The sequence below is a fragment of the Gossypium raimondii genome, chromosome 6 (assembly GCF_025698545.1).
Source record: "Gossypium raimondii isolate GPD5lz chromosome 6, ASM2569854v1, whole genome shotgun sequence".
In the NCBI taxonomy this organism is placed as follows: Eukaryota; Viridiplantae; Streptophyta; class Magnoliopsida; order Malvales; family Malvaceae; genus Gossypium; species Gossypium raimondii.
Window position 1 is genome coordinate 29,402,645 of NC_068570.1, and position 60,716 is coordinate 29,463,360.

At 32.0% G+C, this 60,716-nt stretch overlaps 2 protein-coding genes across 2 annotated transcripts; both read left to right on the plus strand.

Moving 5' to 3' along the window:
- Nucleotides 1-26,978: 26,978 nt before the first annotated feature.
- On the plus strand, nt 26,979-27,596 carry LOC105771867 (agamous-like MADS-box protein AGL62). Its single transcript, XM_012593250.1, has one exon. The coding sequence runs from the start codon at nt 26,979-26,981 to the stop codon at nt 27,594-27,596; it is 618 nt and encodes a 205-aa protein (XP_012448704.1).
- A 10,843-nt stretch (nt 27,597-38,439) lies between these two features.
- Nucleotides 38,440-39,042, plus strand: LOC105771868 (agamous-like MADS-box protein AGL62). Its single transcript, XM_012593251.2, has one exon. It carries the CDS (start codon nt 38,440-38,442, stop codon nt 39,040-39,042), a length of 603 nt encoding a protein of 200 aa, XP_012448705.1.
- Nucleotides 39,043-60,716: the final 21,674 nt, after the last annotated feature.

Here is a 60,716-nt window from a genome sequence, read left to right on the forward strand (position 1 = left end):
ATGCCTACACCATATCTTTTTAAGTTGCTTTATGTATTTAAAAGTCACATTTTCATATCCTTTTTGGAAAGCTTCAAAAGAAAAGAAAAGAAAAGACGATAACAATAAAATGCATGCACTAAGTGTAAGTGAAGTAAAATCAAATCTGATTATACATTTGTATTCTATGTCTATTAAGTATGTGTAAATATTTTAATTATCATTACATAAAAATGTAAAATTTAAAAACATTTTAATTATTATTTCATTATTTTTGAAGCAATAAAAGGAGAGGGCATAACAAATTGTCGACAAAAATAATCTAAATGTTATGTTTAGATATATTTTACATGTAAAAAAATTTAATTACGCTTTAACCATATATTTTATTCAATTAGGATGACGTTGAGTTCTATTGTTATGTTTTGTCATTTTCATAGTAGAAAAGAACTAAATTATTCAACAATTGTAAAAAATATCGAAATAAGACAATCAAAACCAATGAACGCCATAAAAAATGGGCAATAAATTGATTATGAGAACAAATTGACACACTTTATCAGAGTGAAATTGTTTAATTTTAGGTGCTCAACATTCATTCAACAACTTGCTATTACTGCAACTCGCAATAACAGAAAAAGTTAAATTCTTAAAGCTTAGAACAATTTTATTTTCTTAATTTATTCTTCTCTATACAAAACTAATCCAGACATTACGGTATTTCATTTATCATAAACTAAAACCAAGTAAAGATTCAAAATCTGGGCCATTTTAGATGTTATTGGCAACATCATCATACTTTCAATGATAATACAACCTAACTTTGTTCTAGAATTTACCAATATTTATAAAGAAATAAATTTGATATTCATTATTTCCTTATATGCTTTTGGAGTATTATTATTATTTATGTAGAAGTCTTTCCTTTTTGAACATTCTATCGTTATTCCAATGTTTCCTTCTAATTTTACCAAATAACGATATCGATTTTCGGTACTTTTCAACGATAATTGACTTAAAATGGACCATAATATCATGAAATTTTGTTTCATTTTATGGCATATATGATATAATATATATACGATCAATAACACAATATTTGTATTGCATTCAAAAACATATTTAACTACCTAATTCAAGACTAGATTCATTTACTAACACGATATTCAATTGTTAAGAACGCATTTTCAAAACAACACACAAGAATTTATAAGAAAATCTTTGAGCTCTCCACTTTATGTGGTGGGGAGATTCTTTTCTTTATTTTCTCACCAGCTGGTAAACCTTATTCATTTGGTCATCCTTCTGTGATCTCTCGTTAAACGTTTTTCAAACGCAAGCCAACCTCTTAATGAAACCACGGATGCTCCTGTTGATACGTACTGCAAGGTAAGAATCAACTTGCTTGTACAAGATTTCAATGAGTTCCAAGACCAACTAGATTGAATAAAAAAAAGGCGATTACTTTGGCCCAATAGTCACATGAAACATAAATTCATCATTGGTGGAAAGCTCCCATTGATCAACTTAACCTAAGGGAGCTCTACGAACAAGACAAACATTTCGCAGAGTTTATCAAGTTGATCTCTATCATGAGGGACAAGAAGTTGCATCTATTTGCTCACTTCATGCTCCGATGGATGAGGATGTCCCTTCTGCCTTTCCTCCTAGATATCGCCTTAAACTGCAATAGTTTTGCACCTAAATGTCCATGATGTTAAATGCTATTTTATTGTTTTATTTTTATGTTTGTTAGGCATGTCAGTATTGGGAGTCCTCAAGGCATACACGAAAATGTTCATGTAGCCGACCAACATATGGTCTATGGTCTCCATTGTAGCATTCCCGAGCCTTGACTATTTAGTGTTTAGGGCTATTTTCGTTCCATTTATCATGTTGTCAACTATTTTCTTTTATTAAACTGGTGATTAATAACATTGTTGGATCTTTTTTTTCTAACCTTTAAGCTCAAGGCTATTGAGAAAAATATAATGTCGGTAATGACAATATATCACAAAGAAAAAGAAATAGAAAAATAAAGAACACAGAGATTTTACGTGGAAACCCTTTCGGGAAAAAACCACGGGCAGAGGAGAAGAAAATTCACTATGTCAAATTCGAATTAATTATAAGAGGAGTAGACTATGCCTATTTATAGGCTTGTAAATCTTATTCTAATAGGAATGAAACTCCTTATTCTAATAATATCAAATAGATGGAGTTTAATAAGGTTTAAAACCCTTATTCTAAAATAAAATAAAAGAAGTATAATTCTACAGGGATTTTACTTTTATATTGTTTTACCACAATATTTAATTTAAATAAGGATTTGGGTCACTTAATTCTAACAATCTCCACCTTGACACGAATTCTTAATGAACAAGTTCTCATCGTGAACTCTCAACGAACAAGTTTCTCCACCTCTTCCATAAAACCCCTTAAGGGTTTATTTTCAACAATGAACACCAACCAAGTCTAAGCAATGCTCAAACTTGGTTATAGGAAGTGACTTAGTCATCATATCTGCAGGATTTTCATTAGTACTAATTTTGCTCACAACAATATCACCACGACCAATAATATCACGAACAAAATGATACCGAACATCAATGTGTTTTTTTCTCTCATGAAACATTTGATCTTTTGTAAGAAAAATGGGACTCTGACTGTCACAAAATATTGTATTGATTTGAAGGTCTTCATTGATTTTGCTAAAGAGTCCCTTCAACCAAATAGCTTCTTTACAAGCCTCAGTAATCGCCATGTACTCAGCTTCAGTGGTAGACAAAGCGACTGTAGTTTGCAAAGTGGCTTTCCAACTGATTGCACAACCTCCGATTGTAAAGACATAACCTGTGAGATATCTTCTTCTATCGAGGTCTCCAGCAAAATCAGCATCAACATACCCAATAACTCCATCTCTAGTTCTTCCAAACTGTAAGCAAACATCGGTAGTACCTCATAAGTATCTTAAAACCCACTGAACTGCTTTCTAATGTTCTTTACCGTGATTCGCCATATATCTGCTAACTGTATATGATAAATCTGGACGTGAACAAACCATGGCATACATGAGAGATCCTACTGCACTAGAGTATGAAACATGTGACATGTACTCAATCTCATCATCTGATTGTGGAGACGAAGCCGATGAAAGTTTGAAATGGGCTGCTAAAGGAGTACTAACAGGCTTAGCATTCTGCATATTGAATCTACAAAGAACTTTCTCAATGTACCCCTTCTGACTTAGGTACAATTTACTTTCTTTTCTATCTCTAAGAATCTCCATACCAAGTATCTTCTTTGTTGGTCCCAAGTTTTTCATCTCAAATTCTTCATTTAGTTGGACTTTGACCTTTCTTATCTCTCCTTTATCTTTCGCTGCTATCAACATGTCATCAACATAAAGGAGTAGATACACAAAAGAACCATCCCTGTTTTTCTTAAAGTAAACACAACTGTCAAAGCTACTTCTTTTAAAATCATGATAAGTCATAAAGGAATCAAACCTCTTATACCATTGTCTTGGTGATTGTTTCAAACTGTAAAGGGACTTTTCAGTAAGCAAACATAGTCCTCTTTATCTGAGACTGTAAAACCCTCTGGTTGTTGCATGTAAATATCCTCATCAAGTTCTCCATGCAAAAATGCAGTTTTTACATCTAATGCTCAAGCTCCAAATCATGCATGGCCACAATACCAAGCAAAGCTAGAATTGAACTATGCTTCACAACTGGAGAGAACACATCTGTGAAGTCCACTCCTAGAATTTGACTGTAACCCTTTGCAACAAGCCTTGCTTTATATCTGGGTTCTTCAACTCTTGGAGTCCCTTCTTTCTTCTTAAACACCCATTTACAACGAACAACCTTTTTACCTTTAGAAAGTTTCGCAAGATCCCATGTTTTATTTTTGTGTAATGATTCCATCTCCGCTTGCATAGCAAACATCCACCTTTCTGAGTCTTCACAACTAACCGCCTCAGAATAATTAGATGGCTCTTGGTTTGCATCTATATCTTCAGTCACATTTAAAACATAAGCAACTAGATCAGCCTCGACATACTTCTTTGGAGATTTAATTTCTCTTCTAGTTCTATTTTTGGCAATAGAGTATTGTGGTGAAGAAGCAACTCTATTTTGAATTTTTGTCCTGGCTTTAGTAGTCGACTCTGTTGTAGATTCTAGATTAATCTGATGATCCACCTACTTTTGATTTTCTTTATTGGAAGAGTCTTTAAGAGATAAGTTAGGTAGCATAGCAGTTTCATCAAAAATAACATCTCTGCTAAACACAACTTTTCTATTTTCAGGACACCATAACTTATACCCTTTTACACCAGTTTTATAACCAAGAAAAACACATTTAATAGATCTTGGTTCCAATTTTCTATAGGCTGCTTCGGCCCAAAATGACTTTGGTAAGTTGGCATTTGACAACATACATCGAACCTTCTCCATGATCGTTCTGTTCATTCGTTCCGCAACACTGTTTTGTTGTGGAGTATGACAAACTGTCAAGTGTCTCACGATCCCTTCTAACTTACACAATTTATTAAACTCATCAGAACATAACTCTAAGCCATTGTCTGTGCGGAGGTATTTTATTTGCTTTCCCGTCTATTTTTCAATCATGGTTTTCCAAGACTTCAATGCGGGAAACACATCACTTTTCTGCTTCAGGAAGAACGCCACACTTTTCTGGAAAAATCATCAATAAAAGTTAGCATATAATTAGCTCCACCTCTTGAAGGCACTCTGGATGGCCCCCAGAGATCAAAATGAATATACTCCAATGTTCCCTTCGTGTTATGGATTCCCCTGGTGAATCGAACTTTCTTTTGCTTCCCAAAAATGCAGTGCTCACAGAACATCACTTTGCAAATTCCTTGCCCATCAAGAAGTCCTCTTTTGCTCAATTCTACCATACCATTCTTACTCATATGCCCTAGGCGAATATGTCAAATTTTAGTAATATCATCATCTGATAAGGAAGAGGATGAGACAACTGCATCACCAAGATAAGAGAGAACCTCAAAAACATATAACTTGGCAGTCTTTCTCTGCCCTTTCATCACAATGAGGGAACCTTTGGAAATCTTCAAAACCCCACTTTCAGTTGTGTATTTATACCCTTTTGAATCAAGAGTACTCAATGAAATTAAATTTCTTTTTAATTCTGGAACATGTCGTACGTCTCTAAGTGTTCTGACGACTCCATCAAACATCTTAACTCTAATTGTTCCAACACCTTCAATTCTACATGAAGCATTATTTCCCATCAAAACAATACCTTCAGACATTGTTTCGTAAATAGTAAACCAATCCCGATTGGGACTCATGTGGAAGGTGCAACCCGAATCAAGGATGCAACCCGAATCAAGGATCCACTCCTCACTCGCTTTAGAATTATTGACATAAGTGACTAGAAGTTCACCATCGCTATAGTCTTCTACAACATCAGCTTTACCGAAACTTTCTAGTTGTTTTTCATTTTGATTCACAGCCTCCCATTTGATCTTATTCTGTAGCTTATAGCACTCAGATTTAATGTGCCCTTTCTTCTTGCAGAAGTTACAAGTTTTACCTCTGTTTAAAGACTTTGATATATCCTTAGATTTACTGCGAGGATTCCGTTCATGTGTCTTTCCACGATCATCATCAACATTCCGATCTTGTCTCCCACGAACAATAAGACCCTCTCTCTGAGAGTCAATTTTAACCACAAGATGCTTCATCTTATCATACGAGATTAAAGAATCATGAACCTCATCAACTGTGAGAGACTCGCGGCTATATAAAATCGTATCTCTAAAGGTTGAATAAGACGGGGGCAATGAACAAAGTAGAATCAACCCTAGATCTTCCTTATCATACTGAAGCTCCATGGCCTCCAAGTTTGAAAGCATTTCTTTAAACACTGTTAAGTGTTCGTGCACAGATGCACCTTCCTCCAAACGATGACCATAAAGAAGCTGCTTCATATGCAGCTTGCTAGTTAGAGTTTTCGACATACATATTTGTTTCAACCTCTTCCATAATACAGTGGCGGTCTTCTCCTCCATCACATCCTGCAAAATTTCGTTAGACAAATGCAGATGTAACTGTGTTAACGCCTTTCGATCCTTGCATTTCTTCTCTTCCTCCTTCAATGTTGAAGGCATCTTATCTACCCCTAGCAAGGCTTCCTTTAAGTCCATCTGTGCAAGAATTGCCTGCATCTTTATTTGCCACAACGCAAATCTGGTGTTGCGATCCAACAGCGAAATTTCGTACTTCAAAGACGTCATTACCGTGATTTGAGATGAACAACCCGGAAGCTCAGATACCAATTTGAGAAAAATTAATGTCGGTAATGACAATATATTGCAAAGAAAAACAAATAGAAAAATAAAGAACACAAAGATTTTAGGTGGAAACCCTTTCGGGAAAAAACCACGGGCAGAGGAGAAGAAAATTCACTATGTCGAATTCGAATTTTAAATTACAAGATGAGTAGGCTATTCCAATTTATAAGCTTGTAAACCTTATTCTAATAGGAGTGAAACTCCTTATTCTAATAATATCAAATAGATGCAGTTTAATAAGGTTTAAAAACCTTATTTTAAAATAAAAATAAAAGAAGTATAATTATATAGGATTTTACTTTTATTTTATTTTACCACGATATTTAATTTAAATTAGGATTTGGGTCACTTAATTCTAACATCTATAAATTTTCTTATATTTATAACTCGATCAAGTTTCAAATCATCTACGGATACACTTTTAACTTTCATGATTCCGTTGAAAAGTTTTCATGGAAAAACGTAAAAAGAATAATATATCATAGTGGGATAAGCTCTCTCTTCTTACAAGATTCCACATCAAGTTTTTCAATCAAATGATATAAAATTAATAGAAGTTTCTTGGAAAGATTGATCGACAACGATTTATTGTATAAATAGTTTTCACTTTAGTATTAATGATAGGCCTTCAATTGAGATGTAGTCTAAATAGAATATATTTTTGGGAGTTCTCCTTGTAGCAAATTTTGTCTCCACTACAATTCCATATTAATGATATGCCTACACGACATCTGTTTAAGTTGCTTTCTGTATTTAAAAAGTCACATTATCATATCTTTTTTTGTTAAAGCTTTAAAATAGTAAAGAAAAGACGATAACAATAAAATGGATGGATTAGGTGCAAGTGAATTAAAATTTAATTTGATTATACATTTATATTTTAGGTCAATTAAATATGTGTAAATATTTTCAATTAAAATTAAATCTGATTATACACGAAATTTTTTCAGTTTGGTCGCAAAGGAAAGGTAAGTCCATGATTTATCGAGCTTTACATGTGATCTCTCCAATGGATTAGCTTTACCGTCAGAACTAGAAAAGATTCATAATGTCTTTCACGTATTTCTGTTATGATGATACTGATTTGACCCTTCAGATGTGATCTCTCCAATGGATGTAGAAAATCAGCCTGGTCTGTCATACAGTGAAGAACCGATTAGAATTCTAACTCAAGAGGTGAATGAATTAAGAAATAAGAACATCGCTTTAGTAAAAGTTCTCTGGCAATGACACGGCATGGAAGGAGCCACTTGGAAACCTGAGGAAGCATTGAGAAAGCAATATTCAAACATCTTTTTTGGTAAAATTTTTAAGGAGAAAAATCCCTTTAGGCGGGGAGAGTTGTAACAACGCATTTTCAGTAAAACCAGAACAGTGGTTTTGGGATCACAAATTTGAATTCAAAAAATTTATTTTATTATTATTTTATTACCTATAGTATGATAGTAATACCGTTTAAAAATTTTGTTAAGAAATTTTACCATTTACATGCTCAATCTGATAAAAAGGACTAAATTGCGTAATGTGCAAAAGTTAAGTTCTAATAGCTAAAGGTATTAAATAGCTATAGAAATTTAAAGTGGAAGTCCTTATATGGTAATTAGAAAATTAGGTTTGATAGTGGATTTTAATGGTTTGGGAAGCCATTGTTGAGCTTTTACATTCCAGAACTTATCATTGCTTGATTGGTATGTATTTTGTCCCATTTTTAATGATTTTTATGCTGTCAAGATCGGTGTAGCTTAATCTAGCTAGCCCCGGGACTAATTTGTGAAACTATTAAACTATTAGTGTTTTGCCATTGTTGAATACATATGAGTTTTGAAGTTTGATGATAGAAAATGGATGGTTGTTCGATAAAAAAACTTTTGTAAAGGGATTTTTGGTGAAATTGTCAAATAGGGACTAAATTCAAAAATAGTACATATTACATGGTATAATTTGTGAATTAGTGAAATGTTTGGGCTCCTATAAGCGTATAAGATATTTGGTTAGGCTTGGGTAAGGGTAAAATTGCATGAGTTTCATTTTTCGAGCCTAGGGATTAAATTAGAAAGAAATTGAAAGTAGAGGGGCAAAATGGTAATTTTGCCAAAAATATGTTTTGAATTAAATTGAATGAACTATATGTTTAATTGAGTTAAATTTATCCGTATAGTCTAATTAGAACTCGTACGGAGTTAGATTGATGCAAAGAGAAAGTCTCGGATTAATCGCTTCTGTATCTATGTATACTCGTCGAGATAAGTTCGTGTGATTAAATTTTGTTTATATGTTTTATGTTGAATTATTTATGAATTGTGAATTGTTATAAATGTACATGGTTGCATATCCAATGAAGTTCGACAAATATCGAGTCCTGTTTGAACTTGAGGAATCCGTAGGATACAAATGACATGTCATTTGGGTTACATTATTTGGTTGAGGTCCTGCATATGTTGCATATACTCCAAAACTCATGAGAGCATACTGATTTATAGCTCATAAGAGCATACTGATTTATAGCCCGTGAGAGCATACCAATCTACAGCTCGAGTGAGCATACCGATTTACAGCTCGTATGAGCATATATGTACATGAATTGATGATTTATAGTTATATGGGCTACCACACTATGTGTAAGCTATCCCAGGTATCCAACGGTATTCTAAACGGTTCAACGGGCAATGTTCTGATATGAAACGGTATGAGTTTAGTACGACCTATTACAGGTATACACATGCAATACATAGAAATGATGTTACATGATATATAGATATGTGAAATGGATGATACATGTATATGGAACTTGATAAAATGTTGTGTTCATCCATAATTATTGACTTATATATATGTGTTTACATGGCTAACATGGTTGGTGACTATGTGATTAGGCATTTGGCTAAATTGTGTTGGGATATGCTTTGTTTACTTACCTATTATGTGACTAAATGGTAAGTTATATTCTATGTTATAAGAACTTAATAAGCTTAAATGCTTACTCTATGTTATTTTCCGTGTTTTATAGTAGATCAGAAGCTCGTTCTAGTTGGAAGCTTGTCAGAGCTATATCTGTAACAACCCGCTTTTAGTGAAATCAAAATAATGGTTTCGGGACCACAAATCTGAAGTTGAATAATTTATTTTATTATTATTTTATTTCCTACAGCATGATAGTAATACCGTATAAAACTTTCCTTAAGAAATTTTACCGTTTACATGTTCAATTTGATAAAAATGACCAAATCACGTAAAGTGCCAAAGTTGATTTCTAGTAGCTAAATGTATTAAATAGCTATAGACCTTTTAAATGGAAGTCTTTATAAGGTAATTAGACCATAAATGTGTTAGTGGAATATGATGGCTTGGCATATTGTGTAATTTTGATTCATTTTAAAGGTTAATTAAGTAAATAAGTAAAAAAATGATAAGTTAATTAAAATAAAATTTATCATCATCTTCCATTATCATCTTGAACCGATTTTCACAAGAGAAAGAAGCCATTTTTGTGCTCAACATTCGGCCAAGTTTATATGCTCAATTAGGTATGTATATTTGTCCCATTTTTAATGATTTTTATATTTCCGGGATCGTTGTAGCTTAATCTAGCTAGCCTGGGGACTAATTTGTGAAACTGTTATTAGGGTTTTACCATTGATGCATGCATATGAGTTTTGAAGTTTGATGTTAGAAAATGAATGGTTTTTTTTATAAACAACTTTTGTAAAGAGATTTTTGATGAAATTGTCAATTAGGAACTAAATTGAAAAATAGGAAATATTACATGGTGAAATTATGAAATAATTGAAGTATAGAGCATGCTAAGGACCTATTTGATACTCGGCCATAGTGGGTTGTGGTGAAATTGTGTAAATTTTCATTTTTATGAGCTATGGACTAAATTGTAAAGAATTAAAAATATAGGGGCAAAATGGTATTTCTCAAAAAATATGTTTTGGATTAAATTGAATAAATTATATGTTAAATTGGGTTAAAATTATCCGTATAAATCTAGTTAGACCTCATACGGAGTTAGATTGGGGTAAAGAGAAAATCTTGGATTAATCGCCTCCGTATCTACGTATACTCGTCAAGGTAAGTTCATGTAATTAAATTGTATTTATATGTTTTTAATTGAAACATATACATGTTATGATCTATTATATATAATCACTGAATGCATATCCAACGACGTACGACGATTACCGAGCTTCGTTTGAACCATAGGAATTCGTAGGATACAAATGATATGTCATTAGGGTTACTGATTTAGCTAACGTCCTGTATGTTGTGAACACTCCACTGCTCGTGAGAACATACCAATTTATAGCTTGTGAGACCATACCGATGTACAACTCAAATGAGCATACTGATTAACAGCTTGTAATAGCTCGCATGAGCATACTTGTACATGAATTGACGACTTACAGTTATCCCGGGTATCCAACGGTATTTTAAACGGTTCAACGGGCAATGTTCTAATACGAAATGGTATGAGTTCGATACGAACTATTATAGGTATAAACGTGAAATACATGGAAATGATGTTACATGATATATAGATTTATGAAATAAATGATACATGTATATGGAATGTGATTAATTGTTGAACTTATCCATTTTTTTGGTTCATATATGAATTTACATGGCTAATATGGTTGGTGTATATGTGCTTAGGGATTTGGCCAAAATGTGTTGGGTTATGCTTTGTAACTTACCTATTATTTGATCAAATGGTAAGTTAAATTCTAAGTTATACGAACTTACTAAGCTTAAATGCTTAGTCTGTGTTATTTTATGTGTTCTATAGTTAATCGGAAGCTCGTTTTGGTTGGAAGCTTGTCGAAGCTATATCACACTATCCATCGGCTCTTTTGGCATTTTTGGTTGTTAAATTTTGGTTATAATGGCATGTATAGGTATTTTGGCTAATGTTGGCCTATGTGTTTTGTTGTGAATATGGCCATTTGAATTGATTGTATTTTTTGTATTTTTATTTAAGATAATGGTTTACTTTGACATGTATGTGAATAGCTTGATTAAGATGATGGTATTATAGTTTAAGCATGCAAATGATAAGTGACAATATGATGCAAGTGAATATAGTGTTTTGGTGCCTTAGACATATATGAATTATGTGATTATTTGGAGCTAATTCTTGTATGATATATCTGGTATATTTTTGGTAATGTTTTGAAAGGTAAAACAAGTGACATAATATGGTATAGACTTAGTCAAGCCTTTTTTGAAGAATTGATCAATGTATGTTCACATTTGTATCTGTTTTGATTTTGTCACTGAGGTACCTAAGGGCATATTGGCTGTATGAAGTTATACCCTATGAATATATCTTGTTTATGCTTTTTTTGGATGCCTTATTATGGCTTTGTTATATATGAAAAGTTTGTTATTGACAATTTGGGTGAGAAAATGCCTTACACAGGCACAGACACGGGCTAGCACACGACCGTGTGTCCCTATTTCGAATGCCGACACGGCCTGAAACACAAGCGTGTCTCCTGACCATGTGAGTCATATGGCCAGGCGACACGGCCGTGTGACCCTTGCAGTGTTGAAAATTTTTACTATTTTCTAAAAAATTCTCTAAGTCTTCAATTTAGTCCTGACTTGTTTCTAATAATTATTTTTGGGCCTCGATAGCTCGTACAAGGGACAATGTGTATATTTTGACTTGGTTTTAATGTGTATATTGATCTGTTATGAAATGTTTGAAATTCTATCCGTTTGTACTGTAAACTACGATAATACTCTGCAACCTAGTTCTGGCGACAAATACGGGTTAGGGGTGTTACATTTATTGGTATTAGAGCTTCGGTTTAGTCAATTCTCGAGCTAAAAATAGTGTGTACGAGTCTAGCTATACATACGATTATTTAACCTGTGATAGTGTGATATCTCCTGACTGTTTGAAACTACTTTCGTATAGCAATGACATCAAACCAAGCTAACACCGATGAAGTAGAGATCAACTCTTAAGCCTCCATTCACGGAGTAGCATCGAGCGGTACAAGGCCCTTATCTGAGGGCCAGGGAGGTGAGGCTAAAGACCCTTCTTCCAGATGATGAATGAATGGTTTATCGAGTTTGTACAGACGAACTTGGCTGCTCAACAACCTCCACCCCCTCCTGCTCCTCAACCGGTTTCCGTTATTCCTTAAGGTTTGAAACCAATCTGTATTAGTAAGTCGTCTATTGATAAGATACGTAAGTACGGGGCTGAAGAATTCTGAGCTACTGCTGAAGGTGATCCTAAGAGAGCTAAATTCTGGTTAGAGAATACAATCAGGGTTTTTGATGATTTATCATGTTCACCGGCCGAGTGCGTTAAATGCGCAGTATCGTCATTGAAAGATTTGGCTTACCAGTGGTGGAACATGTTGATTTATGTTGTGCTGAGAGAGTGGATCACCTAGGAATTCTTCCAAACTGAGTTTTGAAAGAAATATATTAGTCAGAGGTTTTCGGATAAAAAACTTAAAGAATTTTTTGAGCTCAAACAGGGTCGTATGATGGTGTCGAGTATAAGCGAGAATTTGTTAGATTGAGCAAATATTGCTGGGAGTGTATTCCAATTAAAACTACTATGTGTAAGAGGTTTGAAGAAGTGCTGAATGAAGACATAAAGCTTTTAGTTGGAATTCTTGAGCTGAAAGAATTTGTTGTATTAGTTGATCGAGCACATAAGGCATAGGAGCTGAGTAAAGAGAAAAGATGTGCTGATTTTAAAGCTAGAGACTCGAGAAAGAGATTTACTGGGAAGTCTTATCAGTCAATATGAAAGAAATCAAAATAATATCACAACCGTTCAATAGCTTTTATGGGATATTCTAATAGAGAGGTACCTGACGCTCCAGTCTGAAACCTCAGGCTACATCTGTAGCAAGCATGAGTAGTGTTAGAGATGTTTGGATTGAGTGCCAACACTGTAAGAAACCATATTATGGTGAGTGTCGATTAAAGAACAGAGTGTGTTTCAGGTACGGTTCCTTAGACCACTATCTTAGAGATTGCTAGAGAAATTCGAGAAAGAGAAAGCTCAAACCATAAGGCCGAGCAATACTATTGCGATTGGTAAACCACTACGTAATCCTAGAACTTTCAGTGGTAACCGTGGTGTAACAAAAGATTCTACTGTGAGATCCAAGGCACGAGCACCAGCTAGGCTTATGCTATTTGCGCACGAGAAAATGCTTTTATGCCAAATGTTATTACCGATACTTTCTCTATTTTTGATACTGATATTACTACATTGATTGATCCGGGATCAACTCATTCATATGTGTGCACGAATTTAGTGTATAGTAAGAATTTACCTGTTAAGTCCACTCGTGGTTAAAGTATTGGACCCCCTAGGTCGGTATGTGCTAGTTGATAAAGTCTGCAAGAACTGTCCTTTGATGACTTAGGGTTATAGTCTTCCGGCTGATTTGATGCTATTACCGTTTGATGAATTTGATGTGATTATGCGCATGGATTGGTTAACTCTACATGATGCGGTTGTAAATTGTAGACGAAAACTTATTGTATTGAAATGTCAAAATAGTGAGATACTTCGTATTGAATCAGATAGTTCAAGTGGGTTGCCTATGGTTATTTCAGCTATGTCAGCACAGAAATATGTAAGAAAAGGTTGTGATGCGTATCTTGCTTATGTTTTGGATTCTAAAGTGTCTGAATCGAAGCTTGAAATAGTACCAGTGGTTTGCGAGTATCCTAATATATTTTCAGAGGAGTTACCTGGATTACAGTCGCCAGAGAGGTTGAGTTTGCTATTGAACTGGTACCGGGGACATCATCGATATCAATAGCACCTTACAGAATGGCTCCTACTGAGTTGAAAGAGTTGAAAGCACAGCTACAAGAATTAACAGATAGGGGTTTTGCTCGACCCAATTTTTCCCCTTGGGGTGCACCAATTCTGTTCATTAAGAAAAAGGACGGATCAATAAGATTATGTATAGACTACCGTAAACTCAACAAGGTTAAAATCAATAACAAATATCCACTGGCTCGTATTGATGATCTGTTCGATCAGTTGAAAGGTGCCACAGTATTCTCGAAGATTGATTTTCGTTCTGGTTATTATCAACTACGAGTGAAAGATTCAGATGTACCAAAAACTACATTGAGAACCAGATACGGACACTATGAATTTCTTGTGATATTGTTTGCTTTAACTAATGCACCTGCAGTATTTATGGAGTTGATGAACAGAATATTTAGACCATATTTAGATAGATTTTTTGTGGTATTTATTGATGATATTCTAATCTATTCTCGAGACGAGTCCGAGCATTCAAGCATTTGAGAATTGTGTTGTAAACTCTATGAGATAAACAATTGTTTGCTAAATTTAGAAAATGTGAGTTTTGGCTTCGAGAAGTTAGAAGTTGAAAGCATCAGAGTTGATCCGACTAAAATTTTAATAGTTGTTGACTAGAAATCATAGAAAAATGTATTCGAACTCAGAAGTTTACTGGGATTAGTTGGTTATTATCGAAGGTTTGTTAAAGGGTTCTCGATGATGGCTACACCGATGACGCGACTATTAGAGAAAAATGTGAAATTTGAATGGTCCGAAGAACGTTAGCAAAGTTTCAACCAGTTGAAAGCACTATTGACTGAAGCACCAAATCTGGTTTAGCCTGAATCGGGTAAAGAATTTTTAATTTTCAGTGATGTAGCTTTAAATTTTTTAGGTTGTGTTGTGATGCAGGAGGGCAAAGTAATAGCTTATGCTTCCAAATAGTTAAAGTTGCATGAAAAGAACTATCCGACAGCTGACTTAGAGTTGGCAGCTATTGTGTTTGCGTTGAAAATTTTGCGACACCATTTGTTCAGCGAAAAATGTCATATATTTACCGATCACAAGAGTTTGAAGTATCTAATGCCGCAAAAATATTTGAATTTGAGACAACATAGATGACTCGAGCTGCTAAAAGATTATGAGTTGATCATTGATTATTATTTGGGAAAAGCGAATGTAGTTACTAATGCTCTAAGTAGAAAATCTTTAATTGCTCTGCGAGCGATGAATACACGACTGACATTATCTGATGATGGCTCGATTTTAGCCGAGTTAAAAGCTAAATTGATATTTTTACAATAGATTTGTGAAGCTTAGAAATGTGATGACGATTTGTTAGCTAAACGGGTACAGTGTGAGTCAATTTTTGATACCGAATTTTAGATAGGACTTGATGATTGTTTATTGTTTAGAGGTAGATTTTGTATACCGAAGAATCCAGAGCTCATTTAGAGAATCTTACTTGAAGCTCGTAGTGTTAGCTTGTTTGTTCATCCGGGAAGTAATAAAATGTACAATGATTTGCGACAGATGTACTAGTGGCCGGGAATGAAACACGAGATTTCTCATTTTTTGTCTAAATGCCTAATATGTCAGCAAGTTAAAGCTAAAGACCCGGTACCTTTAGGACTATTACAACCAGTGATGATACCGGATTGGAAATGGGATAGAGTTACTATGGATTTTGTATCGGGTTTACCCTTATCACCGAGAAAGAAAGATGTCATCTGGGTTATCATTGACCATTTGGAAAAGTCTGCACATTTTATTCTAGTACGTACATATTTCTCCTTTGACACATTACCTGGGTTATATATTTCTGAAATTGTCAGATTACATGGAGTGCCAGTCTCCATTATTTCAGATAGAGATCCACAGTTTACATCACGATTTTGGAGAAAGTTACAAGAAGCTCTAGGTAGGCAGTTGTATTTTAGCACTACATTTCACCTTCAAATTGATGGTCAATCTGAGTGTGTGATTTAAATTCTTGTTGATATGCTTCGTTGCTATGTATTAGAGTTTGAAGTCAATTGGGAAAAATATTTATCGTTGGTTTAATTCATGTATAACAACAGCTTTTAATTGAGCATAAAGATGGCACCGTATGAGGCTCTATATGGTCGTAGATGTCAAAATTCGTTATACTGGACCGATCTCAGTGAGAAGAAGATACACGGGGTTGATTTGATTTACAAGACTGAAGAAAAAGTGAAAGTGATCCGAGATAGTTTGAAAGCAGCTTCAGATCACCAGAAATCGTACGCAGATCTTAAACGTAAAGACATAGAATTACAAGTCGGGGACAGGGTATTTTTAAAAGTTTCACTCTGGAAGAAAGTTTTTGGGTTTGGTCACAAAGGAAAGCTAAGTCCACGATTTATCGGGCCATATGATATTATTGAAAGAATTGGACCTGTTGAGTATGAATTAGCTTTACCTTTGAAACTATAAAAGATTCATAATGTCTTTCACATTTCTATGTTACGACGATACCGATCTGACCTTTCACATGTTATCACCCCGATAGATGTTGAGATTCAACCTGATATGTCGTACAGTGAGAAACCGATCAGAATTCTAGCACAAAAGGTAAAAGAATTCAGAAACAAAAACATAGCTTTAGTAAAAATTCTCTGGAAATGACATGGTATAGAAGAAGTCACCCGAGAACCCGAGGATGCTATGAGAAAGCAGTAGTCGAACCTCTGTTTTGGTAAGATTTTCAGGGACGAAAATCCCTTTAGGGGGAGAGTTGTAACAACCTATTTTCAGTGAAATTAGAACAGTGGTTTTGAGACCAAAAATCCGAAGTCGAATAATTCATTTGATTATTATTTTATTACCTACAGCATGATAGTAATACCATATAAATATTTCGTTAAGAAATTTTACCATTGACATGTTTAATTTGATAAAAAGGACTAAATCATGTACACTGCAAAAGTTGAGTTCTAGTAGCTAAAGGTATTAAATAGCTATAAAACTTTTAAATGGAAGTACTTATATGGTAAGTAGACCATCAATGTGCTAGTGGAATCTCATGGCTTGGCATTTTGTGTAATTTTGATTCAATTTAAAGGTTAATTAAGTAAATAAGTAAATAAATGATAAGTTAATTAAAATAAATTTATCATCATCTTCCATTATCATCTTTAACTGATTTTCAAAAGAGAAAGAAGCCATTTTTGTGCTCAACATTCGGCCAAGTTTGTATGCTCAATTAGGTACGAATATTTGTCCTATTTTTAATTAGTTTTATGTTTCTGGGATCATTATAGCTTAATCTAGCTAGCCGGGGGCTAATCTGTGAAATTATTAAACTATTAGGGTTTTACCATTGATGAATGCATGTGAGTTTTGAAGTTTGATGTTAGAAAATTAATGGTTGTTGTTTGATAAACAACTTTTGTAAAGAGATTTTTGATGAAATTGTCAATTAGGGACTAAATTGAAAAATAGGCAATATTACATGGTGAAATTGTGAAATAATTGAATTATAGTGCAGCCTAAGGACCTATTTGATACTCGGCCATAGTGGGTTGTGGTGAAATTATGTAAATTTTCATTTTTATGAGCTATGGACTAAATTACAAAGAATTAAAAGTATAGGGGAAAATTGTAGTTTTTCCAAAAATATGTTTTGGATTAAATTGAATGAATTATATGTTTAATTTATTTAAATTTATCTGTATAGATCCAGTTAGACCTCGTACGGAGTTAGATCAGGACAAAGAGAAAGTCTTAGATTAATCGCCTTTGATTCTATGTATACTCGTCGAGGTAAGTTCATGTAATTAAATTGTATTTATATTTTTTAATTGAAATATATAAATTATATGATTTGTTATATATAATTACCGAACACATATCCAACAACGTTTGACGATTACCAAGCCTCGTTTGAACCATAGGAATCCGTATGATACAAATGACATGTCCTTAGGGTTACCGATTTGGCTGAGGTCATTCATGTGTTGCGGACACTCCACCGCTCGTGAGAGCATGCCGATCTACAGCTCAAATGAGCATATCGATTCAGAGCTTATATGAGCATACTTGTACATGAGTTGACAGATTATAGTTATATGAGCTAGCACACTATGTGTGAGCTATCTCGGGTATCTAACGGTATTCTAAATGGTTCAACGGGCAATGTTCAAATTCGAAATGGTATGAGTTCGATAAGAACTATTACAGGTATGCACATGAAATACATGGAAAGATGTTACATGATATATATATTTATGAAATGGATGATACATGTATAGGGAATGTGATTAATTGTTGAGCTCATCCATGTTTATTAGTTCATATATGAATTTACATGGTTAATATGGTTGGTGTATATGTGCTTAGGCATTTGGCCGGGTTATGCTTTGTAACTTACCTATTATTTGATCGAATGGTAAGTTAAATTCTAAGTTATACGAACTTACTAAGCTTAGAATTTATCGTAAATTAAAACCAAGTAAAGACGCAAAATCCAGGTCATTTTAGATGCTATTGGCAGCATCATCATACTTTCAATGGTAATACAACCTAACCTATTCTAGAATTTACCAAAATTTGCAAAGAAATAAATTTGATATCCATTATTTCCTTCTATGCTTTTGGAGCACTATTTTTCTTTCTTTTTGAAGAAGTTTTTCCTTTTTTTACATTCTATCAATTATTCCAATGTGAGCTTCTAATTTTACCGAATAACGATATCGATTTTGGAACTTCTCAACATATAATTGACATAAAATGTAAAATAATATCATGAATTTTTGTTTCATTTTATGGAATATTTGGTATAATAAATATACGATCAATAACAAAAGATTTGTACTGCATTTAAGAAACATAATTAACTACCTAATTCAAGAATGGATTAATTTACTAACACAATATTCAATTGTTGAACGTCAAATTTGATCACCTAATTTAATTAGTTTCAGCATTTAATTTCTATGGTTTTTTCCCTATATATATATGAATTTCATCTAAGAAGAACTTCATTCCAAACCATCTGAAAGGCTAGTAAAGCTTTCCTTTGTAACCTTTTTGCTTCTGTCTTTTTTCTTTTGATTCTTTTTTTTTTTTTTGCAATGGCAAGCTTAGACAAGAAAACTAGAGGAAAGAAAAAAAATTGAGATTAAGATAATTGAAAATGCGGATGATAGGCTCAACACATTTTTAAAACAACGCACAAAAATTTATAAGAAACTCTTTGAGCTCTCCACTTTATGTGGTGGGGAGATTCTTTTTATTATTTTCTCACTGGCTGTTAAACCTTATTCATTTGGTCATTCTTCTTTTGAATATTTTGCTAAACGCTTTTCAAATACAAGCCAACCTCTTAATGAAACCATGCTCCTGTTGAGACTTACCGTAAGGTAAGAAAAAACTTCATTGTACAGGATTTCAACGAGGTCCAAGACCAACTAGATGGAATCAAATAAAAAGAAAAGGTGATTGCAATGGCTAAAAGTCACATCGAACATAAATTTGTCATTGGTGGAAAGCTCCCATTGATCAGCTTAACATAAGGGAGCTATACAAACAAGACAAATGCTTCGCAGAGTTTAACAACTTGTTCTCTATCACGAGGGACAAGAAGATTGCACCTATTTCCTCAATCCAGGCTCTGATGAATGAGGATGTCCATTCTGCCTTTCCCCCTAGATATGGCCCTAATCTGCAATAGTTTTGTACTTTATCTTTTATTTTTCTTAGGTGAGCCAGTATTGGGAGTCCTCAAGGCATAAACGGACATGTTCGTGTAGCCAGCCAACATATGGTTTATGGTCTCTATTGTACCATTCCCGAGCCTTGACCATTTAGGCTTTAGGGCTATTTCTACTCAAATTATCATGGTTTGTTCTATTTGCTTTTAGAAAACTTGTGATTAATATAATTATTGCATCCTGTTTTTCTAACATTTGAGATCAAGGCTGTGAATTTCCTTATATTTATAACCCGATCAAGTTTCAATTCATGCGTGGATACACTTTACACTTTCATGATCCTGTGAAAAAGTTTTCATGCAACGTAAAAAGAAGGATATATCATAGTGGGATATGATCTCTCTTCTTACAAGATTCCACGTCAAGTTTTGCAACCGAATGGAGTCTAAATAGAAATTTCTTGGAAAGATTTTTTGAAAACGATTTATTGTAGCAATAGTTTTCACTTTAGTATTAATGATAGGCCTTCAATGCAGATGGAGTCTAAATAGAATATATATTTTTGGGAGTTCTCCTTGTAGCGAATTTTGTCTCCCCTACAATTCCATATTAATGATATGCCTACACCACATCTTTTTAATTTGCTTTATTTATTTAAAAGGCACATTTTCATACCCTTTTTGTTCTGACTTCAAAATAGAAAAGAAAAGTTGATAACAATAAAATGCATTCATTAGGTCTAAGTGAATTAAAATTAAATCGATTATACATTTGTATTTTAGGTCTATTATGTAGGCGAAAATATTTTCAATTATCATTAAATAAAAATGTAAAATTTTAAAATAATTTAAATGTTATATATTTATTTTTAAGTAATAAAATGGAGAGGGCATAACGAATTGTTCGACAAAAATAAACTAAATTTTATATTTAGATATATTTTACATGTAAGGAATTTTAAATCCATTTTAACCATATATTTTATTAAATTAGGATAATGTTGTGTTCTGTTGTTATGTTATTGTCATTTGCATAATAAAAAAGAGCTAAATTATTCAACAATTCTAAAAATTATTGCAATAAGACAATTAAAACCAATTAACATCTTTCTTGTACCTCCAACCAATGAACACCAAGAAAAATGGGCAATAAATTGATTATAAGAACAAATCGACACACTTTATCTTTCCTCATGGATTAAGATTCTAGCGCATGGAAAACCCTAAACTAGGTAACCCTATTCAGAGTGAAATTGTTTAATTTTAGGTGCTCAACATTCATTCAACAACTTGCTATTACTGCAATTCGCAATAACAGTAGGAGTTGAATTCTTAAAGCCCAGAACAATTTTATTTTCTTAGTTTATTCTTCTCTATATAACTCTGATGTAGACATCAAGATAATTAATTTATCATAAAATAAATCCGAGTAAATACACAAAATCAGGGTCATTTCAGATGCTATTGGCAACATCATCATACTTTCAATGGTAGTACAACCTAACCTATTCTAGAATATACCGAAATTCGGAATGAAATAAATTTGATATCCCTTATTTCCTTATATGGTTTTGGAGCATTAATTTTCTTGATTTATGTAGAAGTGTTTCCGTTTTTGGACATTCTATCAGTTATTCCAATTGAGCTTCTAATTTTACGGAATAACGGTATCGATTTTCGGTACTTTTCAACATATAATTGACTTAAAATGTACCATAATATCATGAATTTTTGTTTCATTTATGGCATATTTGATATAATATATATACGATCAATAACACAACATTTATACTGCATTCAAGAAACATATTTAACTACCTAATTCAGGACTAGATTTATTTACTAACACGATACTCAATTATTGAACGTCAAATTTGATCACCAAATTTAATTAGTTTCGACATTTAATTTCTAGGTTTTTTATTTGCCTATATATATATGAATTTCATCCATGAAGAATTTCTTTTTCTTTTGATCTTTTTGCAAAGGCAAGCTCAGACAAGAAAACTAAAGGAAAGCAAAAAATTGAAATTAAGATCATTGAAAATGCAAATGATAAGCTCATCACATTTTCAAAACGACGCACAGGAATGTAGAAGAAAATTTCTGACTTCTCCGATTTATGTGGTGGGGAGATTTTTTATTATTATTTTCTTACCAACTGGTAAACCTTACTCGTTTGGTCATCCTTCTATTGAATCTGTCGCTAAACGCTTTTCAAAAGGAAGCCAACCTCTTCAGGAAACCACTAATGCTCCTATTGAGACTTACCGTAAAGAAAGAATCAACTTGCTTGTACAATATTTCAACCACGTCCAAGACCAACTATATGTAATAAAAGAAAAAAAAAGGAGATTGCTTTGGCGCAATGGTTACATGGAACAAAAATTCGTCATTGGTGGAAAGCTCCCATTGATCAGCATAATCTAAAGGAGCTCTACAAACAAGACGAACACTTTGCAGCGTTTAACAACTTGATCTCTATCACAAGGGACAAGAAGATTGCACCTATTTCTTCAATGCAGGCTCCGATGGATGAGGATGTCCCTTCTGCCTTTCCCCCAGATATGGCCCTAATCTGCAATAGTTTTGTACTTCATTGTCCACGATGTTAAATGTTATTTTATTATTTTATCTTTTATGTTTGTTAGGCGAGCCAGTATTGGGAGTCCTCAAGGCATACACAGACATGTTCGTGTAGCCCGCCAATATATGGTCTATGGTTTCTATTGTACCATTCTCGAGCCTTGACTATTTAGGGTTTAGGTCTATTTCTATTCAAATTATCATGGTGTGTTCTATTGGCCCTTAGTAAACTGGTGATTAATAAAATTGTTGCATCCTATTTTTCTAGCCTTTGAGATCAACGCTATGAATTTCCTTATATTTATAACCCGATCAAGTTTCAACTCATGCGTGGATACACTTTCTAGTTTCATGATCCCATGAAAAAGTTTTCATGCAACGTAAAAAGAAGAATATATCATACTGGGATATGCTTTCTCTTCTTACAAGATTCCACGTCAAGTTTTGCAACCGAACGATATAAAATTAATAGAAATTTCTTGGAAAGATTTATCAAAAACGATTTATTGTATCAATAGTTTTCACTTTAGAATTAATGATAGGCCTTCAATGCAGATGGAGTCTAAATAGAATATATACTTTTGGGAGTTTTCCTTGTAGCGAATTTTGTCTCCCCTACAATTCCATATTAATGATATGCCTACACCACATCTTTTTAATTTGCTTTATTTATGTAAAAAGTCACATTTTCATATACTTTTTGTTAAAGCTTCAAAATAGAAAAGAAATGTCGAATAACAATAAAATGCATGCATTAGGCACAAGTGAAGTAAAATTAAATGTCATTATACATTTGTATTTTAGGTATATTACGTGGCGTAAATATTTTAAATTATCATTAAATAATAAATGTAAATATTTAAAAATAATTTAAATGTTATTTATTTATTTGTTAAGTAATGAAAAGGAGAGGGCACAACGAATTGTCCGGAAAAATAATCGAAATGTTTTGTTTAGATATATTTTACGTGTAAGCAATTTTTAAATCCGCTTTAACCATATATTTTATTTAATTAGCATAATGTTGAGTTTTATTGTTATATTATTGTCATTTCCATAATAGAAAAGAGCTAAATTGTTCAACAATTGTAAAAATTATTGCAATAAGACAATTAAAACAAATGAACATCGGTCTTGTACCTCCAACCAATGAACACCATGAAAAATGGGCAATAAACTGATTATGAGTACAAATCGACACACTTTACGTTTCCTCGTGGATTAGGATTTCTATGCATAGAAAATCCTAAACTAGGTAACCCTATTTAGAGCGAAATTGTTTAATTTTAGGTGCTCAACATCCATTCATCAACTTGTTATTACTGCAATTCGCAATAACAGTAGGAGTTGAATTCTTAATTCCTAGAACAATTTTATTATCTTAATTTATTCTTCTCTACATAACTCTGATTCAGACATTGCAATATTTCATTTTTCGTAAAATAAAGACAAGTAAATACGCAAAATCAGGGTCATTTCAGATGCTATTGGCAACATCATCATACTTTCAAGGGTAGTACAACCTAACCTATTCTAGAATATACCAAAATTTGGAATGAAATAAATTTGATATCCCTTATTTCCTTATATGGTTTTGGAGCATTAATTTTCTTGATTTATGTAGAACTGTTTCCGTTTTTGGACATTCTATCAGTTATTCCAATTGAACTTCTAATTTTACGGAATAACGGTATCGGTTTTCGGTACCTTTCAACATATAATTGACTTAAAATGTACCATAATATCATGAACTTTTGTTTCATTTATGGCATATTCGATATAATATATATACGATCAATAACACAACATTTATACTGTATTAAAGAAACATATTTAAGTACCTAATTCAGGACTAGATTTATTTACTAACACGATATTCAATTGTTGAACGTCAAATTTGATGACTTAATTTAATTAGTTTCAGCATTTAATTTCTAAGGTTTTTATTTGCCTATATATATATATGAATTTCATCCACGAAGAATTTTATTCCAAACCATATGAAAGGTTAGTAAAGCTTTCCTTGGTAACTTATTTTCCTCTTTCTTTCCTCTTTTATTCTTTTTTGCAATGGCAAGCTTAGACAAGAAAACTAAAGGAAAGTAAAAAATGAGATAAAGATCATTTAAAATGCGGATGATAGGCTCATTGCATTTTCAAAACGATGCACATGAATTTATAAGAAAATCTCTGAGTTCTCCACTCTATGTGGTGGGGAGATTCTTTTTATTATTTTCTCACCGGCTGGTGTACCTTATTCGTTTGGTCATCCTTCTGTTGAATCTGTCGCTAAACGCTTTTCAAACGCAAGCCAACATCTTTAAGAAACCACTGATGCTCATGTTGAGACTTACCGTAAGGAAAGAATCAACTTGCTTGTACAATATTTCAATGATGTCCAACAGCAACTAGATGTAATAAAAGAAAAACAAAAGGAGATTGCTTTGGCCCAATGGTCACATGGAACAGAAATTTGTCATTGGTGGAAATTTCCCATTGATAAGCTTAACCTGAGGGAGCTCTATGAACAAGACGAACACTTCGCAGAGTTTAACAACTTGATCTCTATCACAAGGTACAAAAAGATTGTAGCTATTTCCTCAATGCAGGCTCCGATGGATGAGGATGTCCCTTCTGCATTTCCCCCTAGATATGGTCTCTAATGTACCATTCCTGAGCCTTGACAATTTAGGGTTTAAGGCTATTTCTATTCAAATTATCATGGTGTGTTCTATTTTCTTTTAGTAAACCGAAGATTAGTAAAAGCATCCTGTTTTTCTAACCTCTGAGATTAAGGATGTGAATTTCCTTATAGTTATAACCCGAGCAAGTTTCAATTCATGCGTGGATACACTTTCCACTTTCATGATCCCGTTAAAAAGTTTCATGCTAAGTAAGAAGAAGAATATATCATAGTGGGATATGCTCTCTCTTCTTACAAGATTCCACGTCCAGTTTTGGAACCGAATGATATAAAATTAATAGAAATTTCAAGGAAAGACAGATCGACAACAATTTATTGTATAAATAGTTTTCACTTTAGGAATAATGATAGGCCTTCAATGCAAATGGAGTCTAAATAGAATATATATTTTTGGGAGTTCTCCTTGTAGAAAATTTTGTCTCCCCTACAATTCCATATTAATGATATGCCTCTACCGCATCTTTTTAATTTGCTTTATTTATTTAAAAAGGCACATTTTCATATCCATTTTTGTTAGAGCTTCAAAGTAGAAAAGAAAAGTTGAGAATCAATAAAATGCATGCATTAGGTGCGAGTGAATTAAAATTAAATCGATTATACATTTGTATTTTAGGGCTATTATGTAGAAGTAAATATTTTCAATTATCATTAAATAAAAATGAAAATTTTGACAATAATTTAGATGTTATTTTTTTAAGTAATATAAAGGAAAGGGCATAACAAATTGTCCGCAAAAATAATCTAAATGTTATGTTTAGATATACTTTACGTGTAAGCAATTTTTAAAACCGCTTTAACCATATATTTTATTAAATTAGGATAATGTTGAATTCTATTGTTATGTTATTGTCATTTGCATAATAGAAAAGAGCTAAATTACTCAAAAAATGTAAAAATTATTGCAATAAGACAATTAAAATCAATGAACACCGTTCCTGTACCTCCAACCAACGAACACCATGAAAAATGGGAAATAAATTGATTATCAAAAAAATTGACACACTATCTTTCCTCATGGATTAAGATTTTTGGGCATGGAAAATCCTAAACTAGGTAACCCTATTCAGAGTGAAATTGTTTAATTTTAGGTGCTCAACATTCATTCAACAACTTGCTGTTACTTTAATTTGCAATAACAGTAGGAGTTGAATTCTTAAAGCCCAAAACAATTTTATTTTCTTAATCTATTCTTCTCTAAATAACTCTGATACAGACATTGCGATATTTCATTTATCGAAAAATAAAGCCAAATAAAGACGCAAAATCTGGGTCATTTCAGATGCTATTGGCAACATCATCATACTTTCAATGCTAGTACAACATAACCTATTCTAGAATTCACCAAAATATGCAAAGAAATAAATTTCATATGCCCTATTTCCTTAAATGGTTTTGGAGCATTATTTTTCTTGATTTATTTAGAAGCCTTTCCGTTTTTGGACATTATATCAGTTATTCTAATTGAACTTCTAATTTTATCGAATAACGGTATCAGTTTTCGGTACTTATCAACATATAATTGACTTAAAATGTACCATATACAATCAATAACAAAACATTTATACTGCATTAAGGAAACATATTTAACTACCTAATTCAGGACTAGATTTATTTAATAACACGATATTCAATTGTTGAACGTAAAATTTGATCACCTAATTTAATTAGTTTCAGCATTTAATTTCTAAGCTTTTTATTTGCCTATATATATATATGAATGTCATCTAAGAAGAATTTCAGTCCAAACCATCTGAAAGGCTAGTAAAGCTTTCCTTTGTAACTTTTTTGCTTCTTTGTTTTCTCTTTTGATCTTTTTGCAATGGCAAGCTCAGACAAGAAAACTAAAAGAAAGAAAAAATTGAGATTAAGATCATTGAAAATACAAATGACAGGCTCATCCCGTTTCCAAAATGATGCACAGGAATTTATAAGAAAATCTCTATGTGAGATTAAGATCATTGAAAATACAGATGACAGGCTCATCCCATTTTCAAAACGATGCACAACAATTTATACGAAAATCTCTATGTTCTCCACTCTTTGTGGTGGGGAGATTCTTTTTATTATTTTCTCAGCGGCTGGTAAACCTTATTCGTTTAGTTATCCTTCTGTTGAATCTGTCGCTAAAAGCTTTTCAAACTCTAGCCAATATCTTGAGGAAACCACTGATGCTCCTGTTGAGACTTACCGTAAGGAAAGAATGAACTTGCTTGTACAAGATTTCAATGATGTTCAAGCGCAATTAGACGTAATAAAAGAAAAACAAAAGGAGATTTCTTTGGTCCAACAATCACATGGAACAGAAATTCGTCATTGGTGGAAAGGTCCTATTGACCAGCTTAACCTGAAGGAGCTCTATGAACAAGACGAACGCTTCACAGAGTTTAACAACTTGATCCCTATCACGAGGGACAAGAAGATTGCAGCTATTTCCTCAATGCAGGCTTCGATGGATAAGGATATCCCTTCTACCTCTCCCTCCAGATATGGCCCTAATTTGTAATAGTTTTGTACTTCAATGTCCACGATGTTAAATGTTATTTTATTTTTTTATCTTTTATGTTTGTTAGGCATGCCAATATTGAGAGTCTTCAAGGCATAAACGGTCGTGCTCGTGTAGCCGTCCAAAATATGGTCTATGATTTCTATTGTACCATTCCCGAGCCTTGACTATTTAGGGTTTAGGGCTATTTCTGTTCAAATTATCATGGAGTGTTCTATTTGCTTTTAATAAACTGGTGATTAATAAAATTGTTGCATCATGTTTTTCTAACCTCTGAGATCAAGGATGTGAATTCCCTTATATTTATAACCCGATCATGTTTCAATTCATGCGTGGATACACTTTTTACTTTCATGATCCCGTTAAAAAGTTTTCATGCAAAGTAAGAAGAAGAATATATCATAGTGGGATATGCTCTCTCTTCTTACAAGATTCCACGTCCAGTTTTGGAACCGAATGATATAAAATTAATAGAAATTTCTTGGAAAGACTGATAGACAACGATTTATTGTATAAATAGTTTTCACTTTAGGATTAATGATAGGATTTCAATGAAAATGGAGTCTAAATAGCATATATTTTTTTAGGAGTTCTCCTTATAAAGAACTTTTCTCCCCTACAGTTCCATATTAATGATATGCCTACACCACATCTTTTTAATTTGCTTTACTTATTTAAAAAGCCACACTTTCATATCCTTTTTTGTTAAAGCTTCAAAATAGAAACGAAAAGTCGATAACAATAAAATGCATGCATTAGGTGCAAGTGAATTAAAATTAAATTTGATTATACATTTGCATTTGAGGTCTATTACGTAGAAGTAAATATTTTAAATTATCATTAGATAAAAATTAAAACTTTGACAACAATTTAAATGCTATTTCTTTATTTTTAAGTAATAAAAGGATGAGGTAACAAATTGTCGTGCAAAAATACTCTAAATGTTATGTTTAGTTATATTTTACGTGTAAGCAATTTTAAATCTACTTTAACCATATATTTTATTAAATTAGGGTAATGTTGAGTTCTATTTTTATGTTATTGTCATTTGCATAATAGAAAAGAGCTAAATTACTCAACAAATGTAAAAAATTATTGCAATAAGACAATTAAAACCAATGAACACCGTTCCTGTACCTCCAACCAACAAACACCATGGAAAATGGGAAATAAATTGATTATGAGAAAAAATCGACACACTTTATCTTTCCTTGTGGATTAAGATTTTTGGGCATGGAAAATCCTAAACTAGATAACCCTATTCACAGTGAAATTGTTTAATTTTAGGTGCTCAACATTCATTCAACAACTTGTTGTTACTGCAATTTGCAATAACAGTAGGAGTTGAATTCTTAAAGCCCAAAACAATTTTATTTTCTTAATTTATTCTTCTCTAAATAACTCTGATATAGACATTGCGATATTTCATTTATCGAAAAATAAAGCCAAGTAAAGACACAAAATCTGGGTCATTTCAGATGCTATTGGCAACATCATCATACTTTCAATGCTAGTACAACCTAACCTATTCTAGAATTCACTAAAATTTGCAAAGAACTAAATTTGATATCCCTTATTTCCTTATATGGTTTTAGAGCATTATTTTTCTTGATTTATGTAGAAGTCTTTCCGTTTTTAGACATTATATCGGTTATTCTAATTGAACTTCTAATTGTACCGAATAACAGTATCAGTTTTCGGTACTTTTCAACATATAATTGACTTAAAATGTATCATAATATCATGAATTTTTGTTTCACTTATGGGATATTCGATATAAGATATATACGATCAATAACACAACATTTATACTACATTCAAGAAACATATTTAGACTAGATTTATTTACTAACGCGATATTCAATTGTTGAACGTCAAATTTGATCACTTAATTTAATTAGTTTCAGCATTTAATTTCTAGGGTTTTTATTTGCCTATATATATATATATATATGAATTCTATCCAAGAAGAATTTCAGTCCAAACCATCTGAAAGGCTAGTAAAGCTTTCCTTTGTAACTTTTTTGCTTCTTTCTTTTTTCTTTTAATCTTGTTGCAATGGCAAGCTAAGGCAAGAAAACTAAAGGAATGAAAAAAATTGAGATTAAGATCATTGAAAATACAGATGATAGGCTCATCGCATTTCCAAAACAATGCACAGGAATTTATAAGAAAATCTTTGTGTTCTCCACTTTATGTGGTGGGGAGATTCTTTTTATTATTTTCTCATCGGCTGGTAAACCTTATTCGTTTGGTCATCCTTCTGTTGAATCTGTCACTAAACGCAAGCCAACGGCTTGAGGAAACCACTGATGCTCCTATTGAGACCTACCGTAAGGAAAGAATGAACTTGATTGTACAAGATTTCAATGATGTTCAAGACCAACTAGACGTAATAAAAGAAAAACAAAAGGAGATTGCTTTGGCCCAACGGTCACATTGAAAAGAAATAAGTCATTGGTGGAATGCTCCTATTGATCACCTTAACTTGAGGGAGCTCTATGAACAAGACGAACTCCTCGCTGAGTTTAACAACTTGATCCCTATCACAAGGGACAAGAAGATTGCAGCTATTTCCTCAATGCAGGCTCCGATGGATAAGGATGTCCCTTCTGCCTCTCCCTCCAGATATGGCCCTAATTTGCAATAGTTTTGTACTTCAATGTCCACGATGTTAAATGTTATTTTATTTTTTTATCTTTTATGTTTGTTAGGCGTGTCACTATAGGGAGTCCTCAAGGAATACACGGACGTGTTTGTGTACCCATCGAAAATATGGTCTATGATCTCTATTGTACCATTCCCGAGCCATGACTATTTAGGGTTTAGGGCTATTTCTGTTCAAATTATCATGGTGTGTACTATTTCCTTTTTGTAAACTGGTGATTAATAAAATTGTTGCATCATGTTTTTCTGAGATCAAGGATGTGAATTTCCTTATATTTATAACCCGATCAAGTTTCAATTCATGCGTGGATACACTTTTCTCTTTCATGATCCTGTTAACAAGTTTTCATGCAAAGTAAGAAGAAGAATATATCATAGTGGGATATGCTCTCTCTTCTTACATGATTCCACGTCAAGTTTTGGAACCGAATGATATAAAATTAATAGAAATTTCTTGGAAAGACTGATCGACAACGATTTATTGTATAAATAGTTTTCACTTTAGAATTAATGATAGGACTTCAATGCAAATGGAGTCTAAATAGCATATATTCTTTTGGGAGTTCTTCTTGTAGCGAATTTTGTCTCTCTTACAATTCCATATTAATGATATGCCTACACCACATTTTTTTAATTTGCTTTATTTATTTAAAAAGGCACATTTTCATATCCTTTTTGTTAAAGCTTCAAAATAGAAAGGAAAAGTCGATAACAATAAAACGCATGCATTAGGTGCAAGTGGATTAAAATTAAATATGATTATACATTTGTATTTTAGGTCTATTACGTAGAAGTAAATATTTTCAATTATCATTAGATAAAAATTAAAACTTTGACAATAATTAAAATGTTATATATTTATTTTAAGTAATAAAAGGACAGGGCATAACAAATTGTCCGACAAAAATAATCTAAATGTTATGTTTAGTTATATTTTACGTGTAAGAAATTTTTAAATCTGCTTTAACAATACATTTTATTAAATTAGGGTAATGTTGAGTTCTATTTTTATGTTATTGTCATTTGCATAATAGAAAAGAGCTAAATTACTCAACAAATGTAAAAAATTATTGCAATAAGACAATTAAAACCAATGAACATCGTTCTTGTACCTCCAACCAACGAACACCATGAAAAATGGGAAATAAATTGATTATGAGAAAAAATCGACACACTTTATCTTTCCTCCTGGATTAAGATTTTTGGGCATGGAAAATCCTAAACTAGGTAACCCTATACAGAGTGAAATTGTTTAATTTTAGGTGCTCAACATTCATTCAACAACTTGTTGTTACTGCAATTTGCAATAATAGTAGGAGTTGAATTCTTAAAGCCCAAAACAATTTTATTTTCTTAATTTATTCTTCTCTAAATAGATCTGATGCAGACATTGCGATATTTCATTTATCAAAAAATAAAGCCAAGTAAAGACATAAAATCTAGGTCATTTCAGATGCTATTGGCAACATCATCATACTTTCAATGCTAGTACAACCTAACCTATTCTAGATTTCACCAAAATTTGCAAAAAATAAATTTGATATCCCTTATTTCCTTATATGGTTTTGGAGCATTATTTTTCTTGATTCATGTAGAAGTATTTCCGTTTTTGTACCTTATATCGGTTATTCTAATTGAACTTCTAATTTTATGAATAATGGTATCGGTTTGGTACTTTTCAACATATAATTGACTTAAAATGAACCATAATATCATGAATTTTGTTTCATTTATGGCATATTCGATATAATATATATCGATCAATAACACAACATTTATCTCGTATTCAAGAAACAAATTTAACTACCTAATTCAGACTAGATTTATTTACTAACACGATATTCAATTGTAGAACGTCAAATTTGATCACCTAATTTAATTAGTTTCATCATTTAATTTCTAGGGTTTTATTTGCCTATATATATATGAATTTCTTCCAAGAAGAATTTTAGTCCAAACCATCTAAAAGGCTAGTAAAGCTTTCCTTTGTAACATTTTTTCTTCTTTCTTCTTTCTTTTTTCTTTTGATATGTATGCAATGGCAAGATCAGACAAGAAAACTAAAGGAATGAAAAAATTGAGATTAAGATCATTGAAAATACAGATGATAGGCTCATCCCATTTCCAAAACGATGCATAGGAATTTATAAGAAAATCTTTGTGTTCTCCACTCTATGTGGTGAGGAGATTCTTTTTATTATTTTCTCACCAGCTGGTAAACCTTATTCGTTTGGTCATCCTTCTGTTGAATCTGTAGCTAAACGCTTTTCAAACGCAAGCAAACATCTTGAGGAAACCACTGATGCTCCATTTGAGACTTACCGTAAGGAAAGAATGAACTTGCTTGTACAGAATTCCAATGATGTTCAAGATCAACTAGACATAATAAAAGAAAAACAAAAAGAGATTGCTTTGGCATAACAGTCACATGGAACAAAAATTCGTCATTGGTGGAAAGCTCCTATTGATCAGCTTAACCTAAGGGAGCTCTATGAACAAGACGAACGCTTCGCAGAGTTTGATAACTTCATCCCTATCACGAGGGACAAGAAGATTGCAACTATTTCTTCAATGCAGGCTCCGATGGATGAGGATGTCCCTTCTGCATTTCCCCCTAGATATTGCCCTAATCTGCAATAGTTTTGTACTTCAATGTCCAGAATGTTAAATCTTATTTTATTGTTGTATCTTCAATGTTTGTTAGGCGTGCCAGTATTGGGAGTCCTCAAGGCATAGACGGACGTGTTCATGTAGCCGTCTAACATATGGTCTCTAATCTCTATTGTACCATTCCCGAGCCTTGACTATTTAGGATTTAGGGCTATTTCTGTTCAAATTATCATGGTGTGTTCTATTTGATTTTAGTAAACTGGTGATTAATAAAATTGTTGCATCATGTTTTTCTAACCTCTGAGATAAAGGATCTAAATTTCCTTATATTTATAACCCGATCAAGTTTCAATTCATGCGTGGATACACTTTTCACTTTCATGATCCCGTTAAAAAGCTTTCATGTAATGTAAGAAGAAGAATATATCATAGTGGGATATGCTCTCTCTTCTTACAAGATTCCACGTCAAGTTTTGTAACCAAATGATATAAAATTAATAGAAATTTCTTGGAAAGACTGATCGACAATGATTTATTGTATAAATAGTGTTCACTTTAGGATTAATGATAGGACTTCAATGCAAATGGAGTCTAAATCGCATATATTCTTTTGGGAGTTCTCCTTGTAGCGAATTTTGTCTCCCCTACAATTCTATATTAACGATATGCCTACATCACATCTTTTTAATTTGCTTTATTTATTGAAAAAGGCACATTTTCATATATTTTTTTGTTAAAGCTTGAAAATAGACAGGAAAAGTTGATAACAATAAAATGCATGCATTAGGTGCAAGTGAATTAAAATTAAATTTGATTATACATTTGTATTTTAGGGCTATTACGTAGAAGTAAATATTTTCAATTATCATTAGATAAAAATTAAAATTTTAACAATAATTTTAAAGTTATTTATTTATTTTTAAGTAATAAAAGGATGGGGCATAACAAATTGTCCGCAAAATAATCTAAATGTTATGTTTAGATATATTTTACGTGTAAGCAATTTTAAATCTACTTTAACCATATATTTTATTAAATTAGGATAATGTTGAGTTCTATTGTTATGTTATTGCCATTTCGATAATAGAAAAGATCTAAATTACTCAACAAATGTAAAAATTATTGCAATAAGACAATTAAAACCAATGAACACCGTTCCTATACCTCCAACCATCGAACAACATCAAAAATGGGAAATAAATTGATTATGAGAAAAAATCGACACACTTTATCTTTCCTCGTGGATTAAGATTTTTGCGCATGGAAAATCCTAAATTAGGTAACCCTATTCAGAGTGAAATTGTTTAATTTTAGGTGCTCAACATTCATTCAACAACTTGCAGTTATTGCAATTTGCAATAATAGTAGGAGTTGAATTCTTAAAGCCCAAAATAATTTTATTTTCTTAATTTATTCTTCTCTAAATAACTCTGATGCAGACATTGCGATATTTCATTTATCGAAAAATAAAGCCAAGTAAAGATGCAAAATCTGGGTCATTGCAGATGCTATTGGCAACATCATCATACTCTCAAAGGTAGTTCAACCTAACCTATTCTAGAATTTACCAAAATTTGCAAAGAAATATATTTGATGTCCCTTATTTCCATATATGGTTTTGGGGCATTATATTTCTTGATTTAAGTAGAAGTCTTTCTATTTTTGGACATTATATCAGTTATTCTAATTGCGCTTCTAATTCTACCGAACAACGGTATCAGTTTTTGGTACTTTTCAACATATAATTGACATAAAATGTACCATAATATCATGAATTTTTGTTTCATTTATTGCGTATTCGGTATAATATATATACGATCAGTAAAACAACATTTATACTGCATTCAAGAAACATATTTAACTACCTAATTCAGGAATAGATTTATTTACTAACACAATATTCAATCGTTGAACATCAAATTTGATCACCTAATTTAATTAGGTTCAGCATTTAATTTCTAGACTTGTATTGATTCTGTCGCTAAACGCTTTTCAAACGCAAGCCAACATCTTGAGGAAACCACTAATGCCCCTGTTGAGACTTACCGTCAGGAAAGAATCAACTTGCTTGTACAAGATTTTAATGATGTTCAAGACCAGCTAGATGTAATTAAAGAAAAACAAAAGGAGATTGCTTTGGCCCAACGGTCACATGGAAAAGAAATTCGTCGTTGTTAGAAAGCTCCCATTGATCAATATAACCTGAGGGAGCTCTACGAACAAGACGAACACTTCGCAGAGTTTAACAACTTGATCTCTATCACGAGGGACAAGAAGATTGCAGCTATTTCCTCAATGTAGGCTCCGATGGATGAGGATGTCCGTTCTACCTTTCCCCCTAGATATGGCTCTAATCTGCAATAGTTTTGTTCTTCAATGTCCACGATGTTAAATGATATTTTATTGTTTATATTTTATGTTTGTTAGGCGGGCCAATATTGGGAGTCCTCAAGGCATACACAAACATGTTCCTGTAGTTGGCCAACATATGGTCTATGATCTCTATTGTACCATTCCCGAGCTTTGACTATTTAGGGTTTAAGGATATTTCTGTTCAAATTATCATGGTGTTTTCTATTTTCTTTTAGTAAACTAGTGATTAATAAAATTGTTGTATCTTGTTTTTCTAACCTCGGAGATCAAGGCTGTGAATTTCCTTATAATTATAACCCGATCAAGTTTTAATTCATGCGTGGACACACTTTTCAATTTCATGATCCCGTTAAAAATTTTTCATGCAAAGTAAAAAAGAAGAATATATCATAGTGGGATATGCTCTCTCTACATACAAGATTCCACGTCCAGTTTTGGAACCGAATGATATAAAATTAATAGAAATAACTTGAAAAGACTGATCGACAATGATTTATTGTAGAAATAGTTTTCACTTTAGGATTAATGATTAGCCTTCAATGTAGATGGAGTCTAAATAGAATATATAGTTTTGGGAGTTCTCCTTGTAGCAATTTTGTCTCCCTACAATTCCATATTAATGATATTGCTACACCAATCTTTTTATTTTTCTTTATTTATTTAAAAGGCACATTTTCATATCCTTTTTTGTTATAACTTCAAAATAGAAAGGCAAAGTCAATAAGAATAAAATGCATGCATTAGGTGCAAGTGAATTAAAATTAAATCTGATTATACATTTGTATTTTAGGTCTACTACGTGGAAGTAAATATTTTCAGTTATCATTAGATAAAAATTAATATTTTGACACTAATTTAAATGTTATTTTTTATTTTTGAAGTAATAAAGCGGACAAGGCATAACAAATTGTCCGGCAAAAATAAACTAAATGTTTTGTTTAGTTATATTTTACGTGTAAGGAATTTTTAAATCCGCTTTGACCATATATTTTATTAAATTAGGATAATGTTGAGTTCTATTGTTATGTTATTGTCATTTGCATAATAGAAAAAGAGCTAAATTATTCAACAAATGTAAAAATTATTGCAATAAGACAATTAAAACCAATGAACATCGTTCTCGTACCTCCAACCAACGAACACCATGAAAAATGGGAAATAAATTGATTATGAGAACAAATCGACACACTTTATCTTTCCTCATGGATTAAGATTTTTGCGCATGGAAAATCCTAAAGTAGGTAACCCTATTCAAGGTGAAATTGTTTAATTTTAGGTGCTCAACATTCATTCAACAACTTGCTCTTACTCCAATTCGCAAAAACAGTAGGAGTTGAATTCTTGAGGCCCAGAACAATTTTATTTTCTTAATTTATTCTTCTCTACATAACTCTGATGTAGACATTGCGATATTTCATTTATCATAAAATAAAGCTAAGTAAACACGCAAAATATAGGTTATTTCAGATACTATTGGCAACATCATCATCCTTTCAATGGTAGTTTTTCACTTCATGCCTGGATACACTTTTCACTTTCATGCCTGGACACACTTTTCACTTTCATGATCCCGTTAAAAATTTCTCACGCAATGTAAAAAAGAAGAATATATCATAGTGGGATATGCTCTCTCTTCTTACCAGATTCCACGTCAAGTTTTGCAACCCGATGATATAAAATTAATAGAAATTTCTTGGAAAGACTGATCGACAACGATTTATTGTATAAATAGTTTTCACTTTAGGATTAATGATAGGCCTTCAATGTAGATGGAGTCTAAATAGAATATATATTTTTGGGAGTTCTCCTTGTAGCGAATTTTGTCTCCCCTACAATTCCATATTAATGATATGTCTACGCCGCATCTTTTTAATTTGCTTTATTTATTTAAAAAGGCACATTTTCATATCCTTTTTGTTAAAACTTCAAAATAGAAAAGAAAAGTCGATAACAATAAAATGCATACATTAAGTGCAAGTGTATTAAAATTAAATCTAATTATACATTTGTATTTTAGGTCTATTACGTGAAGTAAATATTTTCAATTATCATAAAATTAAAATGAAAATTTTTGACAATAGTTTAAATGTTATTTATTTATTTTTTAGGTAATAAAAGGAAAGGGCATAACAAATTGTCCGCAAAAATAATCTAAATGTTATGTTGTTATGTTATTATCATTTGCATAACAGAAAAGAGCTAAATTATTCAACAAATGTAAAAATTATTGCAATAAGAAAATTAATGCCGATGAACATTATTCTTGTACCTCCAACCAATAAACACCATGAAAAATAGGAAATAAATTGATTATGAGAACAAATCGACACACTTTATCTTTCTTCGTGGATTAGGATTTTTGCGCATGGAAAATCCTAAATTAGGTAACCCTATTCAGAGTGAAATTGTTTAATTTTAGGTGCTCAACATTAATTCAACAACTTGCTCTTACGACAAATCGCAATAACTGTAGGAGTTGAATTCTTAAAGCCCAGAACAATTTTATTTTCTTAATTTATTCTTCTCTATACAACTCTGATATAGACATTGCGATATTTCATTTCTCGTAAAATAAAGCCAAGTAAAGACGCAAATTTTGGGTCATTTCTGATGCTATTGGCAACATCATCATACTTTCAATGGTAGTACAACCTAACCTCTTCTAGAATTTACCCAAATTTGCAAAGAAATAAATTTGATATCCCTTATTTCCTTATATGGTTTTGGAGCATTATTTTTTTCATTTATGTAGAAGTCTTTCCGTTTTTGGAGATTATATCAGTTATTCTAACTGAATTTCTAACTCTACCGAATAACGATATCAGTTTTCGGTACTTTTCAACATATAATTGACTTAAAATGTACCATAATATCTTGAATTTTGCTTCATTTATGGCATATTCGATATAATATATATACGATCGATAACACAACATTTATCTGCATTCAAGAAACATATTTGACTACCTAATTTAAGACTATATTTATTTAATAACATGATATTCAATTGTTGAACGTCATATTTGATCACATAATTTAATTAGTTTCAGCATTTAATTTCTAGGGTTTTTATTTGCCTATATATATATGAATTTCATCCAAGAAGAATTTCATTCCAAACCATCTGAAAGGCTAGTAAAGCATTCCTTTGTAAATTTTTTGCTTCTTTCTTTTTTCTTTTGATCTTTTTGCAATGGCTAGCTCAGACAAGAAAACTAAAGGAAAGCAAAAAATTGAGATTAAGATCATTAAAAATGCAGATGATAGGCTCATCACATTTTCAAAACGACGCACAGGAATTTATAAGAAAATCTCTGAGCTCTCCATTCTATGTGGTGGGGAGATTCTGTTTATTATTTTCTCACCGGCTGGAAAACCTTATTCGTTTGGTCATCCTTCTGTTGAATCTGTGCCTAAACGCTTTTCAAACGCAGGCCAACATCTTGAGGAAACCACTGATGCTCCTGTTGAGACATACCGTAAGGAAAGAATCAACTTGCTTGTACAAGATTTCAATGATGTCCAAGACCAACTAGATGTAATAAAAGAAAAACAAAAGGAGATTGCTTTGGCCCAACGGTCACATGGAACAGAAATTCGTCATTGGTGGGAAGCTCCCATTGATCAGTTTAACCTGAAGGAGCTCTACAAACAAGACGAACGCTTCGCAGAGTTTAACAAATTGATCTCTATCACAAGGAACAAGAAGATTGCAACTATTTCTTCAATGCAGGGTCCGATGGATGAGGATGTCCCTTCTTCCTTTCCCCCTATTTATGGCCCTAATCTGCAATAGTTTTGTACTTCAATGTCCATGATGTTAAATGTTATTTTATTGTTTTATCTTTTTTGTTTGTTAGGCGCTCCAGTATTGGTAGTCCTTAAGGAATACACGGACGTGTTCATGTAGTCGACCAACATATGGTCTATGGTCTCTATTGTACCAGTCCCAAGCCATGACTTTTTAGCATTGAGGGCCATTTCTGTTCAAATTATCATGGTGTGTTCTATTTGCTTTTAGTAAAGTAGTGATTAATAAAATTGTTCCATCCTGGTTTTCTAACCCCGGAGATCAAGGCTGTGAATTTCCTTATATTTATAACCCGATCAAGTTTCAACTCATGCGTGGATACACTTTTCTCTTTCATGATCCCTTTAAAAAATTTTCAAGCAAAGTAAAAAAGATGAATATATCATACTGGGATATGCTCTCTCTTCTTACAAGATTCCACGTCAAGTTTTGCAACCGAATGATATAAAATTAATAGAAATTTCTTGGAAAGATTGATCGACAACGATTTATTGCATAAATAGTTTTCACTTGAGGATTAATGATAGGATTTCAATGCAGATGGAGTCTAAATAGAATATATATTTTTGGGAGTTCTCCTTGTAGCGAATTTTGTTTCCCCTACAATTCCATATTAATGATATGCCTACACCACATCTTTTTAATTTTCTTTATTTATTTAAAAAGGCACATTTTGATATCCTTTTTGTTAAAGCTTCAAAATAGAAAAGAAAAGTCAATAACAATAAAATGCATGCATTTGGTGCAAGTGAATTAAAATTAAATCTGATTCTACATTTGCATTTTAGCTCTATTACGTAGAAGTACATATTCTCAATTATCATGAGATAAATAATTAATATTTTGACAATAATTTAAATGTTATTTATTTATTTTTTAAGTAATAAAAGGAAAGGGCATAACATATTGTCCGACAAAAATAATCTAATTGTTATGTTTAAATATATTTTACGTGTAAGCAATTTTAAATCCGCTTTAACCTTATATTTTATTAAATTAGGATAATGTTGAGTTCTATTGTTATGTTATTGTCATTTGCATAATTGAAAAGAGCTAAATTATTCAACAAATGCAAAAATTATTGCAATAAGACAATTAAAACCGATGAACATTGTTCTTGTGCCTCCAACCAATGAACACCATGAAAAATGGGAAATAAATTGATTATGAGAACAAATCGACACACTTTATCTTTCTTCGTGGCTTAGGATTTTTACGCATGGAAAATCCTAAATTAGGTAACCCTATTCAGAGTGAAATTGTTTAATTTTAGGTGCTCAACATTCATTCAACAACATGCTCTTACTCCAATTCGTAAAAACAGTAGGAGTTGAATTCTTGAAGCCCAGCACAATTTTATTTTCATAATTTATTCTTCTCTATACAACTCGGATGTAGACATTGCGATATTTCATTTCTCGTAAAATAAAGCCAAGTAAAGACGCAAGTTTTGGGTCATCTCAGATGCTATTGGCAACATCATCATACGTTCAACGGTAGTACAACCTAACCTGTTTTAGAATTTACCCAAATTTGCAAAGAAATAAATTTGATATCCCTTATTTCCTTATATGGTTTTGGAGCATTATTTTTCTTCATTTATCTAGAAGTCTTTCCGTTTTTGGAGTTTATAACTGTTACTCTAATTGAGCTTCTAATTCTACCGAATAATAATATCAGTTTTTGGTACTTTTCAACATATAATTGACTTAAAATGTACCATAATATCATGAATTTTTGTTTCATTTATGGCATATTCGATATAATATATATACGATCAATAACACAACATTTATCTGCATTCACTAAACATATATAACTACCTAATTTAGGACTACATTTATTTAATAACATGATATTCAATTGTTGAACGTCAAATTTGATCACATAATTTAATTAGTTTCAGATTTAATTTCTAGGGTTTTTATTTGCCTATATATATATGAATTTCATCCAAGAAGAATTTAAGTCCAAACCATCCGAAAGGCTAGTAAAGCATTCCTTTGTAAATTTTTTGCTTCTTTCTTTTTTCTTTTAATCTTTTTGCAATGGCAAGCTCAGACAAGAAAACTAAAGGAAAGCAAAAAATTGAGATTAAGATCATTGAAAATACAGATGATAGGCTCATCGCATTGTCAAAACGACGCACAGGAATTTATAAGAAAATCTCTGAGCTCTCCATTCTAAGTGGTGGTGAGGTTCTTTTTATTATTTTCTCACCGGGTGGAAAACCTTATTCGTTTGGTCATCCTTCTGTTGAATCTGTCGCTAAACGCTTTTCAAACGCAAGTCAACATCTTGAGGAAACCACTGATGCTCCTGTTGAGACATACCGTAAGGAACGAATCAACTTGCTTGTACAAGATTTCAATGATGTCCAAGACCAGCTAAATGTAATAAAAGAAAAACAAAAGGAAATTTCTTTAGCCCAAAGGTCACATGGAACAGAAATCCGTCATTGGTGGAAATCTCCCATTGATCAGCTTAACCTTAAGGAGCTCTACGAACAAGATGAACGCTTCACAGAGTTTAACAAATTGATCTCTATCACGAGGAACAAGAAGATTGCAACTATTTCTTCAATGCAGGCTCCGATGGATGAGGATGTCCCTTCTTCCTTTCCCCCTAGATATGGCCGTAATCTGCAATAGTTTTGTACTTCAATGTCCATGATGTTAAATGTTATTTTATTATTTTATCTTTTATGTTTGTTAGGAGCTCCAGTATTGGGATTCCTTAAGGAATACACGGACGTGTTCATGTAGTCGACCAACATATGGTCTATGGTCTCTATTGTACCATTCCCAAGCCTTGACTATTTAGGGTTTAGGGCTATTTCTGTTCAAATTATCATGGTGTGTTCTATTTGCTTTTAGTAAACTAGTGATTAATAAAATTGTTGCATCCTGTTTTTCTAACCTCGGAGATCAAGGCCGTGAATTTCCTTATATTTATAACCCGATCAAGTTTCAATTCATGTGTGGATACACTTTTCACTTTCATGATCCCGTTAAAATATTTCATGCAAAGTAAAATAGATTAATATATCATAGTGGGATATGCTCTCTCTTCTTACAATATTCCACGTCATGTTTTGAAACCGAATGATATAAAATTAATAGAAATTTCTTGGAAAGACTGATCGACAACGATTTATTGTATAAATAGTTTTCACTTTATGATTAATGATAGGCCTTCAATGCAGATGGAGTCTAAATAGAATATATATTTTAGGGAGCTCTCCTTGTAGCGAATTTTGCCTCCCCTACAATTCCATATTAATGATATGCCTACACCACATCTTTTTAATTTTCTTTCTTTATTTAAAAAGGAACATTTACTTATCCTTTTTGTTAAAGCTTGAAATTAGAAAAGAAAACTCGATAAGAATAAAATGCATGTATTTTAGGTCTATTACGTGAAGTTAATATTCTCAATTATCATTAGATAAAAATTAATATTTTGACAATAATTTAAATGTTATTCATTTATTTATTTTATGTAATAAAAGGAAAGGGCGTAACAAATTGTCCGACAAAATAATCTAAATGTTATGTTTAGATATATTTTACGTGTAAGCAATTTTTAAATCCGCTTTAACAATAAATTTTATTAAATTAGGAAAATGTTGAGTTCTATTGTTATGTTATTGTCATTTGCATATTAGAAAAGAGCTAAATTATTCAACAAATGTAAAAATTATTTCAATAAGACAATTAAAACCGATGAACATTGTTCTTGTACCTCCAACCAATGAACACCATGAAAAATGGGAAATAAATTGATTATGAGAAAAATCGACACACCTTATCTTTCCTCGTGGATTACGATTTTTGCACATGGAAAATCCTAAATTAGGTAATCCTATTCAGAGTGAAATTATTTAATTTTAGGTGATCAACATTCATTCAAGAACTTTGTCTTACTGCAATTCGCAAAAACAGTAGCAGTTGAATTCTTGAAGCGCAGGACAATTTTTATTTTCTTAATTTATTCTTCTCTATACAACTCTGAACTAGACATTGCGATATTTCATTTATCGTAAAATAAAGCCAAGTAAAGACACAAATTTTGGGTCATTTCAGATGCTATTGGCAATATCATCATACTTTCCATGGTAGTACAACCTAACCTGTTCTAGAATTTACCCAAATTTGGAAAGAAATAAATTTGATATCCCTTATTTCCTTATATGCTTTTGGAGCATTATTTTGCCTCATTTATGTAGAAGTCTTTTCGTTTTTGGAGATTATATCTGTTATTCTAATTGAGCTTCTAATTCTACCGAATAACGGTATCAGTTTTCAGTACTTTTCAACATATAATTGACTTAAGATGTACCACAAGATCATGAATTTTTGTTTCATTTATGGCATATTCGATATAATATATATACGATCAATAACACAACATTTATATTGCATTAAAGAAATATATTTAACTACGTAATTCAATTACTAGATTTATTTACAAACACGATATTTAATTGTTGAACGTTAAATTTGATCATCTAATTTAATTAGTTTTAGCATTTAATTTGTAGGCTTTTATTTACCTATATATATATATGAATTTCATCCAAGGAGAATTTCATTCCAAACCATCTGAAAGGCTAGTAAAGCTTTCCTTTGTAACTTTTTTGCTTTTTTATATTTTCTTTTGATCTTTTTGCAATGGAAAGCTTAGACAAGAAAACTAAAGGAAAGCAAAAAAATTGAGATTAAGATCATTGAAAATGCAGATGAGAGGCTCATCACATTTTCAAAACGACGCACAGGAATTTATAAGAAAATCTCTGAGCTCTCCACTCTATGTGGTGGGGAGATTCTTTTTATTATTTTCTCACCGGCTGGTAAACCTTATTCGTTTAGTCATCCTTCTGATGAATCTGTTGCTAAACGCTTTTCAAACACAAGCCAATATCTTGAGGAAACCACTGATGCTCCTGTTGAGACTTACCGTAAGGAAAGAATCAACTTGCTTGTACAAGATTTCAATGATGTTCAAGACCAACTAGATGTAATAAAAGTAAAACAAAAGGAGATTGCTTTGGCCAAATGGTCAAATGGAACAAAAATTCGTTATTGGTGGAAAGCTCCCATTGATCAGCTTAACCTAAGGGAGCTCTACGAACAAGACGAACGCTTCGCAGAGTTTAACAACTTGATCACTATCACGAGGGACAAGAAGAATGCAGCTATTTCCTCAATGTAGGCTCCGATGGATGAGGATTTTCCTTCTGCCTTTCGTCCTAAATATGGCCTTAATCAGCAATAGTTTTGTACTTCAATGTCCACGATGTTAAATGTTATTTTATTATATTATCTTTTATGTTTGTTAGGTGCGCCAGTATTGGGAGTACTCAAGGCATACACGGATGTGTTCATGTAGCCAGCCAACATATGGTCTGTGGTCTCTATTGTACCATTCCCAAGCATTCACTATTTAGGGTTTAGGGCTATTTCTATTCAAATTATCATAGTGTGTTCTATTTGCTTTTAGTAAACTGGTGATTAACAAAATTGTTGCATCCTGGTTTCTAACCTCGGAGATCAAGGTCATGAATTTCCTTATATTTATAACCCGATCAAGTTTCAATTGATCTGTGGATACACTTTTCACTTTCATGATCCCGTTAAAAATTTTTCATGCAAAGTAAAAAAGAAGAATATATCATAGTGGGATATACTCTCTCTTCTTACTAGATTCCACGTCAAGTTTTGCAACCCGATGAAATAAAATTAATAGAAATTTCTTGGAAAGACTGATCGACAACGATTTATTGTATAAATAGTTTTCACTTTAGGATTAATGATAGGCCTTCAATGCGGATGGAATCTAAATAGAATATATATTTTTGGGAGTTCTCCTTGTAGCGAATTTTGTCTCCCCTACAATTCCATATTACTGATATGCCTACACCACATCTTTTTAATTTGTTTTATTTATTTAAAAAGGCACATTTTCATATCCTTGTTTTGTTAAAGCTTCAAAACAGAAAAGAAAAGTTGATAACAATAAAATGCATGCATTAGGTGCAAGTGAATTAAAATTAAATCTTATGATACATTTGTATTTTAGTTCTATTATGTAGAAGTACATATTCTCAATTATCATTAGATAAAAATTAATATTTTGACAATAATTTAAATGTTATTTATTTATTAAAGTAATAAAAGGAAAGGGCATAACAAATTGTCCAAGAAAAATAATCTAAATGTTATGTTTAGATATAATTTACGTGTAAGCAATTTTAATTCTACTTTAACCATATATTTTATTAAATTAGGATAATGTTGAGTTCTATTGTTATGTTATTGTCATTTGCATAATAGAAAAGAGCTAAATTATTCAACAAATGTAAAAATTATTGCAATAAGACAATTAAAGCCGATGAATATTGTTCTTGTACCTCCAACCAATGAACACCATGAAAAATGAGAAATAAATTGATTATGAGAACAAATCGACACACTTTATCTATCCTTGTGGATTAAGATTTTTGCGCACAGAAAATCTTAAATTAGGTAACCCTATTCAGAGTGAAATTATTTAATTTTAGGTGCTCAACATTTATTCAACAACTTGCTCTTACTACAATTCGCAAAAACAGTAGCAATTGAATTCTTGAAGCCCAGAACAGTTTTATTTTCTTAATTTATTCTTCTCTATACAACTCTGATGTAGACATTGCTATATTTTATTTCTCCTAAAATAAAGCCAAGTAAAGACGCAAATTTTGGGTCATTTCAGATGCTACTGGCAACATCATCATACTTTCAATGGTAATACTACCTAACTTATTCTAGAATTTACCCAAATTTGCAAAGATATAAATTTGATATCCCTTATTTCCTTATATGGTTTTGTAGCATTATTTTTCTTCATTTATGTAGTAGTCTTTCCGTTTTTGGAGATTATATCAGTTATTCTAATTAAGCTTCTAATTCTACCAAATAACGATATCAGTTTCCGGTACTTTTCAACATATAATTGACTTAAAATGTACCATAATATCATGAATATTTGTTTCATTTATGGCATATTCCATATAATATACATACGATCAATAACACAACATTTATACTGCATTCAAGAAACATATTTAACTACCTAATTTAGGACTACATTTGAACGTCAAATTGTTGAACGTAGAATTTGATCACATAATTTAATTAGTTTTAGCATTTAATTTCTAGGGTTTTTATTTTCCAATATATATATGAAATTCATCCAAGAAGAATTTCACTCCAAACCATCTGAAAGGCTAGTAAAACATTCCTTTGTAAATTTTTGGCTTCTTTCTTTTTTCTTTTGATCTTTTTGTAATGGCAAGCTCAGACAAGAAAACTAAAGGAAAGTAAAAAATTGAGATTAAGATCATTGAAAATGCAGATGATAGGCTCATCGCATTTTCAAAACGACGCACAGGAATTTATAAGAAAATCTCTAAGCTCTCTACTCTATGTGCTGGGGAGAATCTTTTTATTATTTTCTCACCTGCTGGAAAACCTTATTCGTTTGGTCATCCTTCTGTTGAATCTGTCGCTAAACGCTTTTCAAACGCTAGCCAACATCTTGAGGAAACCACTGATGCTCCTATTGAGACTTACCATAAGGAAAGAATCAACTTGCTCGTACAATATTTCAAAGATGTTCAAGACCAACTAGATGTAATAAAAGTAAAACAAAAGGAGATTGCTTTGGCCAAACGGTCAAATGGAACAAAAATTCGTTATTGGTGGAAAGCTCCCATTGATCAGCTTAACCTAAGGGAGCTCTACGAACAAGACGAACGCTCCACGATGTTAAATGTTATTTTATTATATTATTTTTTATGTTTGTTAGGCGCTCCAGTATTGGGAGTACTCAAGGTATACATGGACGTGTTCATGTAGCCGGCCAACATATGGTCTGTGGTCTCTATTGTATCATTCCCAAGCATTCACTATTTAGGGTTTAGGGCTATTTCTGTTCATATTATCATGGTTTGTTCTATTTCCTTTTAGTAAACTGGTGATTAATAAAATTGTTGCATCCTGGTTTTCTAACCTCTTAGATCAAGGCTGTGAATTTCCTTCTATTTATAACCCGATAAAGTTTCAATTCATGCGCGGATACACTTTTCACTTTCATGATCCCGTTAAAAATTTTTCATGCAAAGTAAAAAATAAGAATATATCATAGTGGGATATGCTCTCTCTTCTTATAAGCTTCCATGTCATGTTTTGCAACCGAATGATATAAAATTAATAGAAATTTCTTGGAAAGACTGATCGACAACGATTTATTGTATAAATAGTTTTCACTTTAGGATTAATGATAGGCCTTCAATGCAGATGGAGTCTAAATAGATTATATATTTTTGGGAGTTCTCCTTGTAGCGAATTTTGTCTCCCCTACAATTCCATTTTCATGATATGCCTACACCACATCTTTTTAATTTGCTTTATTTACTTAAAAAGGCAGATTTTCATATCCTTTTTTGTTAAAGCTTCAAAATAGAAAAGAAAAGTCGATGAAAATTATTATTAAATATTTATATTTTAGGTCTATTATGTAGAAGTAAATACTTTCAATTATTATTAAATAAAAATGAAAATTTTTGACAATAATTTAAATGTTATTTTTTAATTTTTTTAAGTAATAAAATGGAAAGGGCATAACAAATTGTCCGACAAGAATAATCTAAATGTTATGTTGTTATGTTATTATCATTTGCATAATAGAAAAGAGCTAAATTATTCAGCAAATGTAAAAATTATTGCAATAAGACAATTAAAACCAATGGACATCGTTCTTGTACCTCCAACCAATGAACACCATGAAAAATGGGAAATAAATTGATTATAAGAACAAATCGACACACTTTATCTTTCCTCGTGGATTAGGCTTTTTGCGAATGGAAATTCCAAAACTAGGTAACCCTATTCTGAGTGAAATTGCTTAATTTTAGGTGCACAACATTCATTCATCAACTTGCTCTTACTGTAATTCACAATAACAGTAGGCGTTGAATTCTTAAAGCCCAGAGTAGTTTTATTTTCTTAATTTATTCATCTTTATACAACTCTGATGTAGACATTGCGATATTTCTTCTATCAAAAAATACATCCAAGTAATGATGCAAAATCTAGGTCATTTCACTTGCTTTTGGCACCATTGTCATACTTTCAATGGCAGTACAACCTAACCTGTTCTAGAATTTACCAAAATTTGCAAAGAAATAAATTTGATATCCCTTATTTCCTTATATGGTTTTGGAGAATTATTTTTCTTGATTTATGTAAAAGTCTTTTCGTTTTTGGACATTATATCTGTTATTCTGATTTAGCTTCTCATTCTACCGAAAAGCGGTATTAGTTTTTGGAACTTTTCACATATAATTGACTTAAAATGTACCATAATATCATGAATTTTTGTTTCATTTATGGCATATTCGATATAATATATATATACGATCAATAACACAACATTTATCTGCATTCAAGAAACATATTTAACTACCTAATTTAGGACTACATTTATTTAATAACACGATATTCAATTGTTGAACGTCAAATTTGATCACATAATTTAATTAGTTTCAGTATTTAATTTCTAGGGTTTTTATTTGCCTATATATATATGAATTTCATCCAAGAAGAATTTCATTCCAAACCATCTGAAAGGCTAGTAAAGCTTTCCTTTGTAACTTTTTTGCTTTTTTCTTTTCTCTTCTGATCTTTTTGCAATGGCAAGCTCAGACAAGAAAACTAAAGGAAAGCAAAAAATTGAGATTATGATCATTGAAAATGCAAATGATAGGCTCATCGCATTATCACAACGACGCACAGGAATTTATAAGAAAATCTCTAAGCTCTCCACTCTATGTGGTGGGGAGATTCTTTTTATTATTTTCTCACCGGCTGGAAAACCTTATTCATTTGGTCATCCTTCTGTTGAATCTGTACCTAAACGCTTTTCAAACGCAAGCCAACATCTTTAGGAAACCGCTGATGCTCCAGTTGAGACATACCCTAAGGAATGAATCAACTTGCTTGTACAAGATTTCAATGATGTCCAAGACCAACTAGATGTAATAAAAGAAAAACAAAAGGATATTGCTATGGCCCAACGGTCACATGGAATAGAAAATCGTCATTGGTGGATGTTAGAATTAAGTGACCCAAATCCTTATTTAAATTAAATACTGTGGTAAAATAAAACAAAAGTAAAATCTCTGTAGAATTATACTTCTTTTATTTTATTTTAGAATAAGGTTTTTTAAACCTTATTAAACTCCATCTATTTGATATTATTAGAATAAGGAGTTTCACTCTTATTAGAATAAGGTTTACAAGCCTATAAATAGGCATAGTCTACTCCTCTTGTAATTAATATAAGTTTTGTAGGGTTCTACTGTTACTGGTGATGCAGCTGTCTTATCCTCTTCCTTGTCAAATGATGATATTACTAAACTTTCTCATATGCACCTAGGGCATATGAGTGAGAATGGTTTGGCAGAATTGAGCAAAAGAGGACTTCTTGATGGGCAAGGAATTTGCAAACTGAAGTTCTGTGAGCACTGCATTTTTGGGAAGCAAAAGAGAGTTCGATTCACCAGAGGAAACCATAACACGAAGGAAACATTAGAGTATATTCATTCAGATCTCTGGGGGCCATCCAGAGTGCCTTCGAGAGGTGGAGCTAATTATATGGAAACTTTTATTGATGATTTTTCAAGAATAGTGCGGGCGTTCTTCCTGAAGCAGAAAAGCGATGTGTTTTTCGCATTTAAGTCTTGGAAAACCATTATTGAAAAATAGACGGGAAAGCAAATAAAATACCTTCGCACAGACAATGGCTTAGAGTTCTGTTTTGATGAGTTTAATAAATTGTGCACGTCAGAAGTGATCGTGAGACACTTGACAGTTTGTCATACTCCACAGCAAAACGGTGTTGCAGAAGGATTGAACAGAACAATCATGGAGAAGGTTCGATGTATGTTGTCAAATGCCTACTTACCAAAGTCATTTTGGGCCGAAGCAGCCTCTACTGCATGTTTTTTGATCAACCGATCTCCATCCGTTGCCATTGAGAAAAAAACTCCACAAGAGGTATGGTCTGGTAATCCTGCTGACTGTTCAGATTTATAGATTTTTTGTTGTCCTGCGTATGCTCATATTGATAATGGAAAATTGGAACCAAGATCAATTAAATGTGTTTTTCTTGGTTATAAAGCTGGTGTAAAAGGGTATAAGTTCTGGTGTCTTGAAAATAGAAAAGTTGTGATTAGTAAAGATGTTGTTTTTGATGAAATTGCTATGCTACCTAACTTCTCTCTTAAAGACTCTTCCAATAAAGAAAATCAAAAGTAGGTGGAGCATCAGATTAATCTAGAATCTACAACAGAGTCGACTACTAAAGCTAGTACAAAAATTCAAAATAGAGTTGCTTCTTCACCACAATACTCTATTTCCAGAAATAGAACTAGAAGAGAAATTAAACCTCCAAAGAAGTATGCCGAGGCTGATCTAGTTGCTTATGCTTTAAATGTGGCTGAAGATATAGATGCAAACCAAGAGCCATCTAATTATTCTGAGGCGGTTAGTTGTGAAGACTCGGAAAGGTGGATGTTTGCTATGCAAGCGGAGATGGAATCATTACACAAAAATAAAACATGGGATCTTGTGAAACTTTCTAAAGGTAAAAAGGTTGTTTGTTGTAAATGGGTGTTTAAGAAGAAAGAAGGGACTCCAAGAGTTGAAGAACCCAGATATAAAGCAAGGCTTGTTGCAAAGGGTTACAGTCAAATTCCAGGAGTGGACTTCACAGCTGTGTTCTCTCCAGTTGTGAAGCATAGTTCAATTCGAGCTTTGCTGTGTATTGTGGCCATGCATGATTTAGAGCTATAGCAGTTAGATGTAAAAACTATATTTTTGCATGGAGAACTTGAGGAGGATATTTACATGCAGCAACCAGAGGGTTTTACAGTCTCAGATAAAGAGGACTATGTTTGCTTACTGAAAAAGTCCCTTTACGGTTTGAAACAATCACCAAGACAGTGGTATAAAAGGTTTGATTCATTTATGACTTCTCATGATTTAAAAAGAAGTAGCTTTGACAGTTTTGTTTACTTTAAGAAAAGCAGGGATGGTTCTTTTGTGTATCTACTCCTTTATGTTGATGACATGTTGATAGCAGCGAAAGATAAATGAGAGATAAGAAAGGCCGAAGCCCAACTAAATGAAGAATTTGAGATGAAAGACTTGGGACCAGCAAAGAAGATACTTGGTATGGAGATTCTTAGAGATAGAAAAGAAAGTAAATTGTACCTAAGTCAGAAGGGGTACATTGAGAAAGTTCTTTGCAGATTCAATATGCAGAATGCTAAGCCTGTTAGTACTCCTTTAGTAGCCCATTTCAGACTTTCATCAGCTTTGTCTCCACAATTAGATGATGAGATTGAGTACATGTCAATGTTCCATACTCTAGTGCAGTAGGATCTCTCATGTATGCCATGGTTTGTTCACGTCCAGATTTATCATATGCAGTTAGTGCAATTAGCAGATACATGGCGAATCCCGGTAAAGAACATTGGAAAGCAGTTCAGTGGGTTTTAAGATACTTACGAGGTACTATCGATGTTTGCTTATAGTTTGGAAGAACTAGAGATGGAGTCATTGGGTATGTTGATGCTGATTTTGCTGGAGACCTCGATAGAAGAAGATATCTCACAGGTTATGTCTTTATAATCGGATGTTGTGCAATCAGTTGGAAAGCCACTTTGCAAACTACAGTCGCTTTGTCTACCACTGAAGTTGAGTACATGACGATTATTGAGGCTTGTAAAGAAGCTATTTGGTTGAAGGGACTCTTTAGTGAACTCAATGAAGACCTTCAAATCATTATAGTATTTTGTGACAGTCAGAGTGCCATTTCCCTTACAAAAGATCAAATGTTTCATGAGAGAACAAAACACATTGATGTTCGGTATCATTTTGTTCGTGACATTATTGCTCGTGGTGATATTGTTGTGAGCAAAATTAGTACTCATGAAAATCCTGCAGATATGATGACTAAGTCACTTCCTATAACCAAGTTTAAGCACTGCTTAGACTTGGTTGGTGTTCATTGTTGAAAATAAACCCTTAAGGGGTTTTATGGAAGAGTTGGAGAAACTTGTTCGTTGAGAGTTCACAATGAAGAACTTGTTCATTAAGAATTCGTGTCAAGGTGGAGATTGTTAGAATTAAGTGACCCAAATCCTTATTTAAATTAAATACTGTTGTAAAATAAAATAAAAGAAAAATCCTTGTAGAATTGTACTTCTTTTATTTTATTTTAGAATAAGGTTTTTTAAACCTTACTAAACTCCATCTATTTGATATTATTAGAATAAGGAGTTTCATTGTTATTAGAATAAGGTTTACAAGCCTATAAATAGGAATAGTCTAGTCCTCTTGTAATTAATTCGAATTCGACATAGTGAGTTTTCTTCTACTCTGCCCGTGGTTTTTTCCAGAAAGGGTTTCCACGTAAAAACTCTGTGTTCTTTATTTTTCTATTTCTTTTTGTTTGCTATATATTGTCATTACCGACATTATATTTTTCTCAGTGGAAAGCTCCCATTGATCAGCTTAACATAAAGGAGCTCTACGAACAAGACGAACGCTTCGCAGAGTATAACAACTTGATCTCTATCACGAGGGACAAGAAGATTGTAGCTATTTCTTCAACGCAGGCTCCGATGGATGAGGATTTCCCTTCTTCCTTTCCCCCTAGATATAGCCCTAATCTGCAATAGTTTTGTACTTCAATGTCCACGATGTTAAATGTTATTTTATTGTTTTATCTTTTATGTTTGTTAGGCGCTCCAGTATTGGGAGTCCTTAAGGCATACACGGACGTGTTCATGTAGTCGACCAACATATGGTCTATGGTCTCTATTGTACCATTCCCAAGCCTTGACTATTTAGGGTTTAGGGCTATTTCTATTCAAATTATCATGGTGTTTTCTATTTTCTTTTAGTAAACTAGTGATTAATAAAATTGTTGCATCCTGGTTTTCTAACCTCTTACATCAAGGCTGTGAATTTCCTTATATTTATAACCCGATCAAGTTTCAATTCATGCGTGGATACACTTTTCACTATCATGATCTCGTTAAAAACTTTTCACGCAAAGTAAAAAAAGAAGAATATATCATAGTGGGATATACTCTATCTTCTTACAAGATTCCACTTCAAGTTTTGCAACCGAATGATATAAAATTAATAGAAATTTCTTGGAAAGACTGATCGACAACGATTTATTGTATAAATAGTTTTCAGTTTAGGATTAATGATAGCCCTTCAATGCAGATGGAGTCTAAATAGAATATATATTTTTGGGAGTTCTCCTTGTAGCAAATTTTATCTCCCCTGCAATTCCATATTAATGATATGCTTACACCACATCTTTTTGATTTGCTTCATTTATTTAAAAAGGCACATTTTCATATCCTTTTTTGTTGAAGCTTCAAAATAGAAAAGAAAAGTCGATAACAATAAAATGTATGCATTAGGTGCAAGTGAATTAAAATTAAATCTGATTATACATTTTATTTTAGGTCTATTACGTAAGTAAATATTCTCAATTACCATTAGAGAAAAAATTAATATTTTGACAATAATTTAAATGTTATTTACTTATTTTTTAAGTAATAAAAGGAAAGGGCATAACAAATTGTCCCACAAAATAATCTAAATGTTATGCTTAGATATATTTTACGTGTAAGCAATTTATGATATGCCTACACCACATCTGTTTAATTTGCTTTATTTATTTAAAAGGCACATTTTCATATCCATTTTGTTAAAGCTTCAAAATAGAAAAGAAAATTCGATAATAATAAAATGCATGCATTAAGTGCAAGTGAATTAAAATTAAATATTTTCAATTATCATTAAATAAAAATGAATATTTTGACAATAATTTCAATGTTATTTATTTATTTTTAAGTAATAAAAGGAAAGGGCATAACAAAATGTTTGGCTAAAATAATCTAAATGATGTGTTGTTATGTTATTATCATTTGCATAATAGAAAAGAACTAAATTATTCAAAAAATGTAAAAATTATTGCAATAAGAAAATTAAAACCATTGTACATCGTTCTTGTACCTCCAACCAATGAACACCATGGAAAATGGGAAATAAATTGATTATAAGTACAAATCGACACACTTTATCTTTCCTCGTGGATTAGAATTTTTGCGCATGGAAAATCCTAAACTAGGTAAGCCTATTAAGAGTGAAATTGCTTAATTTTAGGTGCTCAACATTCATTCATCAACTTGCTTTTACTGCAATTCGAAATAACAGTAGGCGTTGAATTCTTAAAGCCCAAAATAATTTTATTTTCTTAATTTATTCATCTTTAAACAACTCTGATGTAGACATTGCGATATTTCTTTTATTGTAAAATACAGCCAAGTAATGATGCAAAATTCGGGTCATTTCACTTGCTCTTGGCAACATCGTCATACTTTTAATGGTAGTACAACCTAACCTGTTCTAGAATTTACCAAAATTTGCGAAGAAATAAATTTGATATCCCTTATTTCCTTATATGGTTTTGGAGCATTATTTTTCTTGATTTATTTAAAAGTCTTTTCGTTTTTGGACATTATATCTGTTATTCTAATTTAGCTTCTCATTCTACCAAAAAACGGTATCAGCTTTCAGTACTTTTCACATATAATTGACTTAAAATGTAAAACAATATCATGAATTTCTGTTTCACTTATGGCACATTCGATATAATATATATACGATCAATAACACAACATTTATATGACATTCAAGAAACATATTTAACTACCTAATTTAGGACTACATTTATTTAATACATGATATTCAATTGTTGAACGTAAAATTTGATCACATAATTTAATTAGTTTCACATTTAATTTCGGGGTTTTATTTGCCTATATATATATGAATTTCATCCAAGAAGAATTTCATTCCAAACCATCTAAAAGGCTAGTATAGCTTTTCTTTGCAACTTTTTTGCTTTTTTCAACAAATGTAAAAATTATTGCAATAAGACAATTAAAACCAATGAACATCGTTCTTGTACCTCCAACCAATGAACACCATGAAAAATGGGAAATAAATTGATTATAAGAACAAATTGTAAAATACAGCCAAGTAATGATGCAAAATCTGGGTCATTTCACTTGCTCTTGGCAACATCGTCATACTTTCAATGGCAGTACAACCTAAACTGTTCTAGAATTTACCAATATTTACAAAGAAATAAATTTGATATCCCTTATTTCCTTATATGGTTTTGGGGCATTACTTTTCTTGATGCATGTAAAAGACTTTCCGTTTTTTGAGATTATATCTATTATTCTAATTTAGCTTTTCATTCTACCGAAAAACGGTATCAGCTTTTGGTACTTTTCACAGATAATTGACTTAAAATGTACCATAATGTCATGAATTTTTGTTTCATTTATGGCATATTCGATATAATATATATACGATCAATAACACAACATTTATCTTGCATTCAAGAAACATATTTAACTACCTAATTTAGGACTACATTTATTTAATACATGATATTCAATTGTTGAACGTAAAATTTGATCACATAATTTAATTAGTTTCAGCATTTCATTTCTGGGGTTTTTATTTGCCTATATATATATGAATTTCATCCAAGAAGAATTTCATTCCAAACCATCTGAAAGGCTAGTAAAGTGTTCCTTTGTAACTTTTTTGCTTTTTTCTTTTTTCTTTTGATCTTTTTGCAATGGCAAGCTCAGACAAGAAAACTAAAGGAAAGCAAAAAATTGAGATTAAGATCATTGAAAATGCAGATGATAGGCTCATCGCATTTTCAAAATGACGCACAGGAATTTAAAAGAAAATCTCTGAGCTCTCCACTCTATGTGGTGGGGAGATTCTTTTTATTATTTTCTCACCGGCTGGAAAACCTTATTCGATTGGTCATCCTTTTGTTGAATCTATCGCTAAACGCTTTTCAAACGCAAGCCAACATAATGAGGAAACCACTAATGCTCCTGTTGAGACATACCGTAAGGAAAGAATCAACCTGCTTGTACAAAATTTCAATGATGTCCAAGACCAACTAGATGTAATAAAAGAAAAACAAAAGGAGATTGATTTGGCCCAACGGTCACATGGAACAGAAATTCGTCGTTGGTGGAAGGCTCCTATTGATTAGCTTAACCTGAGGGAGCTCTACGAACAAGACAAACGCTTCTTAAAGTTTAACAATTTGATCTCTATCACGAGGGATAAGAAGATTGCAACTATTTCCTCAATGCAGGCTCCGATATGGCCCTAATTTGCAATAGTTTTGTACTTCAAAGTCCGCAATGTTAAATGTTATTTTACTGTTTTATCTTTTATGTTTGTTAGGCGCTCCAGTATTGGGAGTCCTTAAAGCATACACGGACATGTTCATGTTGTCGACCAACATATGGTCTATGGTCACTATTGTACCATTACCAAACCTTGACTATTTAGGGTTTAGGGCTATTTCTGTTCAAATTATCATGGTGTGTTCTATTTGCTTTTAGTAAACTGGTGATTAATAAAATTGTTGCATCCTGGTTTTCTAACCTCAGATATCAAGGCTGTGAATTTCCTGATATTTATAACCCGAACAAGTTTCAATTCATGCGTGGATACACTTTTCACTTTCATGATCCCGTTAAAAATTTTTCATGCAAAGTAAAAAAGAAGAGTATATCATAGTGGGATATGCTCTCTCTTCTTACTAGATTCCACGTCAATTTTTGCAAACGAATGATATAAAATTAGTAGAAATTTCTTGGAAAGACTGATCGACACGATTTATTGTATAAATAGTTTTCACTTTAGGATTAATGATAGGCCTTCAATGCAGATGTAGTCTAAATAAAATATATATTTTTGGGAGTTCTCCTTGTAGCGAATTTTGTCTCCCCTACAATTCCATATTAATGATATGCCTACACCACATCTTTTTAATTTGCTTTATTTATTTAAAAAGGCACATTTTCATATCCTTTTTTGTTAAAGCTTCAAAATAGAAAAGAAAAGTCGATAACAATATAATGCATGCATTAAGTGCAAGTGACTTAAAATTAAATCGATTATACATTTGTATTTTACGTCTATTACGTAGAAGTAAATATTTTAATTATCATTAAATAAAAATGAAAATTTTTGACAATAATTTAAATTTTATTTATTTATTTTTTAAGTAACAAAAGGAAAGGGCATAAAAATTGTCCAAAAAAATAATCTAAATGTTATGTTGTTATGTTATTATCATTTGCATAATAGAAAAGAGGTAAATTATTCAACAAATGTAAAAAGTATTGTAATAAGACAATTAAAACCAATGAACACCATGAAAAATGGGAAATAAATTGATTATAAGAACAAATCGTAAAATACAGCCAAGTAATGATGCAAAATCTAGGTCGTTTCACTTGCTCTTGGCAACATCATCATACTTTCAATGGCAGTACAACCCAACCTGTTCTAGAATTTACCAAAATTTGCAAAGAAATAAATTTGATATCCCTTATTTCCTTATATGGTTTTGGAGCATTATTTTTCTTGATTTATGTAAAAGTATTTCCGTTTTTGGACATTATATCTGTTATTCTAATTTAGCTTCTTATTCTACCGAAAAACGGTATCAGTTTTCAGTATTTTTCACATATAATTGACTTAAAATGTACCATAATATCATGAAATTTTGTTTCATTTATGGCATATTCGATATAATATATATACGATCAATAACACAACATTTATACTACATTCAAGAAACATATTTAACTAACTAATTTAGGACTACATTTATTTAATAACACGATATTCAATTGTTGAACGTCAAATTTGATCACATAATTGAATTAGATTCAGCATTTAATTTCTAGTGTTTTTATTTGCCTATATATATATGAATTTCATCCAAGAAGAATTTCATTCCAAACCATCTGAAAGGCTAGTAAAGCTTTCCTTTGTAACTTTTTTGCTTCTTTCTTTTTTCTTTTGATCTTTTTCCAATGGCAAGCTCAGACAAGAAAACTAAAGGAAAGAAAAAAAATTGAGATTAAGATCATTGAAAATGTAGATGATAGGCTCATCGCATTTTCAAAACGACGCACAGGAATTTATAAGAAAATCTCTGAGCTCTCCACTCTATGTGGTGGGGAGATTCTGTTTATTATTTTGTCACCAGCTGGAAAACCTTATTCGGTTGGTCATCCTTCTGTTGAATCTGTCGCTAAACACTTTTCAAATGCAAGCCAACATCTTGAGGAAACCACTGATGCTCCTGTTGGGACATACCGTAAGGAAAGAATCAACTTGCTTGTACAAGATTTCAATGATGTCCAAGACCAACTAGATGAAATAAAAGAAACACAATAGGAGATTACTTTGGCCTAACAGTCACATGGAATAGAAATTCGTCATGGGTCGAAAGATCCCATTGACCAGCTTAACCTGAAGGAGCTCTATGAACAAGACGAACGTTTCACAGAGTTTAACAACTTGATCTCTATCATGGGGAACAAGAAGATTGCAGCTATTTCCTCAATGCAGGCTCCGATGGATGAGGATGTCCCTTTTTTCCTTTCCCCCTAGACATGGCCCTAATCTGCAATAGTTTTGTACTTCAATATCCGCGATCTAAAATGTTATTTTATTGTTTTATCTTTTATGTTTGTTAGGCGCTCCAGTATTGGGAGTCCTTAAGGCATACATGGACGTGTTCATGTAGTCGACCAACATATGGTCTATGGTCTCTATTGTACCATTCCCAAGCCTTGAATATTTAGGGTTTAGGTCTCTTTCTGTTCAAATTGTCATGGTGTGTTCTATTTGCTTTTAGTAAACTAGTAATTAATAAAATTGTTGCATCCTGGTTTTCTAACCTCGGAGATCAAGGCTGTGAATTTCCTTATAGTTATAACCCGATCAAGTTTCAATTCATGCGTGGATACACTTTTCACTTTCATGATCCCGTTAAAATTTTTTCGTACAAAGTAAAAAAGAAGAATATATCATAGCGGGATATGCTCTCTCTTCTTACTAGATTCCACATCAAGTTTTGCAAACGAACGATATAAAATTAATATAAATTTCTTGGAAAGACTGATCGACAATGATTTATTGTATAAATAGTTTTCACTTTAGGATCAGATGGAGTCTAAATAGAAATATATGTTCTTGGGAGTTCTCCTTGTAGCAAATTTTGTCTCCCCTACAATTCCATATTAATGATATGCCTACACCACATCTTTTTAATTTGCTTTATTTATTTAAAAGGCACATTTTCATATCCTTTTTTGTTAAAGCTTCAAAATAGAAAAGAAAAGTTGATAACAATAAAATGCATTCATTAGGTGCAAGTGAATTAAAATTAAATCGATTATACATTTGTATTTTAGGTCTATGTAGAAGTAAATATTCTCAATTATCATTAGATAAAAATTAATATTGTGACAATAATTTAAATGTTATTTTTTAAGTAATAAAAGGGAAGGGCATAACAAATTGTCCGACAAAAATAATCTAAATGTCATGTTTAGATATATTTTATGTGTAAGCAATTTTAACTCCGCTTTAACCATATATTTTGTTAAATTAGGATAATGTTGAGTTCTATTGTTATGTTATTGTCTTTTCATAATAGAAAAGAGCTAAATTATTCAACAAATATAAAAATTATTGCAATAAGAAAATTAAAACCGATGAACATTGTTCTTGTACCTCCAACCAATGAACACCATGAAAAATGGGAAATAAATTGATTATGAGACCAAATCAAGACACTTTATCTTTCCTCGTGGATTAGGATTTTTGCACATGGAAAATCCTAAATTAGGTAACCCTATTCAGAGTGAAATTGTTTAATTTTAGGTGCTCAACATTAATTCAACAACTAGCTCTTACTGCAATTCGCAATAATAGTAGGAGTTGAATTCTTAAAGCCCAGAACAATTTTATTTTCTTAATTTATTCTTCTCTATACAACTCTGATGTAGACATTGCAATATTTCATTTATCGTAAAATAAATCCAAGTAAAGACGCAAATTTTGGATCACTTCAGATGCTATTGCCAACATTATCATACTTTCAATGGTAGTACAACCTAACCTGTTCTAGAATTTACCCAATTTTGCAAAGAAATAAATTTGATATCCCTTATTTCCTTATATGGTTTTGGAGCATTATTTTTCTTCATTTATGTAGAAGTCTTTCCATTTTTGGAGATTATATCTGTTATTCTAATTGAGCTTCTAATTCTACCGAATAACGGTATCAGTTTTCGGTACTTTTCAACATATAATTGACTTAAACTGTACCATAATATCTTGAATTTTTGTTTCATTTATGGCATATTCGATATAATATATCGATCAATAACACAACATTTATACTACATTCAAGAAACACATTTAACTACCTAATTCAGACTAGATTTTTTTACTAACACGATATTCAATTATTGAACGTCAAATTTGATCACCTAATTTAATTAGCTTCAGCATTTAATTTCTAGGGTTTTTATTTGCCTATATATATGAATTTCATCCAAGAAGAATTTCATTCCAAACCATTTGAAAGGTTAGTAAAGCTTTCCTTTGTAA

What these genes read in the sequence shown, in the direction of transcription:
- LOC105771867 (XM_012593250.1), top strand. Translation starts at nt 26,979, where the DNA reads ATGACAGGCTCATCCCGTTTCCAAAATGATGCACAGGAATTTATAAGA.
- LOC105771868 (XM_012593251.2), top strand. Translation starts at nt 38,440, where the DNA reads ATGGCTAGCTCAGACAAGAAAACTAAAGGAAAGCAAAAAATTGAGATT.